Below are 72,089 nucleotides of genomic sequence, written 5' to 3'. Positions count from 1 at the left end.
GCAGTGTTGTTTTGTTGACCTGTAATGTGGTTTTCTTGATGTTTCAAATAGCTACATGCTCTGATAAGTGAGTGAATAGGACTGTGCGCGACTCATATCATAAAGAACTATATTCTGTATTCACCACACGTATGTACATTACACGGAGTAGAACCAGGTCGCAGGATGATATCGCCTTGTTGTCGAATCCCGTCAGTAATGTGGTTGTTGAGATTTCGACTCCTTACCGCGGGAAATATCCTATTTCTCAAATACATTGGTACGAAAGTGAGTTAGGTTTGACGCTGACCCGGACAGTAGTGATACCGGGTGTTTTACATTAAGAAAAAACAAAAACGATGTGGATTGCAGACGCTGAAATTAGAGAACAAGTGTCGTTATCTGGGACTCGCCCTTACGACCAGCAGATGTTCGCATCACAGTGGGGACTATGGGCAAGAATAGGCCCCAAGCAACCTATGCCTGCTGTAACAGGCAACTTAATTTGATTTGGTGGTCAGGCTCGGTCACAGATCCAACATATCTACCCATCACCGTCATTCAGATCCAACATATCTACCATCACCATCAGTCACTTCCAACATATCTACCCATTACCATCAGTCAAGTCACATCCAACATATCTACCCATCACCATCAGTAACAGCCAACATATCTACCCATCACCATCAGTAACAGCCATAATATATACCCATCACCATCAGTTACAGCCATAATATATACCCATCACCATCAGTCACATCCAACATATCTACCAATCACCATCAGTCACATCCAACATATCTACCCATCACCATCAGTCACATCAAACATATCTACCCATCACCGTCATTCACATCCAACATATCTACCCATCACCGTCATTCAGATCCAACATATCTACCCATCACCGTCATTCAGATCCAACATATCTACCCATCACATCAGTCACATCCAACATATCTACCCATTACCATCAGTCAAGTCACATCCAACATATCTACCCATCACCATCAGTCAAGTCACATCCAACATATCTACCCATCACCATCAGTCAAGTCACATCCAACATATCTACCCATCACCATCAGTCAAGTCACATCCAACATATCTACCCATCACCATCAGTCACATCCAACATATCTATCCATCACCATCAGTCAAGTCACATCCAACATATCTACCCATCACCATCAGTCAAGTCACATCCAACATATCTACCCATCACCATCAGTCACATCCAACATATCTATCCATCACCATCAGTCAAGTCACATCCAACATATCTACCCATCACATCAGTCAAGTCACATCCAACATATATACCCATCACCATCAGTCACATCCAACATATCTACCCATCACCATCAGTCAAGTCACATCCAACATATCTACCCATCACCATCAGTCAAGTCACATCCAACATATCTACCCATCACCATCAGTCACATCCAACATATCTATCCATCACCATCAGTCACGTCACATCCAACATATCTACCCATCACATCAGTCAAGTCACATCCAACATATATACCCATCACCATCAGTCACATCCAACATATCTACCCATCACCAGTCACATCCAACATATCTACCCATCACCATCAGTCAAGTCACATCCAACATATCTACCCATCACCATCAGTCACATCCAACATATCTATCCATCACCATCAGTCAAGTCACATCCAACATATCTACCCATCACATCAGTCAAGTCACATCCAACATATATACCCATCACCATCAGTCACATCCAACATATCTACCCATCACCAGTCACATCCAACATATCTACCCATCACCATCAGTCACATCCAACATATCTACCCAACACCGTCATTCACATGCAACATATCTACCCATCACCATCAGTCACATCCAGCATATCTACCCATCAGTCAAGTCACATCCAACATGACTACTCTCCCCACCAGTCACACCTGTCTTATTTTAATTTCTTAGTACTTTTTGAATGGCTGTCTAACATGACTGTCGGCAAGGCGAAAATCCATGTCACTAATACAAGTTAACGTAATTTTTTTACGTGTACGTTACAAACAGACTCAATTCAATAACGTTGTTATTTTGAATCTAAAGAAATTTAGGTTTTATAGTAAAGTGACAATGACTCTATCAGAACACACCACCTACAGTGTAATCCGCCATTCCATATTAAACTGAATCTCGATAAGTATACCAATTTAGACAATTGAAAATGGTTAAATGGAAATGGTTAAAATGTAGGCAAGTTTGTATGTTTTGGGTGGCAAATATTGTTCAAATGGAAATCATTGAAAGTACGTTCTCCTGGTAAATATTGGAAAATATGTTTCGGACTGATATCCATGTATTGACATATGATGAGTTTCAAATGACGCTAGTTCCTCCTTTCAGTAGTAACGCTTCTGGGAGATTTTTGGGTTTTGTAAAATCATGTTAACTAAATCATCAGTGAAAAGTAGCTTGATGTAATGTGATTTATTTTGCTGAATATCGTGTCTCGTTCTGCAATTACGCTGTCTGTGATGTGATTAAATTTGACAAGTCTGATAAAGGTCAGCCTTTGCTTCCAACCAGTTCGTCAGAATGGCGCATGACAAAGAGCCTCGATTTCGTAATCAAGCTAAATGCTCAATTTAACAATTTCTTTGAGAGACCGCACCCAGTCTCAAATGTCTGGATTGCTGAAGACGGGCGTTACACGCTCTATGAGTACCTATTCATCCCATTGGTCAGTCGTGTAGAGTCACGTGAGTGTCCACAAAGTCAATTAGCTAATAAGTCTTATTCATATGCCTTGCAAGAATATTGCATTATGCAAGTCTGAGGAAAAATGACGATCGCATACTCATGTTAAATCAAGTCAAACTAATCGCAGCGGTCTATTAACGTATTAAATTGAAAGCGATGTTGATGAGGAATGTATTATCAAACAACTACTCTCAATTAAATGTAATTACGTTTTAATGTAACATCAAAACGTTTATCTGGATAAAAAAACCGCGAGCCTCGATCAGTTTGGTCAGTGGCTGTGGGTTCTGGTCTCAGCATGTACCACCTCAACTATTGGTGAGTGGCTGTGGGTTCTGGTCTCAGCATGTACCACCTCAACTATTGGTGAGTGGCTGTGGGTTCTGGTCTTAGCATGTACCACCTCAACTATTGGTGAGTGGCTGTGGGATACTGGCCTCAGCGTGTACCACCTCAACTCGTGGTGAGTGGCTGTGGGTTACTGGCCTCAGCATGTACCACCTCAACTATTGGTGAGTGACTGTGGGTTACTGGCCTCAGCGTGTACCACCTCAACTATTGGTGAGTGGCTGTGGGTTACTGGTCTCAGCGTGTACCACCTCAACTATTGGTGAGTGGCTGTGGGTTACTAGCTTCTGCGTGTACCACCTCAACTATTGGTGAGTGGCTGTGGGTTACTGGTCTCAGCGTGTACCACCTCAACTATTGGTGAGTGGCTGTGGGTTACTGGTCTCAGCGTGTACCACCTCAATTATTGGTGAGTGGCTGTGGGTTACTGGCCTCAGCGTGTACCACCTCAACTATTGGTGAGTGGCTGTGGGTTACTGGTCTCAGCGTGTACCACCTCAACTATTGGTGAGTGGCTGTGGGTTACTGGTCTCAGCATGTACCGCCTCAGCTATTGGTGAGTGGCTTTGGGTTACTGTTGTCAGCGTGTACCACCTCAACTATTGGTGAGTGGCTGTGGGTTACTGGTCTCAGCATGTACCGCCTCAACTATTGGTGAGTGGCTGTGGGTTACTGTTGTCAGCGTGTACCACCTCAACTACTGGTGAGTGGCTGTGGGTTTCTGGTCTCAGCATGTACCGCCTCAACTATTGATGAGTGGCTGTGGGTTACTGGTCTCAGCATGTACCACCTCAACTATGGGTGATTACCTGTCTTAATTTAAGACAAAAGACAAATACGCGAGCGGAAAAAGGTTTTCACGTTTTAGGATATTTTCTCAATATAAGTAAATAGTTTTACGAGGTGTGTTTATCTAAATGTGTAGACTAGATGAAACACATGTATAATTCGTTGAATGGACAAGGACAAGATGTGACGAATCAGTAGTTTAAGAATGTACACTATCCACTGTGTTCAACACAGGCATCTCTTTCAACATATTGTTGAAGGAAAGAGTTCATGCCATGACAGTGCAAAGCTTGAAATGCCTTGCTTTTGCTTGGCCGGCACGCTGTCGTTAAGTGTTTCCAACACAGGAGTTATTTCAAAAAGTCAGTGACAGGGTCTTAACGTCTTGTTACTGAGGTCGCCCGGAATTGTTCAGTTGAAATACAAAGTTCAGTTGAAATGATGTTCAATGTAACTGCATCCCACCTTGAGGTGAGAATTGAGGACCGCCCCAGGTACGCAGGATTTGACTTTACGCGCTGTGTTTGTTTGTTTGATGTTTCACGCCGCACTCAGCAATATTCCAGCTATGTAACGGCGGCCTGTAAACAATCGAGTCTGGACCAGACAATCCGGTGATTGATACCATGAGCATGGATCCACGCAATTGGGAAACGATGACATGCATCAAAAGCTAGCCTGACCACCCCATCCCGTTAGTCACCTCTTACGTCAAGGATGGGTTGCTGAAGACCTATTCTATCATCATGGGTTTACACGCTGTATCTATGGTGGGTACCGAAACTCGGGTCGGGAAGTGACGAGGAAACACACAAGAGTTGTCAGAGATGTCATGTATTGCCACAGTGTCATCCACGCCTTGGTGTAGAGACAGGGAGGAACTGTGCATCGAGGCAGGAAACAGTTGTAGGGGGTAATGGTACAGATACAAATATGTCTGGCACCGCCAACAGAGGCTAAAATAAAGTGTTAAATCTGAACGCCTAGTTGCACTAAGAACAACCTTCCTTTTAAAAAGACAATGCAAAGGGGATGTGTATATATTTGGAAAAAAACTTTTCATTTGTTGGTTTCCTGCTGAAAGAAGAACAAGGCGGATCGAAATCTGTCAGCCGAAATTGATTGGATGACAGACGCGGTTCTTCAGTCCCGATAAGCAATGTGCGAAATACCTCAAAAAGGTGACACAGTGTCTCGCGCCATTTCAGAGAAAGACAAGTATAGAAAATAGACGAAGAAATCATCATTAGTCGGTCTCCCAATTCATATAGATCTACAAACTGCTTCCGGCTCCGTGGAGGGAGGGGGAGATGGGATAGGCTTCCGACTGCCAGGGCAAACACTGTAGCGTTGCTGGTGCTTAAATATAACGGATGAGGACAGCAATGTCGGAGTTGGTCTTTATGTAAGATACGTCTCAGAATTCAGTTGTTCCTGGAAGTGGTATAAGCAGAGATATGCACTAACTTGCATTACATTCATATATATTCTCAACATATATAACTGTACTCGTTAACAATTCCCGACTTGTTACACACGGTAGAGCACAGAATGGCTATGATAATTTGGATTCGTTTTTATTGCGATTCCGAACATTCCGTTTCATTGTCACTTTGGCTACAATCACATGGCTATTTTCAGGATACCGATGGACGGGACAATCAGTGAACAGAACATGCAGGCAGATTATGTATCAGTGCAGCCAATAAAGGGTGTGTAGACCTTTCCGTGAAATCACCCTAACACGTCAACATCCCCTCAAAGACTCAAAGTGGATGCAAAAATAGGATTCTATCGAAACATAATCTAACTGACCAAAGCAATGGAATCATCAGATGAGGCATATCTTCGTCTATTTCAAAAATAGTTTTTAATTTAGGCTAAAATATACATCGTGGTACATGCCGTCTTGTAGATAGTCTATATATGCCTGAGTAAGAGTTAGCGTATACAAGCACGAAACATGACGTCTTATACTGAATAACTTACTCGTGACAACCACCCGAAGTGCTTGACTGTCGAAGACGCTTGTCAAGTGGACCGCTATATGATCTAGGTTTGTAGATGTTACCGAGGTCAATGTGTCTAATGAGGCGAACAGAGACACGATGTAGGAGGTACTTCCGGTCATGGCCGAAAGCGCTACCATTGAATGTAACCTTAACTAGGTCTTAGACGTTTAGTTTTATATGTGCGATATGAAATGAACGACGTGTAAGATTCAATGCACGAATTTTTAAAATGTTGTTTTAAATATTTTACACAAGAATGACGAGCGGTATAAATATGATTCATGTGATAATATATAGAGTTGAAATCTTATCGATAATGGCAAAGGTTCTACCGATTGTAAAAAGAAATCTGAGATGGTATACAGTTGCTATATTGCATTACGTCGTGGCCATGAGGTTTGGGGTTTGTTTTGTTTTGTTTTTTTATGGGGTGGGTGGGGTGGGGGGGGGGGGGGGGCAAAGATAATATCTTGGGGGCAAGAGTTGACATTTAGGGGCGTCAATGTTAACATTAGCAGAACTCTAGATAATATCTGGTTTTCTACTTGAGGGCACATGACAATACCTACAAACCAAGAGATCTTATCTGTAGGTCCATAGACAATATCTGGAGACCACAGGACAATATCTGGAGGCCACGAGACAATATCCTGGAGACCGCGAGACAATGTCTTGAGTTCACGAGATAATATCTGCAGATCACGAATAATATATGTAGGCCATCATGCATGTTTCTTCACCTCTGATTAATCATTTTGTCAAATGTTCTAAATGATCTTTTTTTCAAGATAAATACTAACCTCTGTAAACATTCAGTGTGATTCACAAATAAACTTATACACAAACTCTAATACTCTTACTCTGTATTTTTCTGTCGTTTCCGATTCAAAGTATTTTGGTCATCCCCAATAGCTATCAAACACCTGAACGTTAATAACTTCAACTAAAAATAAGCCAAAGACAAATAAAAGGTAACTAAAATATAATTTGACCTTTCAAACGACATTCTATACATCAGCCACAGTAATTCTTGATACAAATGTAAATATACAGACAGTAATTTGAAATATAAATATCAATCTTGAAAGTTTATTTTTAAGTATTGTCTCGGATCAATGTCTGATGTTTATAACAAACTACATATTTCAATTACCAGAGGGACATCTGAAGGTCATGACCACCAGCAAGCAATTTAACACGCCATCTCAAAAGAATTAATACACTGACGGCAGCCCTACATCTCAGACAGACTCCATTCTTCACATCTCTTTGTCTGTACTTTACCTTGTACATGTGACGTTCGTTGTATGAGACATACATGCTACCTAATTAAGTATTCATTGTCCTTAATGCCAATATAAGGCGTGGGCAGAGACATCACTTCCGGAAGCTCTCTGTAGTACTTCCGGCAGATCAGTATTTGATGCTTAATGCTTTGTTAAGCCTATCTTATAGGGCAGCGAGCTTATTACCCGCTAATTAATAAAGCATTAAGCGTCTTTTGATGTGTGGACCTCGGTAATCTAGAACTTGTTTTCCGGACGAAACTGCCAGGCACATCTACATATAATTGACATTTTTTGTCACAATGGTTCGTTTTTACCATAATTCGTTAATTCGGACGATGTTTTTTGGGAACGACACAGTCAGGCTTAACGGTTTTTCACCCTATCTATTCTTATTTGTCGACTGGGTTGAAAGTCCAGTACCTTAAAATTCCAAAAAGCAAGCATGAAAACAGATCACGTATAGTATTTGGATATCACCGCTAACATCACCTCCACTTCAAATACACAAGGACACACGCACATCTTGAAATGAATCACATAAATGCTAAAACGTTTACATATAAATATGTTAAAATTATCAGTTACTTGTCTATGACTCTCTGCATCCTTTATTTAGGTATACATGTTATTCCATGTCACACAAAGATGATACATACTAGTAGTAGACCCCTGGAAATTCTGGGTGACAAGTCCCCAGCAACCTATGCCGGTCATTGAGAGGCGATTAATTGGAACAGGTGGCCAGGTGTGGTGATTTGCTTGATTGCATGTCATCATATCCGAATATTGCGTGGATCGATGCTCATGATTCTGGACTCCATTATTTACCAACTGCCGCACTACAGCTGGAATACTAGAATATTTTCTGTTGTAGTAGGTGCAATATAGTCGGAGAGCTCCCTGCTTTGCAGGTCTCAGTCGTTTTCACATTACAGAAAACAGACAGCCAGCGTTTAATTTTAACAAACCAACGATCACCGGAGTGCCTCCTGTTTTATATTATACGTATTTCATATAAATCATATATAAATATGCCGTTCGTGTAAATAGGCCTTTTTCCACAAAGCAATCTTACCGCTACGGCTGCCATAAATCTGCGTTGAAGTATTAGTTACGACCGCCTGAGATAGCTTCGTGGAACGAGACCCATGCAGAACACCTTGGCTTTATCCTGCATACACCAGGATCTGCTGCCCATGCCGTTAATACCGTGGAGCTATTGTTACTTGTTCATGTACCTGGAACTGCTGCCCATGGCGTTCATATAACAGTACATACTGGTCATGGCATTCATATACCTTGAACAGAAGATCATTCTCCTTGAACCGCTGCCCATTTCGTTACAGAAATGGTAAACGTCTAAGACCTGCATCATTTTGGGCTGTTCTCCCACATAAAGCTGACACGCCGTGATATAACTGGAACATTATTAACAAACGGCGTTAAACCCAACTCACTCACTCGTTCATACACAAGGACCCACTGGCCGCGCCGTTACCATTTGGAGCCACTGTCGTTCATATCTGTCCCTTGTCGTTCATATCTGTCCTTTGTTGTTCATATACCAGGGGTCATTGCCCGGATAACACAGGTAAATAAAAAATTATACAAACCAAATATGATACCACTCCAGAGGGTGAGTGAATTGGTGAGTGGAGTTTTATTCCGAGTTTAATCTACTCTAGTTATTTTAGCGTAACAGGGTATCTTTAAGTTCCAGCATTAATGCAGTTCAGCAGCAAGGTAAGGAGAAGTCAAAACATCTATTTCGTATCACTCCGGGTTGTTAGAGCTACGCTAACACGTAGTGATGTAGTCGAGATACTGTTCAAATCAAACTCACCCACTCTAGATCTGAGAAATGGTATTTCAGTGGTTGTCAGTTGGAATGTGTATCATCGTACAAATATTTGGGAGCTGTATTTTCAAAGTATTTATCATGGTCGAAGCATACTTACAATGCTTCATTACAGGCTAAACGGGTATTGTTCTCGGTTCTAAAATCCCTTTCATCACTTAAACCTATTCCACTGAAACTATTTTTAAAATATTCGATACTAAAATTGCTCCAATTATGTTATATGGGGCTGGAATGTGGAGTTTTGAAAACTGTAAAGAAATAGAAAGTATCCATGTACTTGCTTGTAAACGTCTGCTAGCGGTTAAAACGTCTACTCCCAATCATGTTGTGCGAGGAGAGTGTGGAAGATACCCACTGTACATTTCTGCGTATAAACGCTGTATAAAATATTGGCGTAAACTTATGTCCCTCCCAAATTCACGATATCCTAAGAAAAGTTATGATATGTTATTTCAGCTAGCCACACATTGTAAAATGAGAGACTGGTAGATACGTTAATACTCCACGAGAGCAGAGATTGTGCAATAGTTGCAACCAAAGATATGTCGAGAATGAATTTATTTTTTTATTAATTTGATAACGCTTATGATGAACTTCGTCTTCAGTATTTACCACAGAGGTATTTTGTACATCCTACTCTTGCTAAATTCAATATGCCTATGGCGGTAAACAATGAAACTGTTATTAGAAATGTTGCAACTTTTATATACCATCTATGAATGTTAGACTCCAAACACTAAGCTTATAAATGTTAATGATGGACCAAATATTGTACCATGGGCCGCTGGCCTACACATGTACATGAATAAAGAATTGAAAGTGGCCGGCAACTACATACACTTTTTTGTCATGCCACAATCATTAATCCGTTTTATGAAATATGATTTGGAAACATTAAACCATTAAGTTTCAACAAAGTGGCAAATGTCTAAGACCTGCATCTCCTCGGGCTTTCCATCGGAAATGTGACTCATGCTATTTGTGTTGTGACAGTGGTGTCTTCACATCCCGAATGCACAGTTGACTTTGGTTTTGGCGAGCTCAAATAAATGTCTTCACATTCCATACTATCCAACAAGATGTATTTCGTCTCTGCACGTGCAGCGATATGTCTGGAATTCCCCTGCTACTCTGAATTAAAGAATGACATCCTTACGTATTGTTTCACCATAAGTGTCATATGTGACACCAATAGAACAATGTTTCTGATGTGCAACCGCATTTGAAATTTTAGTTTTATATTTTGCGCTGTATCTAGATATAATTGTATTGTCATGTACATGTACAATGGGTGGCCCTGTCAATCTACCAAACCGAAGTGATCACATGCGCTGAGAGTCACACCATAGTCCTCAAGTTGATGAGTGATGCTGAAGTTGTATGTTCTTTTCTCCATATGGATAGCCGCACAACATACATGCCCCAAGCTATTGGCTGGGTATATACATTAGTCAGGAAACAATGTAAGTATGTTACGTCTATAATAAATTCTGATCTTTAGCTTTCAAGAAATGATCGCAATGATGCATATACAAGGAAGCAGCCAAGAGGTTCACATGACAAGTGCAGCTTCTGAAGGTGTGTGTGGTAATCAACGTCCACAGAAGCCTCACCTTATGTTCTGCTTGGTAACCATAATTACTAGGATGTATCACTATATCGAACTGTCAGGGAGAGGGCCAGCATCTATGTTATCCAGACTACATGAAATGAGGGCTCAGTCAGTTTCCATTCAGAGTGAGTGATAGTCGCCACACGAGCTCGAGTATAATCCAATTACACATGAATAATGTATGCACGTTCTGTTGACGTTGCTGATGCTTTAATCAAGTTTGTCGTTGCAGTCTTTCTACACCCAGTGTGATGGAGTGCTCTACAGAACCATAAATAATTTCACAGCGCCTTTTTGTAATTCATTAACATATAATACTCCCCCAAAAATTAAATATCATGGTATGAAAAGATATTAACAAATAATTATAAAAGCCCACTGTTATGATACGGGTTAGAATCGGCGCTCATCTGGCTGGCCAAGGATTAAAGTCAGGGTGGACGGGCGACTGAATCGCTCACTTGGCGAGGACAAAGATAAATGTCTCGTCGACACATACACATGGCAAAGGAAACATTACTCCTGGCAGTAAAACATCATCTTTTACTCTATAACATTAACATCATAGCCGATAAATAACCTTGGAGATGGAATTTCTGCTTTACTCGGAAAATTATTTTATTGTAGCTGAGACAAATGGCATTGGCAGTGAAACGCCGACTTGTCTTTTGGAAATAACATCATTGTAGCCAAGGACGAATAACCTTGGTACTGAAAGGCCGATTTTACCTGATGTAATAACATTGTAACCAAGGACAAATCACCCTTCACTCACATTACTAGGGGAGGGGGGTGTCAGAATGATAACAACCTAAAATATCATCTCTTAACTATTATTCCTTCATGAAGACCATAGGTTGATAAATGATTCAGATGAAATGTTTCCAGACAAAGGTTTCGCGAACAATCGATTCTTTGTCAAAAATATTTTCCGCTAGTTAATAACGCGACATGAAGCGGTATTCACTTACATCATTACACGTTGAAGGCCAAGGGAACTGAAAGGACATGATCCATGACGTGTTCTGCGATCAGCGGATGCAAAAACCCTGGAAAGACTATGTCTCAAAGATGTCGTTTTCGTGGTATATTCTCCTCAATACTGAAACAAATATGCGACAGCCTTGTTCTGTATGATGACTGAATTCTGTCTCCCGACTCACTGTTTCTCCCAGCTGTGTCTGGTATATGATGCTTTTAGCACTCTACACACTGTTTCTCCCAACTGTTCCTGGTATATGATGCTTATAGCACTCTACACACTGTTTCTCCCAGCTGTGTCTGGTATATGAAGCTTTTAGCACTCTTCACACTGTTTCTCACAGCTGTGTATGGTATATGAAGCTTTTAGCACTCTACGTGTAAAGTCGAGGAACATAAATTTCAACTGAACCATTAAGAATCGCATAAAAATGTCAGCAAAGCTACCTTGCTGTACGTTATATGGTAGTAATACAATGGGATTTATGGGCACAAAACACATATTTCTTATGAGAAAAATATTGATTTTCTGGGCTCTGTATTAGTTCAACGTCATGTCTCAGAGGCATGCATATCGCGAACCCCAGAGGATAAACTCACGCTGTAGGAGTATCTGGCATTTAAGAAAAAAACGACCCGTGGTCGTTGTTTATCGTACAATAAAACACTGCAGGGAGAATAAACAATGAGGGGCGCAGTGTTTTAATGTACGATAAACAACGACCATGTGTCGTATATTTTTCATATGAGATAGCAATATTATGTACAAGCTTTGAAAATATTTACCCGTATTTTAATAATGACGCCTCCCTCAATAGAATCCTGCAATGTCGGACAAGTCCATTTTATGGACGATTGTCATACGAAGCTGCGAGTGCATGTTCGAATCTCCAGAAAGGACGTCATGATAGAACAATGCTTTATCGTGAAATAAACCACCCTTCGTACTTCATCGTTCCTTGCTATTTATCGCGTAGCCATCTTATACCAGCGTTTTAGAGACGGACTAAACTTATACACATCTGTATACATAGACGTCCCTACAAATTGTATATACTTCTGGGTATAGCATCTCTCTCTGACATTTGTTTGTTTTTTAACGACACAACAATGATTCCCGATATATTCCAGCTACACAAGCATGTGGACACTGTGTGGCGATACTCACACGAGTTAACTCCCGTTCACAGAAGAAAACAGGTAAGGCCTGTCTTATTTTATCTGTAATACAAGGATTTTACTTCATTTGGAAAACCCACACCAATAACATTAGGCTTTATGTAACCATTCTTCATATAAAAAAAAATAGTTTTAAAAGGCTACCTTCAATGATCAAACACCCAGAGTGTCAGCCATAATGTTTAACAATGTGGATAGCTCACAAAGAATGTACCACTATGGGTTAGTTATTAAGGAACCACGTACACGCGTAAAGCCGAATTTGAATCAAGAACATTTGGTCACACTTGGAATACAGAGGAGCATACATAATGCATGATGCTGGCTTTTCATACCATTGAGATAATTACCTGAATCGTTATTTAAGAAAACATTTGCAACTTTTATAATAACTTGTACGTACCAGAAAGGATTAAATAAGTTTACTCATTGGATTAATGGTGTTAATTTCCTTTGTTTATTGTGAAGCCGACGAAGTGCAATGATTGTGTTAACTGATACCGCTTTGGGATGATGACGGGGCGTCTCCTGGGTGAAGGGTGAATGAAGGTGTGATATTTTACGCCGCTTTGAGCAATATCACGGCGGGACTGGGGTGGTTCCATCGGCAATGGGTTTCGCACATTGAAACCATGTGGGGGATCGAACGGGTACCTTTAACCACAATGCAACCATGCCTCCCTTCAGTTGTGGAAGTGTAATGGACAGAAGTTTCATCAGTGGTCGGAAGCCCAAAGTGATGCAGGTATAAAGTATTGACCTCTTTGGTGAAAGCCATGATTATGGGTTTGGTGTTGTTAAACCAAGAACCGGTGAAAATTTAGGATTCGAACCCAAGACCATATGTTGCTGGGACGCAACTCCTGAACTTTGTGGCGGGGTTCGGATACTTCAGCCGAAGAAACAGACAAACAAAGCATCTTTCAATACATATTCATGAAGATACTCCTCGACTTTAAGGTCGTGATTCAAAATTTGCATGTGCCTGTTCATGCCCGGCGCACAATTAGGATGTTTGCGTGTTCGTTTGGAGCATGATACTCACACAAGTAGGATTTTTAATACAACCAGAACACAATGAGTGTTGTCCTCTCAGGTGCTAAATTAAATACAAAGGACTAAAAGTCTTTCAATTAACCGCAAATAACGCTTGCGCAATGCCACGACTTGCTGGATTGCTACTAAATTTGTTCATCCACATATCATGTGGAGACGTTATTTACAGCAGGCAGGCAACACGCAGTACTTGCCATGGCCAGGCCGTCAACGTGTGTTGTCACATCAACAAACGTCGTCGAGTTTGGAGGGGCAAGTATACTGGTATGGGATGGATCACAACTCATTGGCGAACACAACCCTTTGTTTTTAATGGCAACTTGTATGGTGTACGCTGCCGGGACGACATGATTCGAGATCACGGTCTACCTTTTGTGCAAATACTTGGACATAAAAATCACGTTGTTTCTCCAGACCTCTTCGGCATAGAACATGTACGGGATTAGATGGAGTAACGCCTTCGATAGGACCAGAACCAGCCGGTAATGCTAGCTCAGTTGGCTCAATCTTTGGTTGACACTTGAAACACCCCCATTCTGTTTTCAACCATCTGGTGTCTTCACTGCACCGCCACAGTCTCGCATGTTTCATCGCAAATGGTCGTCACTCTCTTAGCTAACTATGTTGGAGATTTAACGTGCGCTTTCCGCATTTCGGTGATAAAAGGTCACTGCGTATTTCGCACACGGGGTTGCACTTATACTATTGGGGTAATAAGATATGAACGGGTGGGGTTTGGATGGGAAGGAAGGGGTTGTAATAAAAAATAATATAATACTATGGGAAAGTAAATAATATAATGATATGGGGGAAAGTGGGCCTGGGTTGGTGGGGGTGGGGTCAAGCGGTTGAAGGCACGGCGTCGGGTGGCGAGCGTGTGTGGGACAAGGGCCCTGGAAGCGGCTGGTAGAGTAGGCCGGCCACGAGCTTCCAGGCTGTGCGCTCTTCCTGTTCGCTGGGAGTCTGGTAGGTTGCCGATATAGTGCTGTCAGTCGAGTGCAAAGGCTCCTCCCCTCTGGATTCGAGGGTAGCGAGGTCCTTCGCTGCGACTTGGGACTGGGGAGTTTGAGAAAGTGTCTCCTCACCGGGCGTGGTGCAGAAGGAGCTAGTTTCTCCTTAGGCTTGGGCTTAGCCGGAGCCTTGTCCAGGGGCCTCTTTCTTTGATCGAGATCAAAGATAATGGAGAAAGTTGACGTCTTCTTGCTGTAGGACGTCTGAAGGGAAAAGTCCCCAACCCGGTACGCTAGAAGTGGTTCCAGGATAGAGACTCCCTCTGTCTGTGTGTCATTTGCTGGTGGAGTGTGATGCGGTGTACGTGGAGTTCATGTTCTGTGATTCTGTATTGCTCCGCGCCTATGCGACACATGCACTGAGGCCCCAAAGTAAACCGCCCACCCCTACTGTTGATATCAGCTTCATGGACCATGCAGATCCATGGGATCACTTATAAGATTCGGATTTTATCGAACGAAAACAAGGTTCAGGGTTAGAGTTAGAAGGGGATTCGTACTCCTTCTCCTTTACTATCCGACACCCACTGATCGTTAATCCATAGCTGTGATTCACGCCGGCATAAAGCTGCACTACATTTTGCACCGACCTTCAAGATCCGTCAAAGTGCAGTCTACATTCAATCTTTGAATACCCCCTTGTTACCAAACCATTTACCTATAAATAAGCCACAACGTTCCCTTTGAAGCGTTTCTACGACCTATGAACCTGCAAACACGAACAGTTCGAGCTGACTGCCTTGGCAGTAAACTCGTCAAGTTCTTTTTCACAGGTTCTTACATACTATTTGGTGTGCTTAAGATATCATTTTGGAACAACGTTTCCACGACATTCCCGAAGTTTCACTCTTATGGAGATTTTAGTATAACGTTAATCGGAACAGGGAAAAGCTACAAAATCGCATAACTGTTAAATATTCTCAAAGCGTCATGAAATACCTCTGTAACGTAGACCTTGTGTTCTAAATCGTCCAGCACAGCCATGAAGCCCCGGAAAGCTTCACGCACAGATACTCGGCTATCACCTGCAGACAAATACCAATTCATTGTGTTGTGACTTCTCATCAGTTTTGAGGAACTGGCAGTTTTCTGGGTGTTTTTTGGTTTGGTTTCCCAGCTTGCGAAAGAATGAGAGGCTCTAATATATGATAAGTATAACCAACTGATATGAGTTATATTTTTCTGCATTCTTACTTTGAAGGAAAATTCAAATGAGCAAATAAATTAATTCCATTGTTTCCTAACATTCAAAAACTGTTAATACATGTTATGATTCTGAACCAGAACCGAAAAGGTAGTTCTGTGCAACATTTCAAAATATGTCATGAACGAATACTTAAGAATCAGATACAATATGAGAGTGTGAGTGAGCTTAATGCAACTGGGCCACCCGTGCCCCCTCAACAAACCTTTGATGTATGAATCACTAGATCGTATGTGTACCGGAATTTCGTACTACATTACAAAATGTCACCTTTTTCTGGCACGTTTGTGGTAATTTCTCAATGTAATGTATGCCTCGATTCTTTTAGACCTAAATGCGACCTGCGACCCCTGGGCTGATGCCATACCGCTTCTTCTTAAACATCGCGAAGGTGCAACGATCGACTCCAGTGGTAACTGCACAAGACAAAAACACATGAAACGTACGTGCAACGATCGGCTCCAGCGGTAACTGCACAAGACAAAAACATATGAAACGTACGTGCAACGATCGGCTCCAGCGGTAACTGCACAAGACAAAAACATATGAAACGTACGTGCAACGATCGGCCAAAGCGTTAAGGGCTCAAATCAAGACCTACGAAACGTACGTGCAACGATCGACTCCAGCGGTAACTGCACAAGATAGAAAAACCTAATGAAACCAAGGTGCAACGATCGACCAAGGAGTTGACCATATAAGACAATAACTACGAAATGTAGGTGCAAACGGCAACGACAGGCACATTCAGTCAGGTAGACATCAGTACTAGTGTCACTGACACTTCACACAAGAACATACGTCACGTAGGTGCAACGAACGATCAAAGCGTTAACCGCTGGAGACAAGAATATACGTCACGTAGGTGCAACAATCGATCAAAGCGACAACCGCTCATGTAATAGAGTGGGTAGGGTTGAGGATGAGGGTGAGTACGCCTCTTTAAGCATGATTCCAGCAATATCACGGCTGGATATAGGCTTAACACATTGTACCCATGTAGAGGAATCCGGGTCTTCGGCGTAACGAGCGAACGCTTTAACCAGTAGGCTATCCCACGACCCCTATCCGCTCAAGATAAAAACATGCAAAATGTAGGTGCAACGATCGACCGAAGCTTTAACTGCCTAATACAAGAACACCGATGCTCTGGTTTTGAGAGAGAAGACCGTCGCAAAATCAGTATTCGTTTGGCGAAGAGTGTAATATATAAAGCGATTGAGGAGCTCTTAAAATCGCTACTTCGAGGTCTTCCGAAAGACGTATCTGCTGTGATTATAGAAACACTTCAATTCTGCAAAACACGTGCTCCAATGTACTATGTGACATCCTCGAAATATCAACAAAATAACAACTACAAAACAATAACATGAACAAAAGCTTGTAACTTGAACAAAAAGTAATGCTAAATCAAGATTCAATCTGAAACAAACTATGATCTGAGGCTATTCCGAGTGAGATATTATCCGTTTCATATTCCATGACATCAATATATGGATAAAATTATGATATGTTCAAAAGAAAGATATGTATGAAGCGGTTTATGTTCTTGCATCACAGGGGACTGTGTCTCCCTGTGCGCCTTACCGTAGACTTTTAAGTGATTGAGGGAGTTGAGTTATTTAAGTCGGTTTTGAACATTTCATATATAGCTACGTGTAACATTTATGAGGCAGAAATGTCTCAATATGGCGTGTATCCACATCGGTTGGATGTCTAAACTGATTTGTAGAAAATATTTGTCCGGATATAACGAAGTTCGATATGCCGAGTAAATATTTTCATAAACCAAGTTATTATTATCTTTAAGGAATAGCAAACATCGATTTGCTCATGATCAAATTTTATTCGCATATAACGAACTTGCATTGAGGCTCCCGTGTTAAATCCGGAATTGCACTATGAGAAAATAGTTGATAATCAATCATGTTTAATGTAATATACACGTCAGACAGAAGTAAGTTTCACGCCCTTCGGTAGCTTGGAGGGCCGCTCCTGTTAGTCCTGGATTCAAATCCCATAGCCACCCCACGAACTGTATCAGTCAGCAGCATGCCCGTAATGGTGCGGTTAACCTCTGTCGCCTGTGTCACTTTCAGATTTCCAGACACATTAAGAGTGATATTTCACTCACTCATTCACTCTCCTCCTGTCTACAGCGTTTCAGGAACGACTACTGCGGTGATCCGATTTCTGCTGTGCATGATTTTGCTGGAATATTGATAAAAGCGGCGTAAAACAATACTCACTCGCTCACTCAGAACCTGTCCCCGAAACAGTGGGAATATACTATATACATTGAGTGAGTAATTTTGATTTTACGCCGTTTTTAAGCAACATTCCAGCATTATCAGCGCGGGGGTCCAACAGACTCCACCCACGTGGGGAATCAACCCCTACTTAATACTGATAAGCGGTAGTTACCTCTACCTCTTCCCCTATAGACAGGAAGTACGAAACTGTCTATACATTAGTTACAGGGACAAGACTTGATTTCAGATAGAACATATAATTCCAGTTCTTGGGAACAGACAAAATGCCTTCACAAAGTGTGCCGCAATCAAATTCAGTCGTTAGGGCAGTGTACAAAGCCAACAAACATGGCGACTACACCATCAGGCAAGCCAGCTGGTGCGATATCATGCAAGTCACTGACAAGGCCCCGCTGTTACAAGCTGATATGTGCATGTAGTGTATGTAATCTAAACGTTTGCTAACTTATGCCAAAAGGAGTCATCAAAAACTGGATCGTGTTACGGGTGGTTGACTGTTGTCGACTTTTGTGAGCTCATGTCTTGGATGCAGCACTAGGGGGCGACGCGAGCCGTGATTGTATGTCGGTATTCGTTTTGTCTTGGCCCAGATCGTGTAAGTTCAAGAGTGACTTGATGGATTCACCATTACTCAAGATTATACAAACACCTTCACTTAAGTGAAGCCATTTCACTCCCACATTAAAGCACACGCCATGATACAACTGAAACAATGTTCACGTTGGAGTGACATCCAATTCACGAACAAACGACGGAGCGATCTCATGAAAGACAGGAATGTTGTTGCTAAAAGCTTTAATCTAAGCCTTCTGTTCAGTCTTAATGTCGGATGGTGTTTTAAAAGACCATCAATTGATAAAAACATACTTTTGTAAAATATTCTATTCTCCTAATTACCTGTTACAAAGGCCTCAAACTCATCAACTGTCAATTTTCCATTTCCTTTATAAAGCATTCTTGTATGTGTGTAGTTTGTAAAGGTAGAGAGGTCTGGCCACCTGTTTGTGTGCATGTGTGTGTGTGTTCACCAGTTAGGAGAAATACAGGAACATGGGTATGATGCTAACAAACCAGAATAACAGTGAATCTGGATTCGAACTCACGATCACTGCGAGTGTTAACCACACAAGACACAAAACATTCGAATTCCAGGTGTCCAAAACCAAGTGTCGACCACACACAATAAGAATTTATGTCCCGTTGGGGCAAAGACCGACCAAAGCGTTAACTGGTCAAGACAAGAACCTATGGTATGGCTACGTCAGGGTGAGACACCCTTTCTTCAGTGTTGATGTCGCAGACACATCACCGGCCCAAGAGAAACATAAATAGGCAATGCATAATTCATAGATTGTTTATACGCAAATATACGCCTATGGTTGTATTTGTATTACGTTTAATGTGAATACTTTTCATATTTTCTACTAGCCAACCATCTTTCCCGGGCAAGAACGTAAACTGACTATAAAAGTCCAGTTCCCACCCTTGCCGAACTAGGCTGGAATTTCCAGGCTCGATCGTAGCGCCAAAAAATGGCTATTGTGAGTTATGTCCCTTCCATGTCACTCATATCACTTGCATTTGCTTTAAAATATATGGCTGAGCCAAGTCAAAAACGATCTGATTGATAATCCAGACCTATATTGTAATAAAAAGTTTCTTACCCCGCGAAGTGTATCAAATAATTTGAGCACCTTGATTGAAAGCATTAATCCGAATACACAGGTTTTTTTTATTTCAAGCCGTTAATAATAAAAGAGCATATGGTTTTAATCAAATCCTGTATAACTTGTTGTTACTCATAATATCAGTATTCCTGTCTGATGTTGAGTCAATGTTTACACAAAAAAGTATTGAGTACTATCTTCATGACTGGCAAACTTGGTTGTGTCTGGTGTTCGATTATCTAAGATCTGTTTAGTAGCACTGCAATCTGTAGTATCAAAGTTGGTATCTTTACTCAACAACAAAATTTCCTGACACCAACATTTTAGTGTATTTTTCAAACAAGTAAAGTTTGGTTTTCAATATTGTAGTACATGTATGGAATCAAGTCACAAAAACGCAACAGCTACAGAAAAGCATCCATTCTACGCAAAAGTTTACTTTTATGCTAGCCCCATGCATTTCAGTACACAAGAATGGGTATAAAAACATGTGCGTTACGTTAACGGGATTCCATGTGCATTGTTCAGCATCGTGATGACAACAACCACTCAGAAAAACAAAATTACGCAATTATTCAACATTACGAAATGACACACCTGTCCGAAAATGGGCGTCTGCGAACCATTGGTATGCTTGAAGCAGGATCGAGTCGACGTGATGTTGCAAGACAATTTAACGTCCACGTTTTAGCGTTTTTGCGTCGTCATGGCCCAGGCATTACCTTTCAACATGACAACGCCAGGCCTCATATTGCTCGACTTTTTCAGGATTCTCTTCAACAAAACAACGTGAATGTGATCCCATGGCCAGCTCGCTCCCCTGATCTCTCACCAATCGAGCACATGTGGGATGAGATGGATCGGAGCCTTCGACGTCAACCACATGTTCCACAGAGACTCCAGGAACTTCGAAACATGCTCCAGCAGATATGGACAGATATCCCACAGGACTTTATGCGACGCCTGGTCCATTCAATGAGACGAAGATGTGTTGCTTGCATCGCAACCAGGGGTGGACACACACGCTATTGATTTGTAAATTGACATTTTGGCATGTCCATATTTTTTTATGAAATCACGCATTTTCTGAAGTCAGTATGGCAAATTAAACCATTTGAAAACTTACAGGAGTCTTTTATCTGTTGCAAACCGAAATGGTTTCAGATTTGGTATAAAACATAACTTTGCATTAAATTTTATTCAATGTCACAGGAACTTTTGTTGTTCAGTATAAATACTGCTAGTTTCTTAGCAAATTGAATGTTCTACAATACTTGTGAGCGAAATACACTCACATACTCACTTCCATTGATGTCTACAGGGGGTTTCAAGAAACCGAAAAACAGGGAGAACCCCGTTGACCAAGTCCAGTGTGCCGAGGTGGATGAACTGAAGCCAGAGGACGTCAAATGTACATAAGAGGGTTCACATTCACCTGTAGAAACGTCAAGAAAGCTGCTGCTAATAACACGTGATTTCTACTCCCTGGGGAGACTGTCAATGGTTCGGCTGACTGACATATGTCAAGTAAATAAATCATCTTCCAATATTGATAGCATTACGTTACCGTCGTGTGTTCCGTCCGTTGCAGAATACTGTATGAATGTCATGGTACTTCACGGGCTTGTTGTATACACTAGATTCGTCCGTCATCAGTGGATACGTACGACCGATGTGCTGTGCAATAGTGACACGTGCCTAATTTAGTAGATTAAGGATATAATACTGTGTAAAATCATGGTGATGCATATGTTGCACGAGAAATATTGCCGTTGGTTAAACATATAGTGACTACATAGGTAATGGAGGACCCCGTGGTATACATGAAGTCTTGACGATGTTCATGGTGATGCTGCGGACAACCTATGTGAGCCGAAGCACTCAGTTCAGTACCCATGGGGGCCGCCTTTGTGGCGTAGTGGATAGAGCGTAGCCAAGTTCCCCCCCTAGCCTCGTCATATCAAAAGACGTTATAATATGGTAATTGTTGTTACCCTGTCTGGGCATTGAGGGCCAAGACAAGGTCTGGTCGGCTCGTAGTCAGTATACTATTCATGTTAATCTGCTGCACAGTATCTCAGTGGGCTAGCACTATAAAACCGCCCATGGCCGTCCCGAATTGATACAGAGTAAAGCGAATGAGTTGAGTCAGGGGTGTAACAGGTCTTGACACGCATTTGCTGAGTGCATTGCTGGGTTCACGTAAACTTTACCCGTCCGTTATTCTAACTATAAACAAGCGATAGAGAGGCGATTTTAAAAAGCAGTTTGCAAAATTTGGATACCCCTCCTCTGCACCCTCATCTGTCAAAGCTCCTTGCACCGCCTCTACCTGGGGCGGAGCTATCATTCAGGTTTAACGTTCGAAAAGGGATCTGGCCAAAGCTCAAGTCGTTCTCCAGTGCATTCAGACAGGTTCGTACGTTTTCGTAGCTTCCTATAATTGTATATTTGATTTCTATTCATCAGTACAGATGAAGAACATCACCCCCACAGTTCGCTGATTATGTATTACTGATCAAGTAACTCTAGAACTGTTTGTGCTGTTATTGTATTTTTACCCATAAACAATCATTATGACACAGTAATATGTTGATCAAACTACCTAAATAGATTTAGTTTAAATAGGATAAATTATAACGAATAAGGATTTGTCTAAGGGGTATTATATGTATTTCGTGATTTAAATGGGATATGTACCAAAGTACTAGTACAGTTTGTACTACCATAGAGTAATGTACAGCGCTGTTGATGCAGTCAGTGTATGAAATGTATGAGAAGTAATTGACGTTTGCATTCCTTCTTATATTAGTGACAACATCAAATAGAAAAAAATAATCATAATAATCATTCATTCTTGTTTGTTCGCAGAATGCTTGCCCTCCGACTGGCCGTGTTTGCCCTCCTCTTCTGTGGGACCTGTGGTTTCTCCAGGTATATCACGAATTTCACCAAAACCGTAAAATATGTTTTTGTAAAATATTCTTAGTAAGTTCTCATCTTACTTCCCCTATTGATACAGTTCAATCTCACAATACCAAACACCTCGTGGGGATTCAGGTGAGATGAGGTCTCCAGCAACGTATGCTGGCCGTACGAGATCGGGTGGGCAGGCTCTGTGACTCGGTTGATTAGTGTCATGGTACCTCGAAGGCGTTAATCGTTACTCAGAATATGAACCACTGGATTACCTGGTCAAGGCCAGCGTAAAGTCAAGTGTTTGTTCGTATGAGGCCACTGTACACCGAGAAAGTGCACATCTGTATAGTACCACGGCCCATACATTCAGACTGTAACTGACCATCATATTATTGCAAATCTGTGTCTCATATCATAACATTGATATAGATATTTACATTGTTTATTAGTCACTATACATTGTTCCAAGCATAAGCGTTCAATACTTATACATATTCGGATTCTAGCAATACTTTTTAGGCAGATAGACGTGTCTTCTGTTCTTATAGAAATTACATATTAGAGTAAAATGATATTCATCTCCTTTTCCAAGATTACAAAAGGGACATAAATTTATACCAACCCCAACCATTTCCCTTCGTTAACTCACTGGCGCACTGTTTCTTGAAGGTACTGGTTTAACCTGTTTAACAACTGCAACCCTCCCCAAAAGCTGGTGGGGAAGTTCTGTGCTGCTTTGCTGGACAACGACGTCGACGGTGACGGCAAAGTGGACAACAAAGACGTCGACTTAGATTTACTGTTTTACAACTACGACGGTAAGTTCTGTCTAAGCACAAACAATTTGATAACGTGGAAGGAGGGTGGGAATTTGTATTTTTTGTAAATAATTATGCTCAGAAAAATAACTGTGAAAATCCCGAATATAAAGGACAGGGTGAGGTAAGCGCCCTCAGGAAAACGAGCATTTGAACTTTTGATATTATCAGTGAGTGAGTGAGTATGGTTTTACGCCGCTTTTAGCAATATTCCAGCAATATCACGGCGGGGGACACCACAAATGGGCTTCACACATTGTACCCATGTCGGGAATCGAACCCAGGTCTTCGGCGTGACGAGCGAACGCTTTAACCACTTGGCTACCCGACCGCCCCCTTTGATATTATTAAACTATAACATGGGCTTAAAAAGAATGTCAAACCTAATAAATATATTCCTTAAGCTGAACATTTTTAATGGAGAGAACAATGTCTTGTTTATAGAGCTTTAAGATTTGCTGAACAAGATTTGAAATTTTCAGCAAAAACCCTCATGGAAGGGAATGAGACATCAGTTTCCCTCACCTTTGAGTATACATGTACATATGAAACGATTTGATGAAATATTTTTTTTCCGGATCTGTTGTCAAAGGTGAATAATGGAGTCCGATTTTATGTTTTTCAATTCAGAAAGATCTGGCGTTGTAAAGAGTGTCTCTTGACATATGTTAATTTTTTAGAAACTGGTGGAATATTCAAAGGTTAGATATAATTATTATAGATGGATATAAGGTGAAATGGGGTTTAACGTCGCATCTAAGATTATTGCATTTATTTTGTGAGGTGCATGCACGTGTGTGTGTGTGTGTGTGTGTGTGGCTGCTTGTACTAATCGGGATTAATGCCGATTTTATAGTGCCAGCCCACTGATATACCATACCACAGTTTAACATGAATACCCCACTCAGACAAAGTGTACCTATTCCTTGTTAGCCCCTTAATGTCGAGCACCAGGTTGGGTAAAAACAAGTACCATCATGTAACGTCTTTTGGTATGACGCGGCCTGGGATCGAACATCCAACCCTCCGCTCTCGGGGCGGACGCTCTACCACTAGACCACGGCAGAGGTCTAGATGAATGTGAACAGACGTCCAAAAGAAAGTACACCAAAATGTCAAAAGTAAGACATAAGAATGAAATCGTATAGATGTCGCGCAAATACAACCAAGTGTATTCGATGAAATGAAGCGGGAGAAAGGTTTAATTTTCATGAAACACGTGCATTTTGCAAAAACGACGTCTGCACTCGTAGAACGAAATTCATGTACAAAATTGGTATAAAAAGCTGCTGACAGCACACCTTCGGAACACAGTAAACCAACGCGCACAACATATATGCCTCTTGTAACAGAAACTCGGAGACGAGCTCATTCTAGGCAACATTATTACTCAGTGGTATCGGGGGGATGTTTTACGACACCATGTGCTGTAATTTATCCAGCAACAGCCACGCTGTATAGTCCTTCCTATACTGTAAGGATGGCACCGGACTTCCTCGATAACATGAACGTCAATGTTTAGCCGTGGCCTGCATGTTCTCGTGACATGAACCCTATCATATATTTGTGTGGTCATCTTGACAGGCAAGTCAGAAGGCGACCGGTACTACCAGTCAACAGTCACAAGCTGGAGCGATGTCATGGCAAATGATTGCCGCTATAACATCATCAGACGTTTCACGTCATCGGTACGGCGACGTGTTGGGGGCCTTCATTGATGCACGGGGTGGACAATATTAAACATATTTTATTACACATGTGTTTTGAAAATGACAATGTGAATGATCTCATTTGACCCCCTGTATCTTTGTGCCATTGTCACTCGTACAGTTTCCATGGAGTGACATTTCATTCACATGTTCTTGAAACTCAACTCTCATAAAATATATTTGTCTTAACTTTCACTTTGTTTCAATCGTCTCTCCAAGTCTTGGCGTACTTTATTTTGGACCCAGAGCTCTGTAAATGCACTGAATGTATATGAACAGTCATGTTTCAGGCACTTGATAATCTTCAGGATATGAGTATTGGTGATGATTATGATGACGTTCATGATGATAAGGACAACCCGAAGAACCAAACATCTATTGCATGCGATAATTGTGAACAACATTGCATGTTTAAAATTATCCTGCAGATGACCGCTGCACTAGCGAGAAGTGGGAGGTCGTGACGAGGTGGACGTGTCGGTATGGCTTCTCCGAGCAGTACGCCCGCTTCATGTTCAACCGCTTCGACCGCAACCAAGACGGCGCCATAACCAGAGATGATTTCGGTGGATCATTTGGTAAGATGTGTGCCCATTGGCTGGTGGTTTAAACATCCGACAATTGGTGTAAAGTTTAAAGAATGAATGAATCGTGGATGCATTTCAGTAATATCCCTATGGAGTATAGGTGACAATGTCCCAGTCTTTCAGCGTCGGAATGGCAGTCTAAACCCATACAGGACACATTCTAGTGAATCTCGAAATGATTAGTGGAAAAGTTTATTTTGATTCAAAATGCCCAGTCTGCAATATTACATTTTTAAAGGCATGAATATGAAGGCCAAAAACCTCATATAGGTTGAGTGTGTTGCAGTCATTGTCTGTCAGATTCAGCTGACTCGCTCACTGATAATATAACCCGAGTCCCGTTTTTATCAGCGCCCATTTGAAGTCAGCATCGGCGACTGAAACATCATGTATGTCGTAACAACCGTTAATGAGGCTCAGCTGGAAACAATTTGGGACCTGTCTGATCATTTGTTCAAAGTGTTCATAGTGTTAATCCCCTATTTACCAGAAATTATTATAAACAGGCAACCGTTATTCAGCAACATTCACTTACTATTTATCTTTTTTTTCAGCTTTCGCCAATGACGACTTTTTATCACTGCAGTACACTGTAAGTAAATACAGTCACATCCGGTTATAAAGAAGGTCGATATCTGACGAGTAGAGTTATCGTTTTCAAACGGCGGTAACCATTATGTTGTTCAAATACAAATTAAGCTATACCTATAACGAACTGGTCTTGAAAAATTCTTTGTACATTAAATCCAGAGTTGTCTGTAGTTAGGAAATGGATGAATACTTGATATCTATCGCTATTTAACGTACACCAGTCAGACACAGGTTTCATAACCACCGGTAGCTTTGAGCCCCTTCCAATACTCTCCCCTACCCTCCCTTACCCTACCCTCCCCCAACCACCTCCCAAGACACAGACACAGACAACGCATTTGGTTTTCAACATTACGCGGTTCTGCGTACACATGACACCACTTTCCTTTATCAGAATAATTGAAAATGAATTTTCATGACATGTGATAATGTTACTGGTTGAATATTTATATTCATATCAGTATACATTTTCATGTGCCCATATACCAGCAGCTAAAACGTTTCACTCAACACTTCGGTTCCCTTCATTTCAGGAAGCCCATTGTTGTGTACCCGGTAATCCCCGATTAAACGTCTGTAGCCTGTATCTTCTCAGACTTTATCACACCTTAAACACTGACCGAAGTGACTGACACGACATACTACCCAAATAACGCCGGATTTACATTTCACTAACTCATTCTCCCCCTGTCTACAGCGTTTCAAGAACGACTACTGCAGTGACCCCCAAAACAGGGAGAACCCCGTTGACCGAGTCCAGTGTGCCGAGGTGGATGAACTGAAGCCAGAGGACATCAAGTGTACATAAGGAGGACCCACATTCACCTGTAATGGGGAAAGTCAATAAAGCTGTTGCTAATAACAAGCGTTTTGTACTCTCTGTGGAAACTGTCAGTGACGGCTATCATCGTCAGGTGTATGTTACTTTGTTAGATGTTGCTTTGGGTGACTGAGGGGCGGTGGGGTAGCCTAGAGGTTAGAAGGAAAACATGTTTATATCTTTACACAATTCTAAGCATGTTTGGGATATCACCATCGAAGCACGTCCAAATTACGGGACGAGGAACGTACGTTGTAAATTAAACCTGTATAGAATTAAGACACACATAGGTACTGTGTGTGTGTTTATGTTTAGAACTTCAACCAATTCTGAATTACTGTCGGTAAGATTCAGTGGCTTCCTCAACATTACGTCTTTTGTGTGAGCAGTGATATTCCAGTGGTTGATAGTAGGAGCAACTGTTACAGTCGTAGTGATACGATGACACACAAGTGTGCCAATGACACATCGAAAATACCGGATCCTCATTTCCACCAAATTTTATAACAAACATGAGGCGTTGAATATTGATTCTGCCCATGAATCCCTGAGAATATTGGCCTGATGATAGTACCTGTGTCGGTATTCAGGTAACGACAAGGTAATACAGATATAAGGGGTCTATGCGAAGACGTCTGGATTTCAGATGGAGCATACAATTTCCAGATCTTGAGAAAATAGTCTAGATATGTACGAAACATTAAAGATGCCTTTTCAAAGAGTGTCGCAATCCAATTCAGTTGGCAAACATCGTTCCAGTTCGTGTCGCCCTGATGATAAATGTTCTCAGCGTGAAAGCAAACATGTACCCTTCAACACATAGGGGTGGGTACGCTGTCAAAATATAGGACAGGCCCGTTGTCCATATAATGATGCAGCACTTTAACAGGGCAGCCGTGATTGTATCTGGGTTGTGTTAGTCGGTTATTTTTGGCTCAGGTCGTGTAAGTTCGAGCGTGCTTTGATGGACACTCAAGACGATGCAAACACGTCTACTAAAGTGAATCCATTTCACTTCAAGTTGGAACGTGATCTGATGGATTGGTACGGGCTCTGAGTGTTGACCAACATTTAACATGATGACATCACTGATGATGCTTATATTACATCGTGTTTGAGCATAACGAGATAATAAACAACGTTGTGTTCTGGAGAAGAGATAATAAACCTTACTTAATGTTTATTTAGGATTAGCTATACGTTGTGGGGGTAGGAGTCATCATCGAGCAATTCAGGCAACATGACTGTCCAATCCCGGGAAGGACCTAGCGTGTCAATGGGACTCTCAGACAAAGACTTTGAACACTGAGTGCAGGCAATACAGTCTGTACTGGCTAAATGTTTCGAGTGACATTCTAAGTTGCAATTTGTCATTGGTTTAAGCATGAAATAGAAATTGTAAACCTCATGACTATGTTTAGTTACCATGTGTGTCTCATATCAATGGTCGTGTATGTAACAATCATAAAGATGTTGTAGATGATTCAGTAATGACACGCAGGTCGTAGTTGGCTTAGTAGAAAAAATGTTAATTGGATATATTTCAAGGTCCTTTCATTTTCCACTGATAAGGATTTCACTGAATATAATATAATCGATGGGCTTCGTACATTGTATCAATGTCGGAAATCGAACCGGAAACTTTGACGTTTTAACCCCATGTCTATGTTAGCCCACCGCCACTATGTTTTGTGTTAGTCGCAATATGGCTGAAATAATGCCAGTGCGATGTAAATGTATCTCACGTAACATATTTGTGTGAGTGTAAGAACTTTTATTGTGATGATTCATCTCGTGTCACGTGTGTTAAATATAGGGACCAATTCCATAACAAATAACATTGCGGGGATCATACTTCCTGAAACTTTCAGGTGGTCCACTGAGTTGCAAATATTTTGTTTATCACCTTGTTGAGATGTAATGCGAAAGTAGCTATTTTACGATTAGTGGTTTTAGTCTTTACGTACAGAACAGTGCACGAGCGACGTGTCAACTGAGGACGTGTGTGAGTAAGCCTGAAATGATGCAGGTCTGAAGCATTTACCAATTCCATGAAGGTCACGAGCACGGTTATGCCGTTGCTAAACCAAGAATCAGGGCCAATCGAACCCACCATCACAGGATCCTGATCCTGGTCACAACTCCGCACAGTGAATTGCGGAGCCTTTGATGACCTGAGTCTTTCAGGATGCCTTTGCGTCACCAGTTCCCATTAAATATCCATCCAGGCAATATGACTTGACCAAACAACAGACCAGAGTGTGTATCATTTTATTAACAAAGCTTTACGTTTATCGTCCTTTCGGTCACGTGACCATCGTCGCCTTTGTTTAGGAGGACCATCCCCAGGACCACATACTTGAAGATTTCCTGAACTTGTAGACGAGGTTCGTATACTTCAGCTGAGGACAAAGACAAAAAGTGAGCTAAGCCTTTCATTTTACAAAATCCACTGATACTTGTTTTCGTTAATGATTTAATGAATCACTCATACTGAGGATTTCCTGGCGTATTGAATACACTTTCCGACCTACAGTGTGCAGAATCAACTTTTTGTGTTTTTCATGTGCACATGTCAATCTCAAATTACATAACTGTATAATGTATCTATATATTCCCACAGGACACCAAGAAGAAACACTTGCGCCTCAGCCAATGAACTTTGGAAGAACATCTTTCGCTGCTAATGCCACTTTGAGCATGAACGTTAACATTTACAAATAAATCTAAAGATGATTGTCACCACACGTAGGGTAACGGCTGCCCTATGCTGATACAAATATTCCTGCCACATGCATAATGAGATAAGATTTGTAAGGTTGTGATTTTTTGTTGCTTGAAGAGTAACAAGTTTCAGGGTTAATGTTCTATTCGGAATTCGTGTCCATGCCCAGCTCCTCTATGTACATAAAATCGTGGGAATGTGTAATACATTTGCCTTTCATCGGGCCAATCTTTTTCCTTTGAAGTGTTTGCCAGTTTTAGACACAACGGCCGAGTTGGTTACAGGTTCATTATTCTTTGTAATTGATGCTTTCAAAACAAAGGGACATCAACGTTTCCGTGACATTCCCGAATTTACGGACGGAGGTCAGCATAGGACTTTCGTGGAACCTAATACAGACGTGAGTCCTAGATTTGTATAAGTGATCGCTGATTGGGGGATGGTACCAGCGGATCAGTACACAGCAACGTTTTCGCAAAAAAAGTTTATTATTGCCGACGCGTCATGGAATACCTCTGCAACGTAGACCTTGTGTTCCAGGTCTTCCAGCAAAGCCATGAAGCCCCGGAAAGCTTCACACACAGACACGCGAGCATCACCTGCGGACAATAAACCAGTCATTGTCTGCTGACTTCCCACCAATCTTGCATGTAAAAACATGGATTATTTCCTTACGTCCCAAGTTAAAAAATTGTTGACGCTTGTTATGATTATGAACAGCTACTCAAAGAGAGGCAATGTGCAACTTTTCATAAAAATAATCAAAAAACGAATAGATAAAAACATAAACAATATGAGAGTATGTGTGTTTGTGAGTTGTAACACCGTATTAAACAGGATTTCAGTTACACCTGCTCGATATTAGAGGAAAACCCAAAATGATGGAGACCTTTGACATTTAACAGTTGGGTGAAATCCAGGAGCCTACAAACCAAGAACCACAACGAATCTAGGATTCGAACCCACGATCATTGAAATATTGCACGTCTAAAGGATGCATTGGGCGACTCCGTTCTTCTTAAACAATATGTCATAATTTAGAGAGTGAATATCTTTGTGTCTATCTTGTCCAATAAAATCTAAGGTGTCTTGTATCCTTGATTCTCTACCGACCATCCTTATCAAGCAAGTTGAAGGTAGCCTCGTTCTGGTCTGCAGTGCTGATCCTGAGGTCATTGTTGGTGTCTTCCAGGTCGAAGAGGCGGCCTGCGACCCCCAAACTGATGCCATACCGCTTCTTCTCAAACGTCACGAAGGTGCAACGATCGACTCCAGCGTTAACTGCACAAGACAAGAAAATTGTAAACGCTGGTGTAACGATCGACCCAAGGGTTAACCATATGAGACAAAAACATTCGAACTGTTGGTACTACGATCAACAAAAGCGTTAACTGCTCAAGACAAAAACTACGAAATGTAGGCGCAACAATCCACTCCAGTATTAACAACGTCAGGGGTAGACACCTTTTCTTCAGGTAGACAACAGCACTAGTGTCGCATACACATCACTGGCCCAAGAGAAATATAAATAGACAACTGAAAAACATATCCTTGTATTGTTTGTAACTATATGTGCAAAAAGGTTGTATTTTGTTAGATTTGTACACTTTTATTATTTGCTACCAACAAACCCGACCAACTGTTTTTGGTCATTTCTTGTTCTGACTCACTTGCACTCCTGACTACGTCCCAATACTCGCTCATACATTAACCTGAGGGCATTTTCATCACAAATCCGCCGACAAATGTTTTTTGCAATTACCACATTAAACAAATGCTAACAATTTCAATAATAAATATATCCTAAATTAACTGAAATGAAAGAACGAAGGTAAATCATTTACAGAAATCGTCCAGACAGGAGGTTATTAATGATTTGGGGCAGTTTCGAATGTATGGCGAACATCGACGCTTCGGCTTCAGGTCCACAATGTATTTTAATCGTATACAGGTAACGTGATATAATTTATTGTCACATTGGCAATACCATACATAAATAGAAAACTGTGATTTGAGGTTATTCTGAGTGTGATATTGTCTGTTCTATATTCTATGACATCAGCATATTGATATATTATGACATCTTAAACAGAAAGATGTTGACGAAGTGGTAAACTCGGTACTATATACATGTTCATGCTGCACAGAGGAATACGTACGTCTCTCGCACCTAACTGTGGCGGTGAAGGTGAGTGAGTGAGTTGGGGTTTTAATTCGGTTTTAATGATCATTTCATATCACCGCGTGTAACACTTATGTCCTGCAGGTCGTAGATGTTTACCAAGCAGAGTAAACCAACGGATATATTACTGACTCATTATCGGAGTTAACACGAAATGTAAATCCACGATCGACGGATCCTTTCCACAGAAAGGGGCGCAACTCTACACAGCGAAAAATGGCAGTTGACTCATACGTCAAACCAATTTGATTGTGAAGAATAACTTTTGTATCAATAATAAAACAATTACTTACGGTCAATGGAACTGTCGAAGGTGGATGCGAGAGTAGGGTTGTTTATTTCGGCGAGTGTGATGTAGCCATCTTTGTTGGTGTCGAAAGCTTTGAGGTCATCCAGAAGTTGACGGGTGTCAACATCAGTCATGGACTTGGTAAAGAACCTGTGAGGAAACAGAAACATGGCGTCAGAGTCATTGTTAATTATTTTTAGTTCCTTCGCACAAGAAACCACCCGACAGAGCAAAGAACGAAGCTACAAACTATACAAGAAAATCGACTTGATGCAAAAAAGCCTTGAGGCAGACAAAAACATTTTTCTCATCTAAAACGCAACGTTTCTGGATATTGCCACTCTGTCCAACAAATAACCCTTTCAATGACTTGTGGATATTGCGGGTATTGCAACTCTGATCTGCCAACGTGGGGACCCCAAGACACCCAGTAGCCCATGCTCGTCGTCAGAGGCGACACAGGAATCAAGTGGTTACAATTTTGGAAGCGACATATTGTCTGTTGACATAACCCGAATGCAGTGATCATAATAATGTTCATGTTATCATCCACTGGCTTGTCTAGTCCATATACTTTAATTTAAATTCCCCATTATATAGCTGTAGTCTTGCTAACCAAGTTCTCCAAGCGCTCGTGGCATAATGGGTGTACATTGTATATAAATACGACATTGCACGATTCCGACTACACCATTAGCATGTGTTTAGAAATCACTATCATATAAAAATGGTACAATGTGTTCGCGAAAAAGTGAGCGTATCCTACCCCAACGGTGGCATCCGTCACAAATACATGTAAAGGCAAGTCAATTGTTCACCTGAACAAAACACAGGGAGCATAAGCCGTTTTGAAGAGTATTCTAATTATATATTCAGATGACCGTCAGAGGAACACCCAAGGTGACGCAGGTCGTAGGCGAAACTCCTTTGCTGAATCAAACGAGCACGGGTATAGTGATTCCAAACCAAGGGTCATAATCTGATCATCACCATCGTATCCTGGCACAGCTAAGAAACCAAAACTTTGCCCATCTTGTATATATTTAGATAACCACCGCCAAAAACGTTAATACAACTTCGCCAAAGCCAGGCCGCGTTTAATTAAATTATAATTTGACGTCGTATATGCGCAATTGCATCACCACAAGATCAGTGCACGCGTGGCTCAGTTGACTAAGATATAGATTTGTGTTCAATATTTTGTGACCGTCGGTTAGAATCCTCTAATGATCACCCTTGGTTTGTCAGCACCATACCAGTGCTCACGGGTTTCTCCAACGTTGAAAACGTCTAACAGGTGCATTTATACGTTTCTTCCTCCCACATCCCGCTGACTCGCCGAAATACCAATAAAGGCAGCGGGTTGCCTTACAGCTATAATAATTGTTAAAGTACACCTACTTCAACGCAGGTCGAGATTTGAAGATTAAAGTACTCTGTGTGTAGTACCCACCAGCCCATCCTTTTGTTTCGGAAGGAACCGCATTCTGTCTCCTTGTTCTTGCTGAACCAGCTTCCCCAGGCTGATGCAGAACCCACGAACAGGGCCAGACACAACAACGCTCTGTACATCATCTGTGTGCATGGTTAGATATTTACTCCAAAAGAATTCTTATTGAGCAGCACAACGAGACAATGAAGGGAACACAAATACATGTATATATTAATTCTACCACCAAACACACGGAAATATCTATTGAATAATTTTCAAAATTATATATTATTTCTTTCGATGTTAAACGATGATTTTAATACATTAATTTAAGTATGGTGATGAGTAACACAGATACTAACATCAGTACACAAATTTTGCGCAGAGAGGTCATAAAACATTCGTAAGCGCCATATTGTAATTAAACAGTATAAAAAATCAACCACATGACAATAAAATCTGGGGTTCTGTATAGCTCACATACTGATCCGGATATATATGTTCAATAATACTTAACAAAGTTTCACCTCGAGGTATAGCCAGCTACATGTCTACCATCGTGAATAAAACAGCTTACCTTCGCTCTCGACACTTCTACCGAGCAACTACACCACTTTCCTGGGTGTGTATGTATCTTGGAGCAAACCCGTTGAACCGTCAGCGAAATCAACCTGTCAGTCAAAGTGAGGCTCTATACGAGACGCAATTCCGTTCGTTTTTACAAATGTAAATGTAACCCTACTGAGACGATGGTGGGGAATTTATGTGCTTCTGTGCTGAACAACGACTGTGAGCGTTGTTGACGGACGGTCATGTGAAATCTCGTTGCTGCTGGTGTGTTCATGAAAATACTTCAGATATACAACTAGGAAAGTCCTTTCAGAGAAACAAAATGTCTTGAAGCATTGACTGCACAAAATATTCCGTTTATAATAAAATTCCAAGCCCACAGCCCAAATTAAACAGCTCAAGGCCCAAAACTCAAAGACCTCCAACCCCCAGAATATTAAAGGCACAAGTTACTGTTATCACATACTCTTCAAATAGAAACCGCAAAACGGATATTTTTGGCAATAAAAGCCAACTTGGCGGCCCAAGGAGAAGAATGTAGAGGTTTAATGTGTTATAGTGTTAGTGACAAATTTCCCGGATCAGAAAGATCACAACTAGGACATACAAACCATTAGTCGGGAAACAGGTACGAATCGAAAAAACGCACTCAGTGAATTAACAAAACGGCCATGGAGCTGCACGCACGGCACGTGAAGCAGCACTTTGAACGGTAATAAAGTGCAGGGTTAACAGAATTGCAAAGAAACAACGTCATAGACCACATGCATGCATGGGAATCCCTATCAGCTGTCAGGGTTTTCAATGTAGCCCCCAGCACCATCACAAGGCTATGGGATCGGTTTCAACAGCATTGGTCAACACGGGATCGACAAAGGTCGGGACCACCAAGAGTAACCACCCCCGCCCAAGATCGCTTCATCCGACTGCGCCACCTACGTGAAGGGTCGACCACAGCCACCTCAACCGCATCCCAACACAGTGTTTTGCCTCAATTGCGATAGAGTGATGTCTGGTTCAGCGACGAATCAAGATTTCTCCTCCGTCGAGGGGATGGAAGAGCACGGGTCCACAGACGTCAGGGAGAACGTTACGCCGGAAACTGCGGACAGGTTTGATGGCGGTCGCGTTATGGTGTGGGCGGCTATCTCTCATCATGGCAGGACAGGTTTGTTCCTTATCCAGGCTAGTGTTACGGCTCAACGTTACATCAACGAAATTCTCCTACCACACGTCCTCCCAAATGAAACCAACGGCAACAGTGTACTCCAGCAGTACAACGCTCGACCGCATACACCACGGATCTCATTTTTCCACCTCACACAAATCTGGCCTTGTGTTTCTTATATGGAAGAGTACATAAACGACATGGTGTGTAGTAAGGACACGTTCTGGCTCACTGGAATTTTAACTCAATTGTGAGGCAGTTTGCATTCTAATTTTGAAAATAATTAAACCCTCATCCAAATAACACCATAAGGTGTATATGATCACATTTTCTTATGTCTTGGAATGCATATATCCTTGTTAGTATATTTTGGCAATCACAAGCTAACAGTTAAGAGTTTGTATGTTTCCTGCATGTATGTGGCAAGCCAAGTTCCGACAACGTGGGTATTCGTCAGAAGGTGATGATGATGAAAACTCAAAGAACCAAACAAATGTGTCATACCGGTATTTGTGTAAACAAAATATATTCTGTAATTTATCCTTTGCGCCATACAACAGTGGGAGTTAGTGACCAGGTGGACGTTTAGGTATAGCTATTCCGAGCAGCACTCCCGATTTATGTTCAACCGCTTCGACCGCAACCAAGTTAACCACTGAGTGAGATACATGTTCAAGATGTGTAGTGGCTCGTGGTTTAAGCTTCCAAATCACGACATAAACTGATAGAGGACACAATGAAAACTCCACGCTATCCCACAGTCATCGCCACTTGAAATAGAATCACGACATATCGCGATGATTAATAATGAAGATGGCCGAATGTGTGCTAATACTTATAAAGTGAAACAAGACATTCCGGCAATAAGGAATATTACTCATATTAGACTCAATATGCTAAACCTACTATATTACTGTGTGCGAATTGCTGCAAGGTCGCAATAAGCTATAATGACTCACTCACCCACTGATACATTACATGTAAAAGCATGGATTATGATATTTATTGATTTAATTTACATGATTATGGGTTCAGGGTGTTCAGGTTAATTATGTCATGCCACGTCGTCATATTACTGGAATATTTTCGCATTACACTCACTCACTGATTCCCTAATAAAATGACAGCGACATAAGTTAACCGTTTTCACTCCCCCGGGTGGAATCCAGGGCAAGATACAGCATATGCATGATGTCCAATGAGGATAGCATGGCTTCAACTTGGGACCTGGATGATCACTGTTCATCCTGTCACCCCCTTTGCTTACCAAACCTTGCAGGTCCTCGTTAGGTACCTTCATTCTTTAACCTTTTTTCAGGTTTGCCCATTGCTGTCTTCGTTGTGATTGAATCCAATGTAAGTAATTAAACTGTCACGTCCGGATATGACGAAGTTCGATATCACGAATAAATGTGTAACAAGTTATTATCTTTAAAGAATAGTAAACATCGTTTTGTTCATATCGAGGTTAACCTGCTGATATAACGAACTGGTATTGAGGTTCATTGTAGTTGTAAATCAGGAGTTGAGGCTATTTGAAAATAGTTGATAATCAATCGTAAAGAAATATACAAACGTCAACACTTAGACATTGGTTTCCTCCTGATAGCTCGAAGGGGCGCTCCTGTTAGTCGAGGGTTCGAATCACAGTCAGCGGCAAATTCCTAATAGTGTGTTAAAACGTCAACAGCCTGCCACTTCAGATGTCTTACACATTAAAATCGTTGTGATATAACATCTGATATACCACCCAAATAGCACAAAATCCCCATTTCACTCAATCACTCTCCCCCTGTCTACAGCGTTTCAAGAACGACTACTGCAGTGACCCAAAAAAACAGGGAGAACCCCGTTGACCGAGTCCAGTGTGCCGAGGTGGATGAACTGAAGCCAGAGGACATCAAGTGTACATAAGGAGGACCCACATTCACCTGTAATGGGGAAAGTCAATAAAGCTGTTGCTAATAACAAGCGTTTTGTACTCTCCGTGGAAACTGTCAGTGATGGCTATCATCGTCAGGTGAATGTTACTTTGTTAGATGTTGCTTGTTGTGATTGTAATTACAATTTATCAAACAAATCAAACTGGACAAAATAGCAATTTCATATTACATTGCAGATTCACACCCATACATTCAACTCCTACCACCACTGTATCCCAACAACATCCCCATTATATGTTTAGAGGTACATATACGGTTTTATCATATAATGGGTAGGTTTCTCGGCAGGATAAAGCCAACGGATAAAAACGATATCCGTTGAGGTCATATGCGGATAGAGATGCAAATATCAAAGGTCAAGTAGGACTACTTTCACTGTTTACAAACAAACATGGCGTCGCCCTCGTCATTCGGCGATCGAGCCAGAATTAACCATCGTGAATCTGGATAAACTACAGGGATAATTTCTATCATTATCAAACGAACAGTCTAATATACTGAAAATCAGTGTCTAACTGTGACGTAGCTAAGGCACTTTATAAGTTTTTGCAACGTTCGAGATATAAATTTCGAAACAATTTTGCGAGGGCACGAGGCCAAGCCAAGCGGGATCAGTAGCCATATCTGTGCTTGTAGACCTCTGTGGCTTGAAACCTTCTCCACAAATCAAAATGGTCGGATTCGGCCGAAATATGTTTGAACTGTTACCTTGTTTCGATTTGTCGCTGTGTGTACATCTGACTACACTTCTTAACGTTATGAAAGGACAGACCGACTGTCAACAACGTCTGACCGTGGCCGTGACGTCTCATAGACTAGGGCTAGAGTAGCTTCCCTTTGACAAAGGGCAGTTACTCTAGCGGACAGACCGATGCATTGCCGCGAAAGGCAATTGAAAACAGCTGTTGTTATGCGTATAAGTTGCTTAGCCACTGTATAAGAAACAGATTTCGGTTGGAACTATATTGGCTACTGTCACAGTCCGACTGACACATCACTTACCCTTTTACGTAATAAATATTAATGCGCGCATTCCAGGAAAACTCGCAATGTTTCGGTAATGTTTGTGAGAGAGGGAAAGCGATATTAAAGCACAGAGTAAAAGAATGACATTACATGATAAAGAGGGTATCACGCTTGTGTGTTTTGGGATGGTAAATATCCTGTATTAGGCTCGCTAAATACAATGTTTATTCCTAATGCAGGATATTTACCATCCCCAAAAACACTCGCGTGATAACCTCTATATATCCTGAACTTGCTCAACACTGCGTTTAAAATCTTAACATAATTAGGATCTAAATAGAGTTGTCCACGAAACAGTGGGAAATACTTATAGGGGCACAATGCTCAGGCTTCTAACATGCTGTATAACACAGTCCGCAAGGACTCATCATTTGTGGTGAGTGGATTTGCTAGCGGACGGGACTAGCTGAGTGTGACACAAGACTAGGCTACCGTATGTGGGGACAACGGTAGAAAAACTCTGAGGCAAAATATCTATACGCATTTCTAAACACTAATTTGTAAACCGTGATCTATGAAGATTTCGATATTACTAAGGGTGTATTTTAATTGACTACACAAACAGACAAAAAGAACGATGGTATCCCATCGGATGCGGTTATTTGGAAATACCTGATGGTTTGTTTATAGTTCGATGAAAAAAATTCCCGCCAGGTGTGCAACCAGTAAAACTGTTCATGTTACCCTCGCGAACTAAGAGTGCAACTGGTAAAACTGCTGAGATTACCCTCGAGAACCAGCAGTGCAAACAGTAAAACTGCTCATATTACCCTCGCGAACGAGCAGTGCAACTAGTAACAGTGCTCATATTAATGCGCGAACCAGGTGTGTGTAATCAGTATGTTCTTTGTAATCACGACATAACTGATACAGGACACGTTGAAAACGTCACATTGTCCTAGTGCCCTAGTGAGTCTGGTGTCTGATATGATTTATGGAAAAGTTTAACTTGATTTAATAAGCTTTATTACGGAGAGCGAATAGCTGCAAGGTCGCATTAAGCAATACTGACTCACTCAACCACTCATACATGTAAAAGCATGGATTATGAGATTCGTTGATTACATAATTATGGTTCAGGGCGTGAAGGTCAATGATTGCACTGCACCTCGGCATTTTACTGGAATAAATAAATATAAAATAAAGATAAAATTACTCCCCCGTTTGATTTCTTGGGCAGGTTTAATGGGGATAGCATGGCTTCAGTTTGGGATATGGCTGATCTTTGCTCATCCTGTCATTCCCTTGTTTACCTGATCTTACAGGCCTCGGTTACATAGCTTCACTTTTCACTCTTTTCACGTCATTTTGCTCATACCCAAATTAGGTTCCTGATCATCAAGATCCTGATATAACGAACTGGTTTTGATGTTTCCGTGTACATGTAGTTCGTGAAATCCGGAGTTGAAGCTACAGTCAAGTCCCGTTAATCCGACATCGTTGGTTGCATATGATTATGTCGGATTAACGAGAATGTCGGATAAACGAAATTAAGAAGTATCAACGTTCGTGATCGAAAATCGGACAACTGAAATTTACTGAAAGTCTACTTGCGCGTTTCTTTTTGGAGAGTGTATGTTAAGAGTGTATGTCATTCAATTAGAATTACCGTCGGTAAGACTCAATGACGTCTCAATGACCATCAGCAGCGAGTGGTTGATAGTAAGAGCAACTGTTACAGTGGAAGAGATACGATAACACACAATGAGCCAGTGACACTGGATCCTCATTACCAATCTTCAGACAAGCATGAGACGCTGAATATCATTTCTGCCCCTGAATCCGGTGGAATTTGTACATGTATCGGTATTCATACAGCCTTAAAAGTAATATAATGAGTGAGTGAGTTGAGTATTCCAGTTATATCACGGCGTGTCAGCTTAATCTGGGAAGTGATGCAGGTCTCAGACCTTTTAACTACTTTGGTGGAACTATCGAGCACGGCTGACAAACCCAGAAACAATATTGGGGCGACCTGGCATTCGAACCCACAGTCATGGGTTTCTGGCGTAATATAATTATCGGATGACCGGTCAGAACAAAAAATGAAAATAGACATCTTTTTATTTCACTTCATTCATCAGACAACAAAGATAGAAGACTTGATATCACATTGAGCATACATTGTATTATTATATATGTTCTTAAGTATAAATGCGCGTGTGTAATACCGATGGATATAATGCTATTTTAAAAAATGGCGATTGCGATCGAGTTTAAAGAAATTATATGATATGATGTTATTGTTCGTGATTTTCTTTAGCAAAATGTATCATTGTGTACGTTAACTGTGGGCAAACGAAAGTATATCAAGGTTGTGTAACTGAAACTTGAAAGAACTGTTGTCAACTTTGAATATGTCTATTTAACCATCAGTAGATACTGCAACAATTTGTAAAGTAATCTGTGACTGGGTAATTTTGTGTAAAAGTATATTGGTTCAATAAAGACAGGGTTAAGCAATGCATATGAAACCACATGGTTTCAAATGTTAATGTTTTTTATAAACATAAGATGTCACAGATACCCATCAGCAGTTAAATTAAACCATATATAAGTATTTGTTTAGAGCTGACTAAGAAGCACAATTAAGGAAGCAGAAACATGATGATTGAAATTTGTTCGTTATTGACCAGAAACAACACCTTAAAGTATTTTAAACATTGAAACAAGATATGGGCCACCGACATGAAATAATTATGTGAGATAGACCTGGGTAAAGTACAGATATAGGCCATTAATATCGCCACAAAATTTCTTTTCTTACAAAAACGAGTAATGTGACACTTGACAGCTATAAACGAATCAAGAAAATTGCCTCTTCAAACTCTGTCGCAATCACATTCAGGACAGTGATAAAGCAAACAAAAGCGACGACTACAAAATCAGCGGCACAGTTGCCGGTTGTGCAATACCGTACATGTCACTGACAAATCCCTGACGTATCAAGATGGCAATGAATGCAGTGTATTCTAAGTGTTTGCTTACGTGAGCGTCTCGGATCGTGAGGACAAATATTAGCAGGGTAGGAGCAAACATGTACCCTACGACTGTTTTCACATGGGAGTACTCTTTCAAAATCTAGACCAGGCCCGGTCACGATGTTCGTGAGGTCACATCTTGTATGAGGGTTTTGTTAGTCAATTGTCCTTGGCTCAGATTGTGAAAGTCCGAGCGTGACTTGATGGATTGGTGACAAAAGCGATCATGATGAGAAGCTTTCCACGTGACGAAAACACTAAATGTCGCGTGATTATTATCAATATAATCAAGGGGCAATCACATTTCTGGATAACGGATGTACTTTTCCAGATCTCCCTATTGTAAATAGAGTTTATGATGGAGTGTTACACGTAGGCCGTTCAACAGATGAAGACATTTTATTAAATTTGATCACGAAAATTGATATTAACTATGTCTCGATATTAATAACAAAAGGTGGAGTTCGTGATGAGATCGTATGTGCACTGCCAACTGTTTGTATCCTCCATTTGCTAGGTACTCCTAGATTGTCCCAAGTAGGTATATTGCTAACGCTTTGAATTGTAACATCGGGCTTTCCTCCCACCATTTGCTGCCGTGAAATAATGAATGGTTGAAACCTTCCCGAAGGTTTAAACTTACATCATTACTTGGGTTACACCAAGAAACGACCCGGCGAATGAGAAGACAACAACCTCGTGTGACTATTTGCTGTTTCGGCTACAATAACTTAGGCCAAAGATGCATCTGTTAGACTTGTTCATACCCCACAGGATGTGTTCATTCACAAGAGGTAGGCACGTGGCTGTTAGCATTTCTTGCCAGTCAACAGCTCCGCAATCAAAGCGCATGTAAAATATTAACGTAACACCTGTTCTGACAAAAGTAACAACAATTTCGGGAAGTTAAATCCTCAATACTTCACAAGAGCAGAAATGAATATGGACGCTTGTCTGCAAAAGTATCAAAAAAAATAAACTTCGTTGCTTTCTCGTGTTGACTGATCTTGATGATACTTGCTTCGTCCGACTTAATATTCGACCCATCTGTGATATTCGGTTCACCCCTACATGATATTCGGCTTATCCAACGTGATATTCGTCTCATCCGTACATGATATTCGGCTTATCCCTACATCATATTTGGCTTATTCCCACGTAATATTCGGCTCATCTAGCGTGATATTCGGCTCATCGCCACGTGATATTCAGCTCATTTAACCTGATATTATACATAAATCACTCAGTCCGTCTCTTTATGACTTTTTATTGCCTGAAAGTATTAACATAAACATTCCAACACAAATGAGTTACGTGTGTGACCTAATGACAGTAACATTCATATAAACACTGTCTGAGAACGAATCTTACGGCGATTGAGATCTTCAATATTTGCTGATCATTGTCTATTCTACGTGTCTCAATATCTATGCTTACACGTAAAAAAAATACATATATTCAAAATTGTTCCCACATTGCTGATGCATTGATTTTATTGAAGAATAACATAAAAAATCACACTTGACATTTGTTTTTGCAACCTTAAGAAATTACCTCTGAAAAAATGTTGTAAGCAAATAAAGAACAGAGGGCACTCATGTCCACACTTTGAGCACGAAGATGCAGCCAGCAAGTAACATTGAGGGGTAGGGGGAGACAGCGCCTCCTGTTGGCGGGGCAGGGGTCGTAGCTTGAGGGTACACCTTCTTGAGCGCAACCCAGTCAGCCTTGAACATAAAGGGACAAAGTAGACAAATGGAAAACCTCACCTGTATAACTACATAGACATCGTCTTCAATCATAGCATTGACATTTGTTTTGCTAGTTTAAGCTAATTGGTGCACGAATGGCCCAGTGCATGGTGTAAGTGCCGAGCTGTGCCTCCTAGTCGAGTCAGGACCCGTTTCCAGTGGTCGTGGTTTTTACTCACTCACTCACTCACTCACTCAAATATAAGAGTTTAATCTCCTAGTTACCTGTATTACAGCGACCTCAAACTCTTCAACTGTCAATTTTCCACTTCCTTTAAAAAAACATATTTGTATATGAGTAGTTTGCAAAGGTAATGAATTAAATTAGCACAAACACCATCAAAGGCTTGTTGGCATCTAACACCTGATAAGTTATAATACGCTTACTCTTTTGCCAGACTGACTATGAATGCATGTGAAAGATGTTTCTGAAGAAACATTTCACGCCCTGTTACAAAAAAATATAAATTCACAACATTTGCATGCATGACCCTGAGAAAAGCGAAATTGTTAAATAAAAGCATCCACCAGATCACTGATTTGAACAAGAATTAAAGTATCGTATCCTTAAGTGTTCACCTGATTAGTATCTATCAGAATATAGAGACAAAAAGATTATCTCCGTCCTTGGATTCAAAATATACAAACATGAAAGTCAGGTGCTGAAAAAGTCACCAATCATAACTTTACTTATTTTTCATTTGAATAGTTATTACCACTGAACCTTTACATCCGATGGTAGTAATAACACTTACATAGTGTTATACACTGAGCATATGTTTGATAGTTATACGGGATGTAAATAAACAGCATACCGTCCTGGTCAAATCTCGAGAGTTTGATGTCGTCAATGTCGATGTAGTTGTTCTGAGTGATGTCAAGGTTGTCGAATGCAGCAATGGCCACCTCCTTTCTGTCCGCATACCTCGCGACAGAGCCACTGACAAACTCACAACGAGCTACCTTGTAATCATCTGAAAACAACGTCGGTAGTCATCAGAAAACAACGTCAGTAGTCATCTGAAAACAACGTCGGTAATCATCTGAAAACAACGTCGGTAGTCATCTGAAAACAACGGCGAACCTGAACACAGGGCCTGGTTTAAACGCTTCTTTAGGAAAGTTTTCTCGACGTCAAAAACGCGTGCGTCAATTCAAACAACACATCGATCATGCTACCGATTTTACCGAGAAGAGAGTGAACGTTGTTTAACACAGCAGGCAGCAGCTTTTCAGCTTTATCGTGCGCACCTGTAAATAATCGAGTCCGGGCCAGTGAGTATGGTTTTACGCCGCTTTTAGCAATATTCCTGCAATATAACGGCGGGGAACACCAGAAATTGGCTTCACACGAGTCTGGGTCGGGGAAAAGTAGTGACGTGAGCATCGCCCAACGCCGTCGGGGACGACACTCAATTAACTTGGGCCTGCTCTGTCCAAGAATCCCCCACAATATGGTCTGGGAGGAGACAGCGTCAAGCCATTGTTGATACTTCACGGGTTTGTATACAGCAACGGCCTGGTTCCTCTAGTAAACCGTCATGATGCGGCAGACCCCTGAAGATGCGGGTCTTCAAAAACTTATGCCTGTCTCAAGAGGCGATTTTGCTTGCCGTAAGAGGCGTCTAACGGAATCGGATGGTCAGGCTCGCTGACTTGGTTTATGCATGTCATCGTATCCAACTGACTGCGTAGACCGATGTTCATGATGTCAATCACTTGATTGTCTGGTCCAGTTTACAGACCGCCGTCGTGTAGCTGAAACATTGTGAGTACGGCGCTAAACAATAAACAAACAAACAAATGTAAGTGTTAACGGGTGATGATTCAATGTTATGTACAAACCCTGAAGTGAGTGAATATGGTTTTACGCCGCTTGTAGCAATATTCAGGCTTTATCACTGCGTTGACACCAGAAATGGGCTTCAAACATTGTGATATTTGGGGAATACAACTCGGGCCTTCGGCTTGACAAGCGAACGCTCTAACCACTAGGCTATCGCTCCGCCTCTAAATTCGTGAAATATTGAGTATGACGGCAAGTCACTTTATTCTGTGCAGGTCCGGAAGGACCATTACCACGTGCTAACACGGACATCCCACGTACAACAGATCTACCCACCATCTTTGTCAAAGCTGGATATGAAGTGAGCCTGTAGTTCAGTTCGTGTGACGTCGCCGTCATTGTTAGAATCCACGTCCTTTTTGATGAGGTCAATTCTGAGTGTAGACTTGATGTCTCCTTCTTGAGGCGCTGCCACGCTGGAAGTGTACACATACGTATATGGTAAGACGGTGCCCAGTTTTCGAGAATGAAACTTATTTGCCTTCATGCATGTATTCTCAAAGAGGTTGGGATTTTCAACAATTTGTGACGATCAAATATTACACTCTATTACCGTTATAACAACTAAAATGTGTTTAATAATATGAAGCGTTGACCTCACCGAGAAAGCTGTTCAAGCTTCTTATATGCTGCTGAATCGATAGCCATTGTGTAATCCTGAAAGTACATTGTCAAGCTTGCAATTGTATACACCTTTGTTTAAATGGAGAGCCTAAAAGAGAGGCAAAAGAAAGCACTGTTTGATGGTGGCTAAAATGAAACAAACTGTATTTGATGCGGGTATCATAGGCGAATGAAGATCTCTCAACACGTGACGTGACGTGACGTGACGTCTGAACGTACATGCATGAGGAGAGAAATTTCCCAGTACCGAGCAATGAACAGTGAGTGAGTGAGTTGGGTTTAACACCGCTTTTAACGTTATTCCAGTTATATCACGGCGTGTCAGCTTAATGTGGGAGGAAAGCCCGAAGTGATGCAGGTCTCAGACGTTAACCACTTCGGTGAAACCCACGAGCACGGGTATGGTGCTGACAAACCTAGTAACATAATTGGGGCGAACCAACAATCATAGGTGTCTGGCGTGCCAAAGGGACGTTACTTATGAACAGCGATGAACAGAGGGAAGTGTAAATGTTCAAGTGTATGATTTCTTTTGCCCGGCAGTTAAAAATAATTATTTAGGTAGATAAACATAGTGTGTTTTCAATGTAGAGCTAGGTTACCTGTAGACTAGACCCTCGAATAGACGGTATAATACATGTAGGTCTCTACAACCTATGCTTGTCGTAAGAGGTGACTAACGGGATCGGCTGGTCAGGCTCGCTGAATTGGTTGATGCATATCATTGTGCCCCAAAATGCATGGATCAATGCTCATGATATCAATCACTGAATTATCCGGTCCAGATTCGATCATTACAGACCGCCGTCATATAGCTGGAATAGTGCTGAGTGCGGCGTTAAACAACAAACAAATAAACCTGTACACGATATAAATTGAATTTGTAGTAAACGGGCGGTGTGAGGTTCCAAATGTAACATTTACCGACACTGACTAAGAAGCAAGTTGTTTCTATAATTATATGTTTGCTTCCGCGGTGAAGCGGACGTCAAATCAGCTGGTTATAAATCGGAGGCGGTTATTGTGATTTGAAACCCTAGAATGACAAATCAGAATCCAGTAATTGCCAAATTCATGGTAAATCATCTATATCTTTCTTCCTTTATTCTATTTCTTCTTTCAAACCACGTTTTTCTGATTAACGACGAGTATTTGATGTGGATATTGTTTTACATTTATGTTAAACTGCCAAAATTACATATCTGTCAACATAACATTTAAACCACAATATGACAACAATATTTATCGAACATGGCTATGTGAAATATATTGAAGGGACAAAACTTCAATACCAAACATCAGTACGTTGAGTGTTTCACATACACGTGGTGGGTGGCTAAAACATTGGTTTATCATGCCGAAACTCGGGTTCTATTCTCCTTCTGTGCATAATGTGTGAAGCCCACTTCAGTTGTCCACCGTCCTAGATATAGCTACAACATTGCTTAGTGGCGTAAAACAATACTCACTCATTTCACAATGCTCCATTACCCCACGAAGTGTTTGCACGTCGCCTATAAACGTCATCACGTAACAATCATTGGCTATCTTCCGGGCACACAAACGTTATTACGTAACAATCATTGGCTATCTACTGGGCACACAGTAATGGCATTTTAACCATGCTGTGTAGGCAGAAGTTACATTGCACACTTACCCGTTGTAAAACTTGACGAAGTTCTGATATTGAGACCTCCCTGTCACCTGTAAGAGAAAGAAACATATGAATGTTTACCACTAACTGACTCATGAATTATCCTGTATCGATTGCCACATTTAATACAAACAAATTAAAATGGAAAGAGGATCATTTACAATAACTCACATTACTGCACATGTTGATGTATAGTGGTATTTGTCGGAACTCGATCCTAAACTGGCGTGAATCTGCATTGTGTTTATATACACCTGGATCTGTTTTAACTTCCCAGCGTTTTTTCAACCATGTATGTCTGACAACATGGTATCACATGCGTCCAGCATGACATATGATGGAAAAATGAATGTCATCTGGGAGATGAGGCTCTTGACAATCGAAAACGAAAATAATGATGGCAATGTCCAATACTTTAGTTCCGTGAATAACACTGTAACACAACGCATTTTTGTAACTGAGTCAACATTGGAATGAATGAATGAATGAATATAGTTTTACGCCGCATCAGTTATTTTAAGAAATAAACGACGAACGGGATTTGTTGATCGTACAATCAAACACTGCAGGGAGAATAAACCTTCAGTGGCGCTGCCCCGAATGGTTTATTCTCCCTTCGGATTCTTTCGGACGATAAACAACGACCACGAGTCGTTTATTTCTTTTATGGGATATCAACATTATGTACAATTTGTTAAGGGTGTTGTTAAAAAGTACAAGCTATAAAAATATTTACCCAATTTTTAATAATGATGACCCCCTGAATAGAATTCGACCTTTGAAATGTCGGACAAGTCCATTTTACGAGCAAGTGGGTTTAAGTTTGGTACTTCCCGCATATTCTCATACTCCTCAAGTCAAGTATCTGCACGTTTTCTGCCAATACCGATTGTCATATCTCTCCCACTTTTGGATGCCATCGATCGGCCACTACTTTAATCTGCATAGCCCAGCTGCATCTGTGACCAACAACATGCTGGACCTCTCCAACATAACGTAGTCCAATATATGACGTCATCACGTTGCTAGAGCTTATTGGAATATTCGATATTGATATCATGATAGAACAACGCTTTATTCTTCATTGTTCTTTGCAATTTATCGCGTAGCTATCTTATATTTTGACGAAAAAACATTGTTGTATCATGACGTCTCTGGGGATTCGAACCTGCACTCGCAGCCAGATGACAGAGAGAATACACCACTCTTGGCTGCTCCCCTTATGGTGTATTCTCCCACCCGTCGTTTAATTCTTTAAAAAATTATCATTACTGTCCAAACACGTTCATTGCAATCTCTTAAAGACAGTCCAAATTCATAATCTCAGTAAAGAGTGAAACCGCTACGTGCTTTATTAATTTCCAGGCGCATACATACTGTGTGTTTTCCCCTACCCATGCAGGGATTCGGGGTCAATCTAGGTTCCAGGGGCCTGTTGCTAAGATTTGACAAATGGGGATTGGATGGTAACAATGTCCGCCATGGGTCATTACAGAAGTCACTCACCTACTCATTTCCCCTTCACGTGTACATACATACCATCAGCGTCCAACGAGGGGAAATCCGTGTCAGATGTCGTCAGTTTGTTGTCTCCGTTGGTGTCGATGATGTCGAAGTAGTTGAGTGCGGCAAGTTTAGAGTCGTCGTATATGTCGACAGCGCGACTGACCCACTCACAGCGAGAAATGAATCCGTTATCTGAAACCGTGAGAAATTTGAGAAAATTACAACTAAAAAAGGTAATTGAGCATAGAAATACATGTCTAAATGAAAGTATTATGCACTCGTCCATCCAGAATAGTGTGTGAGTGTGTGGTGTGGTATATATGTGTACGGTGTGCGGTGTGTGTGCGTGTGCGTTTCTGATTTGTGTGTATGGTTTGTTTGTTGCTTAACGTCGCACTCCGCTATATTCCAGCTATATGACTGCGGTCTGTAATTAATCGAGTCTGGACCAGACAAACCAGTGATTGAGCATCGATCCGACTGTGATATGATGACATGCGTCAACCAAGTCAGCGAGCCTGACCACCCGATCCCGTTGTCGCCTCTTACGACAAGCATGGGTTGCTGAAGACTCCTCTACCCGCATCTTAGGTCGTGCGGTGTAAGCAGTGTGTTATACATACTATCTGTATCCCCCTGCCCCTGGTTGTTGAAGAGTTCTGAGCGGCTGATGATGGAGTTGTTGTCTGTGTCGACGTCCATGAGCATCTTGTCCAGGGCCAGCCGGCTCCCTAGGTACCCGGCACCCCTCCTACTGCAACATTGTATCTGATATTCATAGTTTATACAGCTGTAACATTGTGTAACATAGTCGCTGTAACACTGTATCTGATCATCATAGTTTATACAGCTGTAACATTGTGTAACATAGTCGCTGTAACATTCACGTTGTAATCCAAAACAGTAAAACTGTTCCCCAAGTTTCTGTAACAGTAACTTTGTGCTACCTATTTAATGTAACTCCACCATTGTGCAACTTCGTTGTTCTAGTAACAAAACGTAACATACTGGCTGTACCAGTAGCATTGCGTTATTTAGCGTCCTAATACAACAGACTGACCTCAACAAAGTAAGATAGTAAACATGTATCTATAATTATAAAACATATACTGCTCTAATTTCAAGACATATTGTTACATCCTCAGAATGAAGTAGATATATACGGCATGTTCCCTATTTTCGGGACATTTTCAACATGACATTGCCAACAATAGGTAGATAGACCAAGCTGATCACAACCCTTCCTTTTTGACCTTTCTGACATCTGGGGAGGAACCGAAGACAATGATGGCGCTACATAAGCCAAGGTGATCAATTGTACCTTCTGAGACTTGCTCCTGTCATAGTGGCGGCGCACACGGCACTCAACAGAAATACGATAAGCCGCATCTCAGGTCTAAAATAGACAAATACATAAATGAACAAACAAATAAATAAACTAATAAAATAAATAATTGATACAAATCTTACCTTTTTTATAAATCCAATGAAATCATTTGTATCATTGAATTCTGTGGCCCTTTTGACACTAATGTGATTGGCAACACATGGCAAATATTCGGTACGAAATGTCTCTCTTGCATCCCAATAATAAAAATAATAATAATTATTATAATATGTAGATTATGTGATGAATTTAATTATTTGTTTTGTTTGTTGTTTAACGCCACACTCAATATTACAGCTATATGACGGCGATCTGTCAATAATCGAGTCTGGACCAGACAATCGAGTGATTGATATCATGAGCATCGATCCAGGCATTTGGAACTGATGACATACATCAACCAAGTCAGCGAGCCTGGCCATCCGATCCCGTTAGTTGCCTCTTACGACAAGCATAGTCGCCTTATGAGACTGTCCAACACATTGTCACTTTTTCGCACAAGAACAGTATCTTAAGCGACATATTGGTGTTGCTTGATCATTATATTACCGTCTTCGGCACACAGAGGTCAATCCATGGTACGGTCCGGAATATGTAGAGAGCGTCATAGAAAGTGATCAATACAAACGTCTTTGGATTATGCCCGTTTACAGCCTAAGACGTATCCAGGGCAACCAACCGGGTATTGTCCTTTCTGATAAATCCGATGAAATATTATTGAATTTTTTTCACCCTTTTGACACTAATGTGATTGACAAAATTCATGAAAAACATGGCAAATATGCGGACCTCGATTTCGAAATGCTACGCTTGCATCCCAAGTACCAAGTTGTCCGACTCCCCACTGTTGTCGGTTTGGTACCTCCCAAACTGTTGACTGACATTGGGAGAGTACCTGGGTTTGCTACAGGGAACACAGCCCTTCTGACAATCTGGGTTATGCAGAAGGCTACTATGTTGGGAGTCTTTACATTCTCCGAAATGTTCTGGGTGGGTTTGACGAGGCAGCGCTTCCTGGGAGAAGTCCCATTCGCTGTCTGGGCTGCGTGTAGAGGGTGCATTTTTTATTTTAATCTGTACATAGTAAAAATATGACATGCTTAAGATTGTTAAATAAGTCATATTCATAGCAACTAAATTATGTATTTCTATAACAAGTATAAGATCGGGAATAACAAAAAGAATGTGAAAACGTAAATTTCAAAACCTTACATCAGTGATATACTAAACTACTAATGCCCTCCAAGCATACCTTGTAATATCAAGTTTTCGAAGTTCGAGTTAAAATGCGTCGATATATATATATATATACTCTTCAAAAAAGAAACGCTCAGTTAAAAAATAAGGATATTTATTAAGCGAATGTAAATTTAAAGTATCTACACAGAATAAGCGTGAACACAATCAAATGAAATTAGACACAATGAACGACAAAAGCATTGTCGTCATTGTCAGCATTAATTCAGTTCAGTCATTGCATATGTGTAGCCACAAGGGGGCGTCATGGTCAGTGCCTGGCCACACCACCTCTTGCAGCCGTCACTGCTCGATACCTCCTTGGCAACAAGTCGTCGGATATTTTCGTGGGGATATTCGCCATGTGTAAGGCGTTGGCTAGTTGTGCCAGTGTGTGGGGACGCTGGCGACGTTGACGGACGCGTCGATCGAGTTCGTCCCACAAATGTTCAATCGGGTTGAGATCAGGCGATTTGGAAGGACATTGATGTTCTCATTAACAAGAAAATTAACTGTTGCACGTACTGTGTGGGGCCGAGCGTTGTCATGTTGAAACAGCTCCCTCTGGCGGTCCAACGTTGGGAGGAGGTGAGGACGCAGAATTTGGTCTATGTACCGGTTTGCTGTGAGATTGCCCTGGGCAACCACTAACTGTGATCTACCCGTGTAGGATATGGCTCCCCACACCTTGACACTTCCTCAAACAAATCGGTCCACCTGTCGAACGCAGTTCGGCGCAAAATGTTCATGTCGACGATGGTATATACGTTATCTTCCATCCCGTCGTTGAAGAAGAAAACGAGACTCATCGCTGAACAAAACGCGTCGCCAGTTCCTGAGATCCCATGCCTGTACTCTGTTGCACCACCGGACACGTCGTTGACAGTGTAGACGTCGAAAGACAGGTCCAACTAGGTCCAGCTCGAATTCCCACTTCCTTCAGACGATTTCTGGTGGTTTGGTAGGAAAATCTTCGCATACCAGGCACTGCCTGCAGTGTCCGTTGCTGTAGAAAATCGATTACGAAGGTGATGCAACCTGATGTACCGATCCTGAGCAGGGGTGGTCACACTTGGTCTTCCACTTCAGGGATGATCTTGAGTCGAATGAGTGCGGGTATATCGATCCCATAGTCTAGACATGTTGCTTTAGTGAACGTTGAAGTGTCTTGCAACGGCAGACTGGGACTCCCCTGCTTCCAAACGTCCAGTGGCGATATTTCGGTCAGCTGCAGTTAATCTTGGCATTTTTCGATCTCCGTTCACGTCAGAAAATTGATGAATTTTGTACGGTCTCTTATAGTCAGTGTCTCTACTCTTGTTTCCCATATTTTGCACGTGCATTATGCTGAAAACATTTTCAGAAAAGCAATTTCCGTGCATCCTTTGCATTTTTGCTGATAAACGTTTACAAAAAAGGCATTTTGAGATGTGTTTACGCGCAATGCACAACAAACATGACATGATTAACGGGAATCAAACATAAGAATTGTCTTTATGACGATTGCTGTGAAAAAAAATCTAATTGGAATACTCAAAACACCTATGCGTTTCAATTTTTTTAAGTGTATATACACACACACACACACACACACACACACACACATATATATATATATATTCGATCTAATTTACATTAATGGGAAGCCCTAGAGATTCCTTTAGTGTTAATGTTTGTTGTTGACGGATGAATTCATTTAATGACCCTAGACAATTTACTATTACATATAACATCCTACCTTTCATACGATCTTCAGCTCGCAGGTGCATGTTCAGTTATAAATTCGCTCTCCTTCATCAAAGGATGACACACCTAGAGTACCAACATCACGTGACAACACCCGTATACCCAACATATGGAAATCGACTTTTCCATTTCCGTGGTTACCGGTAGGACAACATACCCCTCTATAACGCGGTATCTCTCCGTGGCTGATACCTTGCGACACCACTGATTAAGAAGGGTGAATGGGTGGTATTTGGTTGCCGAATCGTGTGAGACCTGTTCATGACTTATGCATCACAATGACGTTTGAAATAGGGAGATACTAAAACACTGCCCAAATCTGACTCGTCGACAGACCTTTAACCAATTGCAACACATTGAAGTTCAACACCACTGGTTTTAGGCCTCATGAAAATACATTTCTTTTTATCAGTGTTTCAGAAACTTGTATTCGGTGAGTTGATGTTTATAAAAATATCACTTTCTTTTTATTATTATCATTACTGACACCATCACCTGTGTTGAGCAAATCTTTTACCGAAGCTGAACATATCGGGAGATGTAGATAAAGACGGTAAAAATATATGGTGAAACTTCATCTTGGGTCACTAACATGCTCATAATTCGACCTTCTCTTTGAAGTTGGAATAATCGACCTTTTTCACTAATTTTAAACGACTTACATACAAATGTACTAACGGGAAAGTCCAAAACACGTGTGAGTAACCTAAAACCATTTGAACGGCAATTACATGCATATCTCATAAATGCCATGTACGTATTTCAATGCTTTTCGCCTCTCCAAAAGTTGCTATTTCCAGTGCGCCGTAAAGGGTGCTTAGCTTACCCCGTGCTCTTATGTGGCAATGTTTATGTATATGGTCATAGAATAGTTCCCATAACTAGGAATTCGGGTGAATATCATTGGTCAGAATATTCATTCTGAAGATAAATGGATTGACCCCCACAAAAATGGGTGTACATATCTACATCTGTGTGTGTGTGTGTGTGTGCGTGTGCGTGCGTGCGTGCGTGCGTGTGTGTGTGTGTGTGTGTGCTTACTGCACCGCTTCGGGATCATGTACATACATACACACACGCAAGCACACACACATACAAACACACACACCGTCACACACACACACATACACACACACACCGTCACACACATTGTGCCCCGACTGCCAGGTGTTCGTGGTATTACTATATATGCTATTCAGTGGTATGGTGTTCACTATTAATGGTATCTCACGAGATACTTGGTTTTGTTTTAAGTCATCGTATCCAAGTTGCGTAGGTCGATGCTCGTCATGCCCATCCCTCGATTGTCTGATACTTACAGACCGCGTCATATAGCTGGAATATTGCTGAGTGCGGCGTTACATAATAATTATAAAAACACTCTTAATGCTGATGTAGAAATATGTAGTAAGTAGGACTTTGGGCTGGCTTTCGTCTACCGCCCCACTACAAACTACTACTTGGTTATGTAGTGATGTCCCTGTACGCTCGAGTGATCTAACCACCGTTTACACACTCAACATAACATTACGAAAATGATGAAAAAGGCTGGACCACAAGATTTGTATAAATGATGAAAATGATGTCTTTTTAAACTTGTCACAAAGTATGATTTCAGAGGTTTTAAGAGGTTTTTTTCTGTATTTCAACACAAGCGAGTCTCTACCTAAGCTATTTAAGGTGTTTGTAGAGACATGTTGACAAATCCATCGTGGTTCACAGACTTTCGTATAGATAGATCGCCCTAAGACACACATTCTTGTCTATTTCATAACCTGACCGTATTGCCTGTTGGTTTCATTAATTTCTAAACATATTAAAATGTGTTTCATCCTTAGAAAAATATCTTCATTCATGAATTGTCATTTCCACCATGTTGATCCGGTATGGTTTAGTTAGACTCATACACACATGACTTTGAGGCTTGTATAAAAATGCTTGAATTATCATGTATTTTATATCATTATGATACTACATGTGTCGCTTCACTGTAAAAATGTGTTAAGAATGTAAACACATCAAATGTTAAAGAATGTGTTTAAATACTTTACGGAATACACATTTAGTGAAATGAGCTATAGGCTCACAGCATAAACACCACCGAAACACAACATCCGCCATAATCAAAACATGTTTAGAACTTTAACATGTATAAATACAAAAACATGTTCAGAATTTAAACATGATAAGGACAAAATGCATATCATTGATTATTATCCTAATAATCAAAACATATTTAAATAAAGTGCACAACAGACGGTGCAATATACAAACGAGCAAACATTCGGGAAATCCTCAGATACAAAAAAAAGCCTTCACAGACTGTCTCTTGCGTCTCCTTCTCAAGTTCTTTAACAGATAAAGAAAACAAAAGGTGGCTGAGCATGCACCCTTGTCTTGTACCTTTGGAGCATTGAAAATAACTTGTCAATCCATCATTCGTTCTAACGCAGGACTTGAGTTAAGAGTACATGTTTCTGATCACTTTAAGTTTATTTCCATGGATATTTTGCTGTGTTAGAGGGTACCATAAGTGCTGGTGACATACACAGTCGAACGCTTTAGAATAGTCAATGAAAAAAAAGTAAAACCGGAGAGATAATTCCTTATCATTCTATGCGGAGTGAAAATTGTCACTAGTTCCATATCCTTTTCGGAAACCTCCTTGTTTTTCTAAAATAACATTAATTGTTTCTCTCTGGCCACTTTTTTAAATCTATTATTCAAAATTTTACAGAAAGATTTTCCTATCATTGGCAATAACGAAATGCCTCAGTCTATAGTTGTTGTCATTTTTGGATCCTTTTTGATACAGCGGTCAAATTATGGCCTTGTTCCATTCTCCTGGAAAGAAGCCTCGTCCCAAGAGTTGGTGTCATAATATCTTTTAAAAGATTAACAGTTCGGAGGTGATGCCGTCGCAGCCTGGAAATTTTCTATTTTTCAGATGTTTTATTGTTCCGAAACTTCAGAAGTTATTATAGTGACATTTAGTTCGTAAGGTATTTGCTGATCACAAAAGCCCCAAATTTCATCATGTTCTGGCAAGGTTCTTACAACACTATTGTTCATAGTTGCATGTTCGCTGTTAGTATTTAATAAATTTCAACATGATGATGCCATTCTTGTGTTGGTTGGTTGGTTTGTTGTTTTACTCCGCACTCAGCAATATTCCAGCTATATGACGGCGGTCTATAAATAATCGAGTCTGGGCCAGACAATCCAGTAATTGACATCATGAACATCGATCCACGTAGTTGGGATCGATGACATGCATCAACCAAGTCAGCGAGCCTGACCACCCGATCCCGTTGGTCGCCTTTTACGACAAGCATAGTCACCTTTTACGACGAGCATGGGTTGCTGAAGACCTATTCTACCCCTGATCTTCTTCTTGTGATGTTATAGTGTTAGCATAATTTGATGAATTAAATCTATTAACTATCTTCCAATTTCAAAAAATTGTTCTTTGGCTTTTATTACATGCTCTCTTTGTGTGGCTTTGTATTCATTTTGCGTTCTTCTGCACTGAGACTTCAGCAAGGTTTTCAGTCTTTAATATTCCTTTACATCGTCTATTTCATTTGTCAAACGAAAATTGTCTAAAGCCCTGTAGTTGTCTGACTTAGCCTCATCGGAGTTCCACAGCGTTCTGCATTATCATCAAAGAAATATTTAACGTCACCTATTCTACTGTCAATATCTCCAGTAAGTATGATGGCATCGTACATACCGGTTATGTTGGCCTTGGTTTAGTGATTAATACACTGGACCTTGCACACAGTCTTTGTCAGTTTTCAAGATATGTTTATTAATAAGTAAATATACTTCATCTGTTACTTCTGAAAGAAATATTTTTTACACAGTTACTCAAAGGATTTTCGATAAATACAGCTATTCCACAATGTTTAAGTTTTTCTACATGCCACGTACATTTAATAGGTTACTGATTACAATTCACATTAATTATTTTCGGTATATAGCCATATTTCAAATTGAAAAAGTGGACAACACGTTTTCTAAGGTAAGTTTATCACTTAAAAATACATTTTAAATACTAAGTCTATGATTTGGCTTTAGAATTTTAACATCACTGTTAAGGTAATTTGTATTGGCCTTTGTATTGTAGTTTCTGTCTGAATCTGTTTGGGATGACAAGGCTTTGTCTTGATAATTACAAAAATGTGTAATAATCTTGTTTTTATTGGTCCTGACCACTGCCGAAGGTCTCGCAGAAGTAAACGAAGTTGGGGTTGATGTTGTTGCTGAAGCTGCTATAAGTGTCTCCGTAGCACATATGTTAGCGTGAAAGACTACAAGTTTTTATTATTCATAAACAGGTTGTCGCTGTATGACAAATATTAATATCATTTCTCTCATAACGGAAACTGGCAATGAAATTATATCTGATTACGACAGACTCTTTTCAAGTCAATTCCCTCCCCCTACAAACATTATGGATAACAACTTCTTTACTATACTGCAATAGCGATGTTTCCGTGTGGATCCTCATACCGTTGTGCCGTTTGCAAAGTGCGCCAATGCCAATGGCAGTGCTACTGATTCGCATTCGTCACCACTCGCCCGTAACCTGCAAGAAGACTCGTCCCCCTATCGATGAATGTTATGTGCGAAAATACGACAAACCAATCAGAATGCGCCTATGATTTCAAGTTCTTCGTCAAAGAATCCCTCAGAAATAATTTTGATTTTAAATATGTCTTGCATCTAAAAATATACCAAAGACACAGTTGAATCTGTTCAATCATGCAATTCCGCACGTCCCGATGTGCTTTAAATTGCATCTGATATATATATATAATATTGGGGAAATGTGTGAACCATTACGCAACGAGTTGATAACTGTTTTAGGTATGCCCGTTTGCGCTAAGACGGAACCCGGTCACACAAATGGCCACGAGAGGGGCACGAGTCGCTCTTCGGTTTGTCCTATTCGGCTTGGAGTTGGTCACCAATGACTGATTCGATGTCCGCCACCGGAGCTAAATATGTCAGCGTATTAAAAGTTGTCATTCGGAACCAAAACGAAATACAATTTCTTCATTTCATTCAGATCGTTAATGAATATTTGCAAATTCGTATAAAAATTGTCATATTGCTTATTAACTGTAATTACGACCCATTGCGATTTTTAATTTCTAACCACGACAACACTCCTAAATGTATTATTTGATTGTCTATCATATAATAGCCTAAAATATCACACGATCTACTTCGTGAGGTTGTGACATGTTTATTAATACAGTAATTTGTCTCTTAAATAGCTATCTTGGCCACTTCGGGACACAGTGTTGTTTTCTTTAAAATAGCAAAACCCAAATGGAAATACAATTATTTTTCCATTTATATATTTTAAAGAAGTTATGCCACTCCTGGCTGGGGATATAAGTGTAATAAAAATTATCAAGTTTTGTATAGTGGACATCAAATTTCAAGGATGTTTGTATTATGAGTAATGAGAGTTTGACATAGTTCTTCTGATACACAGGAGGAAAATATATAGGAGTATACAATCTTGACATTGTACAATAGGCGGTAATGCTCACAATATATATGTGGAATGTACAGCAATATCATAATAATTATTATTTTGAATATTACTTAGTGTGTCATTAAACATCAAACAAAGAATACGATACTCAACATGTCCGAGTTATTAGGGGTCCAGTTACATTAATTCTGTATTATTCAAGGAATTTTTAAGCCCCAAATCTGACAGCCCTTTTGCAATTGGTGTGTTAGTTTTGTTTGTATTTATAAGTCCCAAAGTCATTTTTGTTAATATTATTATCACTATCACGTTAGATTTAAGTTATAACAATTATTCAAAATCTTTCCATTTGATTATTGTTGGAGGTGTATGTAACAGATGACAGGCATACCAGATGAAAGTTGTGAGAGTTTGTGCCCCGTCATAGAGGTCCAACTTTAAAAAATAGAACTAACAAACTACATGTAGAAATGATAGTGTAGAAATTCTTGAAAAATGTTTCTTTAATGTTCCTTTGAATAAGCAACCACCCTATATTTTTTCTCATATTAATACTCAACATTTCAAAGAGTAAGCTGCCGTGAAACAAAGCAAGGGTGGAAATGACGGCTTTGTATTGCCGCTTTATACACCAAATGTACGAGCATGTTGTAGCCTTAGGTCTTTAGACAAAATGAATGGAACACAAATTCAAGAAAACTAGATATTACGGGACATGTTATTTACATTAGCTTTCAAGAGTTGATTTTTGGAAAAGGGGTTGGGGGTATTAAAATATAAACATTCCAGCACATATTTCGTGAATAATGTTTTTAAGAACATGCCATCAATTGATTTTATTATTTGTTTTGTATACGTCAACATGATTAGTATGCTTCACAAATGAGGTGTGCCGACAATACCACGCGTTTAAGGCTGCCGTGATATTGCTGGAATGCTGCTGACGGCGACTTATAACTCCTTTGGTACTGTCAGTATGTCAGCCGCATTGGAAAGCACGGATAATGTCGTCAGGTATTTTTAGTAAAAGGAGTATTATGCCATTAAGGGTGTTTTGTGTGTATAAAACCTAAGGCTAAATTATAATTTTGCTGTTTTCTTGAACACATAATTTGTATACTAAAAATAAGTTCCCCTCAGAAAATTGTAGATTAAATCTTTCGTTTTGTAAGATTTGAGTAACATAAAATGCTGAATGGATGTACGGAAATTCAATTGGAACACGACGCATTTATAAAAACAAATTATTCCCAGTTACTGTCACATTTGTTCACTGAACATGGCAATTCTTTCGTTTCCAGAATGCCTTGGTTTCCGAGGTTTTAAACCAAAGTTCGAAGAGCAACCTGCTTCTCAAGTGAATGAGAGACAGGTTGTTTTATGCCAGCGTTTCCGGAGAGCCCGACCTCCATGCGTCCAGTGACTGCTTCGCGCCCCTTGATGCAAAAGCAGTACAGGATATCGTGGGTGGGACCACTACAAATCTATTGGGCGCACTACATCCTGGGGAGTTCAAATATTTCGACGTCAGACATTGAAACATAAAAGTATACATAAACACATACCTAAAATTCCTACGCAGATTCGATCAACATCAGCGAGAGTTACCTCACTTACACCATTGACATCGTAAAAATGGCAATGTGTTTTTGTGGCCGAATCTGACAAGTCGAGATTGCGAGATTTTACATCATGTCCAAACGTATTTACGCGTTTTCGACTATGTATCAAAAACAAGAGAATGCGAGTATCACTTTCCAGGTCCCCTCGACTTAATCTCCCGCCTCCCTCTCCCCAGTGCACATGGGCCCCATTTTGTATAAATTGCAACCAAAACCCCTTGCAACCAGCTACCAAAACCTCTCCCTCATCAAACAACAACACTTTCTTAAACTAAAAAAACACATGAAGCAATCAGACCTCCGAAAACCAGCAACCATACAACAATATCACATAGCCCCAGATGAAGCCACTATCAGTTAAATCCTTAGAATCTACGGCTAGTTCATATATCACGCACGCGCGCGCGTGCACACGCGCACACACGCACACACACAGGCCAACCTCATCACATCCCTCACACCCAATAACACACACATCCACCACATCCCCTACACAACCACGTCCTTCCCTACATTACAAAACAAAAAACAGAAAAGCAAAATCCAAAACCTAAAAATAGCACCTTCAGTCACGATAACCCCACAATATTTCAACACTAATATAAACAAACCCATAGAAACCTCCTCGTTAACAACCCAATGCAAAAAAATACCATAGCCTAGCTCACAAGTCCAAACTGTATCAAATATCCTTCTCCAGATTACTGACGGCCAACCACAGTCTAACAGTAAACTAAAATTCCACTGAGAAAACGTAAACTCAAAATTCGCCCCATCACCATGCCATTTCTTATTTCCCTTTTTAATAGTACTCAGTTAGGTTAAAACAAACTGACCAAGACACAACATTTATACAGATGGGTCACAAAACAAAAATAAAACCACGTGCACAGGCATACATGTAGGTATCCATGTAAACCAATCCATTTCGATAACCACAAACTACTATTACAAAACTTATACTCATTCTTATAAAGCAGAACTACATATTTATAACAACTGTCCTTTCTGTAACAGCTTTCCCACTCAACTATACCGACGCTTCTCACACTGTTGCGCTGAACTCGGATCTGCATCTCCTCGGGACTGACCAGATAAGTGTTCGAATTCTGGCCTGCGGAATTCGCGTTGGCCAGTTGTGGGAGTGTCTGTGGCGTGTTCTGACGTTGACGTACAAGTCGTTTGAGTTCATCCCAGAGGTGTTCGATTCGGTTGAGGTCTGGAGATCTCGACGGCCAGGGCAGGATTGGGTGTTGGCATTATGAGGGTAGTCTACCGTGATACGAGTGAGTGAGTGAGTATGGTTTTACGCCGCTTTCAGCAATATTCCAGCAATATCACGGCGGGGGACACCAGAAATGGGCTTCACACATTGTACCCATGTCGGGAATCGAACCCGGGTCTTCGGCGTGATGAGCGAACGCTTTAACCACTAGGCCACCCTACCGCCCCTTACCGTGATACGAGCTGTGTCCGGTGGAGCGTTGTCCTGTTGAAACAGCTCCCTCTGGTAGTCAATGATTGGAAGAAGGTGAGGCTGAAGAATTTGATTTATGTAGCGATTTGGTGTCAAATTTCCCTGAACCTCAACCAAGTCAGTTCTCGGGGTATGGGATATGCTCCCCCCCACCCCCCCTATTATTTACTTTCTTCTGGCTGTGGTGTTGGGTAGGTAGCTTGGGTCGGTCCTAAGTTTAATACCGCCTACGCCTGATTGGCCTTGTTTACTGAAGAAGATGTTTCCACTTTGTATGACCTGTATCACATTCAGCTGCCCTCTCATACTCCGTGGCATAACTGAAATGCTACAATAAGTGACGATAAGACCAACTCACTCGCATGTAATAATGGCTAAGATAAGAAAGAAACATGTTTATATCCTTATATAATATATGTCGCGAATACTTATTGCATGTTCCTTCCTGTGATGTGTTCAAACATATTGGCTCCATTCATAACAGCGATATTAGTGCTACGACTCTCTTCGCTATTTCGCACTGTAACAGTGCTAAGATTGGGGCCACTGGTGTAAACATCTTATTCGTACTAACATTCCCCGTGATGAATACAGAAACGTCCAAACAACGCCCACCTTAATTGCTTGAGAGACTGAGCAATGATGTTTATTTACAAACACGTGTATCTTTATTTAATACAGTACCAAAGTTACATGCCTTTCTTGTGACAGTTTTACAGCTTCTTCGACGCGCACTTCTTTTTCTGCAACTTCATCTCTCGCGGAGGAAGACGGTAGATGTAGTAGGTCGCGCATTCGGCCTTCTTCTGCGCCGCCAAGTCCCTCTGGTATACACAAGACGAGAAATTGGTACATTATATTCACGTATTGAAGTACTGATTAGCATTACTTGCCAACAGATTTACAGGTGAACTATTGAGTGAGTGCGTGTGATTTAACTCTGCGTTTAATAATTACATGCTAGATCCGTGGATCGACAGGTCTGATTCATATTGTATACATCGGCTGGTGGAGTACTCCAGTAATTAGAACGTTTGTTCGTCACGCCGAAGGCATAGTTACAATGTGTGAAGCCCATTATTGATATCTCCCGCCGAGGTATTGCTGAAGTGTTGCTACAAGCGGCGTGCATGTATAACCATCATCACTCAGGCCTGTAATTGCTGAAATATTGCTGCACGTGGCGTAGATGTATAACCAACCACACCCTGCGCTGCAATCACTGGAGTATTGTTACAAGCGGCGTGCATGTATAACCAACCACATCCAGCGCTGTAATTGCTGAAACATTGCTGCACGTGGCGTAGATGTATAGCCACCCACGCCCTGCGCTGCAATCACTGGAGTATTGCTACAAGCGACGTGCATGTATAACCAACCACATCCAGCGCTGCAATCACTGGAGTATTGCTACAAGCGACGTGCATGTATAACCAACCACATCCAGCGCTGTAATCACTGGAGTGTTGCTACAAGCGGCGTGCATGTATAACCAACCACATCCAGCGCTTTTATCACTTGAGCGTTGCTACAAGCGTCGTGCATGTATAACCAACCACACCCAGCGCTGTAATTGCTGAAACATTGTTGCACGTGGCGTAGATGTATGACCAGCCACATCCAGCCCTGTAATTGCTGCAGTGTTGCTACAAGCGGCGTGCATGTATAACCAGCCTCACTCAGCCCTGTAATTGCTGAAATATTGCTGCACGTGGCGTAGATGTATAGCCAACCACACCCAGCGCTGTAATTGCTGAAACATTGCTGCACGTGGCGTAGATGTATGACCAGCCACACCCAGCCCTGTAATTGCTGAAGTGTTGCTACAAGCGTCATGCATGTATGACCAGCCACACCCAGCCCTATAATTGCTACAGTGTTGCTATAAGCGGCGTGCATGTATAACCAGCCTCACTCAGCCTGTAATTGCTGAAATATTGCTGCACGTGGCGTAGATGTATAACCAACCACACCCAGCCCTGTAATTGCTGAAGTGTTGCTACAAGCGGCGTGCATGTATAACCAACCACATCCAGCGCTGTAATCACTGGAGTATTGCTACAAGCGGCGTGCATGTATAACCAACCACATCCAGCCCTGTAATTGCTGAAGTGTTGCTCCAAGCGTCTTGCATGTATAACCAACCACATTCCAGTGCTGTAATCACTGGAGTATTGCTACAAGCGGCGTGCATGTATAACCAACCTCACTCAGCCGTGTTATACATGATCGACCACACTTAGATTCGCAAACCATACAGCCTCGTGGAATGAAAAGAACGTAAATTCCCCATTAAGTAGCCTACTGACATCGATGTCTATACAAATTTCAAATGGAAGCAAAAGTCGTTCGTAATTTGTGTTTTGGGGCAGATGTTTTTACCTGACGCAGGCCTGTCATCAGTTCGTAGCTGCTCAGTTCCTCGTCCTCTGTAATGGCGAAATGAGATCAAGGTGAAGGTTGAAGGAAACCTCAATACATGCAAGGAACACTCTGTGTACATTATGTTATTTGATGTTCTGTTGAATATATAAGGTGGCCCAGACGTCAAAGGCGCTACAATTCTCTATGCAGAGTTGCGCCCCTTAGGCGTGTCAGTACACATGTAAGCTCGCTTGGATTATGTTTCAGAATCCATACCCGTGTTAGTGGGCTTCACTAAAGCAAGCAAATAATCATGTGAAATAATCAAGACATGTGTAACTTTGGGCTTGCATCGTCCGAGATTCCGGATAAGAGCAGATCTCCGGCAAGCTTTGTTTGTCGTAAGAGGCACGGTTGTCTTGGTTACTAGCGTGACAACATTCCCTGGCGGAGTGGGGCATTGTTTAGGATATCAATCATTGGTTTGTCTTGTGCAGAATTGCTGAATAACAGACCGCCGGCACATAGCGTTAATATTGTCTGGAGCTGCGTAAAGAACACGCTGACACTTTGTACTTGCATGCTACACTGTAACTTGCTGACTCAGTAAATTGTCAATAATTCCTCACTGTTTGAGTCCAACAATGTCATCACTGGAGCAATCATATCCACATCCTCGGCTGTCAGGTAGTTGTCGGCGTTCAGGTCATAATCGTCGAAGTAATTGTTGGCAATGGCGATGTTGGCGCCAAATTGTTCCACGCTGTAGCGGACAAACTCAGCACGGGTCACACGGCCGTCACCTACAAACAAACAGTGATATACAGTTCACCATTTTGTATGTCTGTAGAGACTTTGTCATTAAGCCAGGCATTTGTCGTAATAGAGAAATTATATGTGGTGGTGGTGGTGGTGTAAGCAGAAATGTTTTTTTAATTATCAAGATCAATATTTCAAGAAATTTTAGAGCCGCAGATAGCTGCATTACTGCTGGTGCGGCTAAAACAATATATTCTCACCCACGCTGTTTGACTAAGCAAACACATTTCTTTTTTATGACAAAGTCGGAATCTACAACGAACAGTGCTATCCGCAAAGTTTTCATGATTATGGAAAGGGCTTTGTTGCTTGATTATATTTGCCATGGATTTCATAGATATGTATGTTGTATGGGTGGTGCTGATGTGATGGTGGTAAATGTTTTATTTCTTCGGTATCAAGATTCATATTCAAAGATATTTGAAGAAACCCGCTCAATTCTTACCATCAGCGTCCAACTTAGTTATGTCTCCCCTGATTTCTTCAAGTGTGACGATCCCGTCACTGTTGCTGTCGGTGAGGTTGACGGCCTTGCGTATATCATAGGAATTCCTGATAAATATTTCCCACGGTCTGGCAAACTTGCTCCAGAAACTCCTGGAAACGGAATGTGAAGTTGTATGTTTGTAGGACTGTAGACAGACATGGGTTAAAGCAGGGAGTTCATGTCCACGGTACATTATCATATATTGTTAAGCGCTTATCCTGTTTTGTCATATATTCCTAACTTCAAATGTATGTATATATTATAGTGACATTTTTTAATAAATGTCTACGATTTGTTTGTTTGTTTGTTGTTTAACACTCAGCAATATTAAAGCTATTAAAGCTATATGACGGCGGTCTGTAAATAATAGAGTCTGGACCAGACAATCCAGCGATTAACATCTTGAGCATCGATCCGTCAGCGAGCCTGACCAACCCATCCTGTTAGTCGCCACTTACGACAAGCATTGTCGCCTTTTACGGCAAGCATGGGTGCGGGTTGACATGGGATGGCTTGAGCCTCAGCTGAAGTTGTACATGGAAACTGCCCGTATGTGGTTTAGACTCCAGCGCAGGCCTAAAGATAGACTTGTATACAAAATTCACTTGTGGTGGCTCGCACGGCTGAAGGCCTGGAAGAGAAAGGTGCAACATGTTTTACCGATTTGGGATTAATTGACATTTTGACAACAACCTGCAGATCGTATTCCTAGGTTTTGAACACTATTTTATCTCAGTTTATGGGCATTGATAAACGTAACTGGTTGCATGGTGTTCAGTTATTGCCTCAACTCAGAACTTATAAACTGTTTAAGTCAGAATTAAACACTGAACCCTACACTCAACTACCACGCCATTAGAGATCTGTCCCTGCTTCCTTGAGATGTGGCTCCGGATCCCTCATACAGTAGGCCACCAGTCCCAGCAAACCAACGCTTTTGGAGTTTTTGTTCAGACGGTGTTGAAGAAGAAACTCATTTCCTACTTCATTATTCTAATGATATCCGCCGTAGTAAACTCCCAACCTTAGTCAGTGATTGCTCTGCCACTAACTTGAATTCCTCAACGATAATACCCTAGCCCCTTCATTAGGTAAGTGTGCTTTTAGATTTCAACCGCAGAAATCTATTCTGAGTTATCATTCATTTTTTTATCCTAGTGTTTTACTTGTTTCTTCTCTATGGTGTATATTACGCTATGTTATGTATATATACACTCATATACCTTATATGTATGTAGGGATATATGTATATGTTTACATATTAGTGTAAGCAAGTTATATCCACGTGTACATGCGTACATTAACAAGACGATTATCTAAATCGTAATTTTTTTACCAAGAATTATTCTTGATTTTAATCTCTCATTGATTGATTTTACTCTCTCATTGATTGATTTCACTCTCTCGTTGATTGATTTCACTCTCTCATTGATTGATTGATCGATCAATCGATCGATCGGTCGGTCGGTTGGTTGGTTTGTTGATTTACACGAGTCAATGATAAAAAGTTGAGATACCAACTCGGATATCTGAACGCTGTACGTGCCTCCAGTTGGTCGCATATAATATTAAGAAGCAAGTAGTGTTGCTATTGCCATGAAATAGTTACAAATATGTCCCTGCATAATCGACTGCTCTTTCTGTATTTCAATATGATTATGCCATAGTGTGGACGAAAACAGGAAAATCTTAAGAAAGTTAATACCGGATCCAAATGTAAGAAATTGTTATTTTCTGTAGATATATATACATGGTGTAGCCTTTATCCAGGATTGAAATATAGGTGGTACAAATCTGCATAAACAAGAACGTCCCGAAACTTCAATAGTCCTAATCTGTATGCAAACACATCAGATCTTGTATGTCGGATATGAGAATACTTGGAAGTAAATCTGTAAGTGGAATCGGGACCGGACTATGTCGTTGTTAACATCACGTCACTCATTGTGGCCAGCCGATCAGCGTTATCTTGCCTACCAGCCACTCAAGTCGGCGTCGGCGGTAGCGACCAGCATCAGCAGTCCCACAGCGACGATTTCGACACGAACCATTGTTTCTGTAGTGAGAGTAACGGAAACAGGTATTTGACGCATATGTTTCACAACCCAGGTATAATAAATAAAGAAAAATATTTCAAAATGTCTCTTCAAATTCTCGAACCCCCGATCTCAGGTTTCTTGAGCGGCCAAGGGCCACCCTTAAGGAGGGAAATTTTATGTGTTTAAGAAATTCATCTTAGACAAACACGAACACGTTTGATAGACGCGTTATGTTTGTAAAAGGGATATCAACAAAACAGTTTCGACAAAGCAGTGTAGTGTGCGCATGCTGTGTGTATATATAGGCCAGGAGTTGGTCAATATTATACGGTGCTTGTTACCATAACGCCGGCATAACCAACAAAGTGTCGTATGTGGGTCGTAGTGGGGCGCGCTGGGTTTTAGTGGAGATAGATTTGTGCCTTCAATGACGTTAACGTCAGTGGCTAGCCTATCTTTGGGGTACTAGTATATACTTAACATATATTCTAATTTTTTTCATAAACAGTGATGATGCCCGCATGGGACTCTACAATGAGCCAGTTGAAACACATCAATACCATCTGTAAAAGTGTTCATTATCATGTAAGAAACATCAGCCTTATCAGGAAGTATATTAATAAATCAACTGCAGCAACTCTAATCCAAGCATATTTACACGTGACTTCTAGAGTAGACAGCTGCAATGCTTCGCTCTTCGGTATTCAATAATATCTTTTAAACAAGCTCGAGAAGGTCCAAAAGGACCGTCCTTTTGTAACAAACTCCCACTTGGTCTAAGATCAGCTCCAGAGCTATGTATTTTCAAATCCAGAAGACATATACATGTATATTCAAATAAGCCTTCAACATGTCCACATAATCGTTTTTTCAGATAGGTTCAGACTCGACAGCGATTTTGAGTAGTTGTATGTCGCTGGATAATAGCGCAATATAAATCCATATGCATGTATCGCTTTTAATTTATAACAAAGGTCTGTCCTTCATGCCAAAACACGTTAAAAGATGGTATTTGTTGTTGCAATTAACAATACTGAGTGTTTCAATTCGTTTCCGTATATTTTGCGAAATGAACAATAACATATTTTCACATGAATTGTCTGTTGATGTTCTGTGACAATGAAAGTGGTCAAGAGACCCCAGTCCGTATCATGACCACATCGAATGTGTGGTGGAGGGGTCTCATGATATCAACATCAGGCACATCCTGATAAAGACCGCGTCCGTGGTCTTGTGGTAGAGCGTCCGCCAGGAGAGCGGACGTTCGGATGTTCGATCTCATACCAAAAGACGTTAAGAGATGGTATTTGTTGTTACTCTGCCAAGAGCTCGGCAGTGAGGGGCTAAGAAGTGTATTCATGTTAAGCTGCAGCTGGTATCCCAGTTTGCTAGCACTATAAAGTGGCATTAGTCCGGACTAGTAAAAGCAGCCACGCTTACTCACACGCACGTGCATGCACGTCGCTGTAAACGTGCAATCGTCGTGGACGCGACTTTAAACCCCATTTCACCTCACCTCACATGCTGATAATCCCGCCGTAGGTATTTTTTCCAAAAACGATTTGGAAAAGAAATACATGAAACTCTTGTCTGAGAAGCATTTATATTTTCCGTGAAGGAGTTTTAAAAGTGTTTATTTATTGTGTAACACACATTCATCAGTTCACATCGTCCTACATGCATCTGTACAGTTTAAGACAAACTGCATCACGTATTATGTAAATATATGCCCCGGCAAAATCTTTATCGGCTGTATGGTCTAATATCGGAACGGAGGACTCGATATACACACTCGGGTGCCATCAAAATTTAAACGTCGCAGGTCATGTAAACACATACAAGATTTCTTTATTCCGACATAAATCTGTTTCAGAAGTTGTTATATTAACAATCGCGTCCTATGTATCTAAGGCACCGTCTGTAAACCCCCTTGATGTAAACAATAATCCGGAAAAGGCAATCTTAACCACTTACCTTCACAACGCAGTTAAACCTACTGAGGCGCTTTTACACGACTGCCGGGGAGAATGCATTGAATGACATTCCGGGTTAGGAACTATGTGTGGGCCCGCCCAAGGTAAACTTGACACTGGTTAGATGGCAAACGCTCTTTGGTTGAAGTGATCGCGATGTACACACATCTGGAAACATAATACCGCAAATTTCCCATGTGATAATATTAGTTCAAATACATAGAATATCACGTTATGATGTGAGTGAGTGAGATAGTGAGTGAGTGAACATAAGGGCTGAACAAAGTCGACGTCTCTACTCTTACTTGACACCAGTTAGCTAGGTCCAACGCTCGATAGTATTTATTCTGATATTCATATCTTCAGTAAACTGCTACAAACTCAGCGTTCCTCAAGTGCGAAAGAAAGCGGTTTTGTTTAAACCCTTAACTCAATAAGCGTTTCAAACTGTACACAATTAATTTAATCATTTTGTCAATCAGGAGTGTCAGCTGTATACAATTACAATATGCCAGTTCATTGTTGGGGAATCATGAGTTAATGTGTGACCCGTGCTCTTCCATCCCCTCGACGGAGGAGACATTTTGATTCGTCGCTGAACCCGACATATCTCCACACTATAACACATCAAAACTCTTCATTTTGCACCTCTTGGTCCGCTAATTTTGCTTTTTTGGCCAAAAATATCCGTATTGCGTTTCTTTTTTTAAGGGTATATATATAGTAAGACGTCCCATTTTAATTCTGGAAACCCAAATGTCCAGAAACTCTAGTCTTTTCCCAGTCTCGGTCAAAGGTGTTTACAAAAATAAGCATGTTGTTTTCATGGGAACATACTAAGGAAGAAAAAATGAAACGAAGTTTGGCCCATGGGCGAGAATATTTTCCTTTACACAAAACTCATGTTTTTGTTTCGCCACGGACGTATATATATTCTATATATTATATAGCATAAACGAGATGGCTGTAATAGAAACGAGAATGAGCGGATGGTAAGTGAAGGGTTAAATAGGCTTTAGTGAGTGACGTCAGAAGCATGGGTTTGCGCATGCGTTGCCGACAAGGAATTGAATTGTGGGATAGGTAAAGTGTAACCTGATCCATAACAGAAAAATGGAGTACCATGTACAAGTGATGACAGTTCATAATAAAAATATACGACGTTGTAGGATACATAAAGCACGAGAAGCTGCGGCTAAGGTACTAGTTGTTTGTGCACAAACTAAAATAATAAATTTGACATTTTGTGCAGCAAACAACAACAAACAATGGAATATAATATCATAATTCATTTACATTGCCCAAAAAGAGGTTGTGTAGCAACCGAGTGCCCCCAAGGAATAATATGTAAAGACTTATAACAAAGTTTAATAGCATCAGTCCTTGAACACGTGCCGTATAGTCTGTATCACAGCGAGCACTTGGAGGCAGTAGCAGGGGTATTCTATATACGTCTTTGGTTTCGCAAATACTTAACTTGTATTCCATCAAGTATCATACCCAAATTTAACTCATTTTTACTTAATTGAACGATTTTATAGCGATATTGAAATAGTTCGCCCATTGGCGAGAAAAAGGCTTGGCCCATGGGCGAGCATATTTTCCTTTGTTCAACAGTTTTAGTTTCGCAAATACATTAAGGGATTATAAGCATGACACATGATTCAACATGCATGTTTATGTTGCTACATCTTATTGCTCATGTTCCCAAGTATTATAAAACACTTTAATGTCTCTCCTTCCTAATCTAACGTTAAAACATTTCAGGTCATTACCATCATCTAATACACAGTCCTTATTTTTGTAAATACTTTTGACCGAGACCTGGAAAAGACCGTAGAGTTTCTGGACTTTTGGGTTTCCAGAATTAAAATGTGACGTGTTTAGTACATAAAGTACAATATTATCTTTCTACTTTTCTTGGATCACTCCATTCTAACCCTTAGGTAAGAGAGGGTAGACCAGTCAGTGCCTTCAGTCATGACCTATGTTAGTTTGAGGTGTGTGACAAATGGGACGTGCAACTAATGGCAAGATACCGTGTGACCATGTGACTGTGTTGCCTTGAACGTCTCATTGTCCGAAATAACAACACCATGACTAGCTGACAAGGTTCGCTCATTCTAGTCAGACAGGCTGACGCTATTTCGAGTGTATGATGGAAGGTACGGCGTCAGTTACAACATTTACTCCAACTCGCATCAGAGACACACGTCACGTGACACCGGTCAACTGTATGGGAAGACCAGACGCTAGTGAAATGGAATCA

General features: G+C 40.9%; 4 protein-coding genes across 5 annotated transcripts; 1 reads left to right on the top strand and 3 right to left on the bottom strand.

Moving 5' to 3' along the window:
- The first annotated feature begins 22,337 nt into the window (after positions 1-22,337).
- LOC139455712 (uncharacterized) lies at positions 22,338-27,506 on the top strand. Its single transcript, XM_071237262.1, has 6 exons — positions 22,338-22,432; positions 22,889-22,951; positions 23,606-23,754; positions 25,892-26,041; positions 26,605-26,642; positions 27,339-27,506. The coding sequence occupies exons 2-6, from the start codon at positions 22,890-22,892 to the stop codon at positions 27,447-27,449; spliced, it is 510 nt and encodes a 169-aa protein (XP_071093363.1). The 5' UTR covers positions 22,338-22,432; position 22,889; the 3' UTR covers positions 27,450-27,506.
- A 2,210-nt stretch (positions 27,507-29,716) lies between these two features.
- LOC139455711 (uncharacterized) lies at positions 29,717-34,769 on the bottom strand. Of its 2 annotated transcripts, none has more exons than XM_071237260.1 (6): positions 34,667-34,769; positions 34,111-34,232; positions 32,662-32,807; positions 31,300-31,467; positions 30,700-30,785; positions 29,717-29,863 (listed from the first exon to the last, which is right to left on the bottom strand). In XM_071237260.1, exons 2-6 carry the CDS (start codon positions 34,230-34,232, stop codon positions 29,792-29,794), a joined length of 594 nt encoding a protein of 197 aa, XP_071093361.1. In that variant the 5' UTR covers positions 34,667-34,769; the 3' UTR covers positions 29,717-29,791. The 2 variants fall into 2 exon arrangements, with proteins under 2 accessions (XP_071093361.1, XP_071093362.1); XM_071237261.1 differs by lacking the exon at positions 34,667-34,769 and adding an exon at positions 34,617-34,662.
- Positions 34,770-43,241: 8,472 nt separating this feature from the next.
- On the bottom strand, positions 43,242-53,605 carry LOC139456443 (uncharacterized). The gene is made up of 10 exons (XM_071238155.1): positions 53,520-53,605; positions 50,480-50,554; positions 49,782-49,912; positions 49,192-49,350; positions 47,656-47,702; positions 45,976-46,031; positions 45,651-45,790; positions 44,344-44,502; positions 43,754-43,800; positions 43,242-43,504 (listed from the first exon to the last, which is right to left on the bottom strand). Exons 2-10 carry the CDS (start codon positions 50,545-50,547, stop codon positions 43,373-43,375), a joined length of 939 nt encoding a protein of 312 aa, XP_071094256.1. The 5' UTR covers positions 50,548-50,554; positions 53,520-53,605; the 3' UTR covers positions 43,242-43,372.
- A 9,149-nt stretch (positions 53,606-62,754) lies between these two features.
- On the bottom strand, positions 62,755-69,905 carry LOC139455709 (uncharacterized). Its single transcript, XM_071237259.1, has 6 exons — positions 69,822-69,905; positions 67,786-67,864; positions 65,767-65,918; positions 65,132-65,305; positions 64,521-64,567; positions 62,755-62,962 (listed from the first exon to the last, which is right to left on the bottom strand). The coding sequence occupies exons 2-6, from the start codon at positions 67,857-67,859 to the stop codon at positions 62,852-62,854; spliced, it is 558 nt and encodes a 185-aa protein (XP_071093360.1). The 5' UTR covers positions 67,860-67,864; positions 69,822-69,905; the 3' UTR covers positions 62,755-62,851.
- Between the last annotated feature and the right edge of the window lie 2,184 nt (positions 69,906-72,089).

This window comes from Haliotis cracherodii, unplaced genomic scaffold (genome assembly GCF_022045235.1).
Source record: "Haliotis cracherodii isolate W230 unplaced genomic scaffold, xgHalCrac1.p SCAF_11, whole genome shotgun sequence".
Taxonomy (NCBI): Eukaryota; Metazoa; Mollusca; class Gastropoda; order Lepetellida; family Haliotidae; genus Haliotis; species Haliotis cracherodii.
Note: the sequence above shows the minus strand (reverse complement) of the source record. Positions and strands in the feature narration are given on the sequence as shown.

Excerpts from the sequence above, each read along its gene's own strand:
- LOC139456443 (XM_071238155.1), bottom strand. The coding sequence starts at position 50,547 with ATGCGGCTTATCGTATTTCTGTTGAGTGCCGTGTGCGCCGCCACTATG. Across the intron at positions 45,791-45,975 it reads AAGCTTGAACAGCTTTCTCG|CGTGGCAGCGCCTCAAGAAG; the intron begins GTGAGGTCAACG and ends GTACACTTCCAG. Across the intron at positions 44,503-45,650 it reads ATCCAGCTTTGACAAAGATG|ATGATTACAAGGTAGCTCGT; the intron begins GTGGGTAGATCT and ends CGTTGTTTTCAG.
- LOC139455711 (XM_071237260.1), bottom strand. The coding sequence starts at position 34,232 with ATGATGTACAGAGCGTTGTTGTGTCTGGCCCTGTTCGTGGGTTCTGCA. Across the intron at positions 32,808-34,110 it reads CGAAACAAAAGGATGGGCTG|GTTCTTTACCAAGTCCATGA; the intron begins GTGGGTACTACA and ends GTTTCCTCACAG. Across the intron at positions 30,786-31,299 it reads CAACTTGCTTGATAAGGATG|GTGATGCTCGCGTGTCTGTG; the intron begins GTCGGTAGAGAA and ends TATTGTCCGCAG.
- LOC139455709 (XM_071237259.1), bottom strand. The coding sequence starts at position 67,859 with ATGGTTCGTGTCGAAATCGTCGCTGTGGGACTGCTGATGCTGGTCGCT. Across the intron at positions 65,306-65,766 it reads AACTAAGTTGGACGCTGATG|GTGACGGCCGTGTGACCCGT; the intron begins GTAAGAATTGAG and ends GTTTGTTTGTAG. Across the intron at positions 62,963-64,520 it reads TGATGACAGGCCTGCGTCAG|AGGGACTTGGCGGCGCAGAA; the intron begins GTAAAAACATCT and ends TGTGTATACCAG.
- LOC139455712 (XM_071237262.1), top strand. The coding sequence starts at position 22,890 with ATGCTTGCCCTCCGACTGGCCGTGTTTGCCCTCCTCTTCTGTGGGACC. Across the intron at positions 22,952-23,605 it reads GGGACCTGTGGTTTCTCCAG|GTACTGGTTTAACCTGTTTA; the intron begins GTATATCACGAA and ends TGTTTCTTGAAG. Across the intron at positions 23,755-25,891 it reads ACTGTTTTACAACTACGACG|ATGACCGCTGCACTAGCGAG; the intron begins GTAAGTTCTGTC and ends ATTATCCTGCAG.